This window comes from Anomaloglossus baeobatrachus, chromosome 1 (genome assembly GCF_048569485.1).
Source record: "Anomaloglossus baeobatrachus isolate aAnoBae1 chromosome 1, aAnoBae1.hap1, whole genome shotgun sequence".
NCBI classification, from domain to species: domain Eukaryota; kingdom Metazoa; phylum Chordata; class Amphibia; order Anura; family Aromobatidae; genus Anomaloglossus; species Anomaloglossus baeobatrachus.
This window is the reverse complement of record NC_134353.1, coordinates 463,940,990-464,013,078: the sequence shown is the minus strand read 5'-3', so window position 1 is coordinate 464,013,078 and position 72,089 is coordinate 463,940,990.

Here is a 72,089-nt window from a genome sequence, read left to right as displayed (position 1 = left end):
GTATTATGGGGTAAATTATAATACATGGAGAACTATGGAAAGTGCATTATTACATGGAGGACTATGGAGGTGCATTCTAATATATGAAGGGTTATATGGGACCCGCTATACTATATGGAAGGCTATCTGGGGGCCATTATAGTCTTTGGAGAACTATATATGAGGGGGGACAAAGATATAAGCATGGCATGGGAACGTTTTGTGCTGAGGGAAAAAGGCTCTTTCCCTCAGCACCCAGCTTTCCCATACTCTGCTATACATCTTTTCTCAGCACCCAGCTTTCCCCTGCTTTGATATAGGAAAGCTGGGTGCTGATAGAGGGATTTCAGAGCATGGGAAACCTGGGTGCTGAAGGTAAGAGCCAAGTGTCAGCGTCATTATCCTGTATCCCGAGTGTCAGTGTCATTATCCCGTACCCCAAGTGTCGGTGTACGTGGAGGGAACCCCAGGTCCGAACTATGCACCGGGGCCCATCAAACTCTAGTTACATTAGTGGTAAAGACTGATTGATACTCCTTGCTCACCAAGGCTTTTTTAAAAAACTCTGGTTCGATCTCCCATCATATGTGTTTCAGAGTGACATATAATCCCTGCCTGAAATTGATGGAGCCTTGAAAACACAAAGCACCCCTTTACTGGAGTCCCCAGCCCTCTAAAATTACATGCTATGATATTAATTATGGTTGCCATAACAGGTGTAGTGCATTATCAAGTCAGGGAATAACTCTTTGAAGCATATATCATATCCTCTCTACCCGTTCGTCATTCAGACAAACCACAGCAAACAGTAGACAGCATTTCTCTGGAAAATTCCCTCCCAACCCACTCAAAATTATACAAACAAGAACATTGAGAAATTCCTCTTACATTAGGAAACATAAGGCCAGTCAACACCATGAGCGCACCCCAAGAAGGTATCCAAAAATATACATTTTCAACAACGTTACCCTCGTTTCAAATAGCATCCTCCCACTCATGATCAGCAGAGTATAAAAAAAGATAGCTGTTAGCCAGTCAGGATTCAGAAAAGAAGGAAACAAAGGAGAAAATAGAGAGAAAAAGAGAACTAGAGTAAAGAAGAAAGAGGAGATAAAAGAGAAGGAAAAGGAGAGGAAAAAAGGTGGGAGAAAGGGTTGAAAGATTGTAATTACTCCACATCTATGTTCATAGATAAAACAATTAAACAGGAAAAAGTCCTTCAATTCATTGCCTAAGAAAAAGTCCTTTCACTAGATATCACATGGAAAGTCCCTTCATTCAGCTCCTTTCTCATGAGACTATTCATTAGAATCCAAACATGCTAAGGTTTCTGAGTAGTGATGGGCAGACCTGTACTGTAAGTCTGGATCTGTGCAGGTTCAAAAGTACCCAAACACCAGGCCTGGAGTTATAAGGGAGTACTGGTGACCTAGTGTCTGTGATTGGTTGCAGTCAGACGCGCCACCAGCCTGTGTGACAGCGTGTCAGACTGCTTGCAATCACAGACCCTGTCTATAGATTTATATTGGTGTAAAAATAAATAATAAAAAAAAATCATGTATGGTCCCTTCATATTATGATAACCAGCACAGATAAAGCATACAGCTACAGGCTGCATCCCCCAGCCACATGCTAATCTTGGCTGTCTATCAAAATAAGAGGAACCGCATACAGCTTTTTTTGAAAAAAAAAAAAAACATATACATTTCATTTCAAAAACGCTGTGCGGTCCCCCAAACTTTGATACCCAGCCATGATAAAGCCCAACAGCTGGTGACTGGTATTCTCAGGCTGGAGAGACCCATGCTTATTGGGCCCCCTAACCTAAAAATAGCAGCCTGCAGGTACCTAGGATTGTCACATCCATTAGATGCAACAATCCTGGAACTTTACCCAGCTCATCCTGATTACCCCTCTAATGGTTGTGACAATCCTGGGCAGCTGCAGGCTGCTATTTTTAGGCTGGGGGGCTTAATAAGCATGGGTCTCCCCAGCCTGATAATATCAGCCCCCAGCTGTCAGGCTTTATCATGTCTCGGTATCAAAATTGCAGGGGACCACACTCCTTTTTTTACAAATATTTATATAAATATTTTTATTTAAAAAGCCGCATGTGTTTCTCTTATTTTGGTCCACAGCCAGGAAAAGCACACGGCCGGAGGCTGCAGGTTGCAGCCTGTAGCCGTATGCTTTATCTGTGCTGGGTATCATACAGGGGGACCTTATGCCAATTATTTTATTTATTTTTACAACAATAGAGACACACAAACAGCATCTCTGATTGGTTGCAGTCAGACACGCTATCACACAGGATAAGGGCGTGTTTGACTGCAACCAATCAGAGACTAGAGGACTGCTGGTGGGCTGGGGAAGATGTGAATATGTATGAAGGATAATGAGCGGCCCCGGAAGTAGCGTTAGAGCCACGCAGAGATTCGATAATTATAACGTGCCTGCTCCAATCCCCCTATCCTTTCTACCACCATTTTAAAGCACCAGATTCTGGTCCCCCATAGACTTACTGGCGTCCGGCCAGATATTCGAGATCAATTATGGGCCCAAACTGGATTTTTTTATTTTTTCTTTATCTACAAGTCTCCCCATCACTACTTCTGAGGGAGATTAAAACAATAATAAAAATAACAATAATGACATCATCGATCTACCTTAACCCCTTAGTGACGGAGCTAATTTTCACCTTAATGACCAGACCAAATTTTGCACTTCTGACCAGTGTCACTTCATGAGGTTATAACTCTGGAACGCTTCAACGGATCCTGGTGATTTTGAGATTGTTTTTTCGTCACATATTGGACTTCATGTTAGTACTAAATTTAGGACAATATTTGTTGCGTTTATTTATGAAAAAAATTGAATTTTGGCAAAAATTTTGAAAATTTAGCAATTTTCAACTTTTTAATTTTTATACCGTTAAACCAGAGATTTCTGTGACACAAAATAGTTAATAAATAACATTTCCCACATGTCTACTTTACATCAGCACAATTTTGGAAACAAAATTTTTTTTTGTTAGGAAGTTAGAAGAGTTCAAAGTTTATCAGCGATTTCTCATTTTTACATCAAAATTTACAAAACCATTTTTTTAGGGACCACATCACATTTGAAGTGACTTCATTAGGCCTAGATGACAGAAAATACCCAAAAGTGACACCATTCTAAAAACTGCACCCCCCAAAGTACTCAAAACCACATTCAAGAAGTTTATTAACCCTTCAGGTGCTTCACATGAACAAAAGCAATGTGGAATGAAAAAAAGCAAAAATTAAATTTTACCTAAAAATGTTGCTCTAACCCAAATTTATTCACTTTTAGAAGAAATAACACAACAAAATGGACCACAAAACTTGTTCCCCACTTTCTTATGAGCGCGCCGATACCCCACATGTGATCAGAAATCTTTGTTTGGACAAATGGGAGGGCTCGGAACAGAAGGAGCAATATTTGAATTTTGGAAAGCAAATTTGGCTGAAATAGATTGCGGGCACCATGTTGCATTTACAGGTCCGCTAAGGTACCTAAACAGAAGAAACCCCTCACAAGTGACGCCATTTTGGAAACTAGACCCCTCAAGGCTTCTATCTAGGGGTATAGTGAGCATTTTAGATCCACAGGTACTTCACAGATTTTGTTAACGTTACGTTGTCATATTGAAAATTTGAATAATTTTCTCAAAAATGTTGCTTTAGCATCACTTTTCTCACTTTTTCAAGAGGTAATTCCAAAAATTTGACCTCAAGGTTTGTTAACCACTTTTTTATGAGCGCAGTGGTACCTCACATGTGGTCTGAAACCTTTGTTTGGACAAATGGGAGGGCTTGGAACGAAAGGAGCAATATTTGAATTTTGGAAAGGAAATTTGACTGAAAAAGATTGCGGGCACCATGTCGCATTTGGAGGTCCCCTAAGGTACCTAAACAGCAGAAACCCCGCACAAGTGACCCCATTTTGGAAACTAGGCCCCTCAAGGAATTTATCTAGATGTTTGGTGAGTACCCTGAACCCCCAGGTGCATCACAGAATTTTATAACGTTGAGCCATGAAAATAAAAAAATAAAATTTTACCACAAAATTGTTACTTCAACCAGGTAGCTTTTTTTTTCACAAGGGTAACAGAAAAAAATCACCATGAAATTTATTGTGCAATTTCTCCTGAGTTTGGCGATACCTTATATGTGGTGGAAATCAACTGTTTGGGCGCATGACAGGGCTCGGAAGGAAGGAGCGCCATTTGACTGCAAAATTGTCTGGAATCAATAGCGGACGCTATGTTGCATTAGGAGAGCCCCTGAGGTGTCTATACAGTGAAGCTCCTAAACATGTGGCCACATTTTGGAAAATAGACCCCTGAAGGAATTTATCTAGATGTTTGGTGAGTACCCTGAACCCTCAGGTGCTTCACAGAAGTTTATAATGTTGAGCTGTGAAAAAAAAATAATACATTTTTACCACAAAATTGTTACTTCAACCAGGTAGCTTTTTTTTTTACAAGTGTAAAAGGAAAAAATTCAGCATAAAATTTATTGTGCAATTTCTCCTGAGTATGCTGATACCTTATGTGTGATGAAAATCAACTGTTTGGGTGCACAGCAGGGCTTGGAAGGGAAGGAGCGCCATTTGACTGCACAATTGGCTGGAATCATTAGCGGACGCTATGTTGCATTTGGAAAGCCCCTAAGGTGCCTAAACAGTGGAGGTCCCCAACAAGTGACCCCATTCTGGAAACAAGACACCTCAAGGCTTTTATCTAGGTGTATATTGAGCAGTTTGAATCCAAGAGTACTTCACAGAATTTGATAAGCTTAGGTTGCCATATTGAAAATTTTCATTTTTTTCACAAAAATGTTGCTTTAGCATCATATTTCTTACTTTTTCAAGAGGCAACAACAAACCGTGGACCCCACAGGTTGTTATCCAATGTCTTATGAGCACAGGGATACCCCACATGTGGCCAAAAACCTCTGTTTGGATAAATGGGAGGGCTTGGAATGGAAGGAGCACCATTTGAATTCTGGAAAAGTTGAAATAAATTGCTGGCACCATGTCACATTAGCAGGGCCCCTTGGGTACCTATACAGCAGAAACCCCCCACAAGTGACCCCATTTTGGAAACTGGATTTTATTCAGGAGTATAGTAAGCATTTTGAATCCACAGGTACTTCACAAAAATGTTGCTGTAGCAACAAATTTCTCGCTTTTAGGCTATGTGGCCATGATCCAGCGACACGGCGTCTAGTACACAGTGTCAGCCTTCCTGCAGAGATGTGAGTGTTGTCCACGGGAGAACGCAGCTGCCCATGCCCACAATTTGGGTTCAGGCTGCTGTGGAGCTCTATGCTACCTGCAGACAACACTCTTGTCTCCGCAGCATAAATTGACATGCGGAGGCTCGGGAAGCTGCACCACAGGTCGGTTTATGCTGCGGAGAAAAGAAGCACATTGGGCATAGGATTTCTAAAAATCCTTCCACTGTGCTTCTACTGCACAATGCAGCGCTATGGATGCAGGGAAAACACTCTGCGCCCAAAACGCTGCAAACCCTGATTGTGGGCACACAGCGTAAAATGCTACAATGGATGAATGGATAGATGTCAAACATCCCACCCCCTGCATATTCTAAGCTGGCGCCCTTTAGTGCCTTTCATGTGGCACTAAAGGGTGCCTAGCCTTGTATTTAGCCCTCCAAAAAATTAATAATTAAAATAAACGACGTGGGGCCCCCCCTATTTTTGATAGCCAGCTAGGGTAAAGCAGACAGCTGTAGCCTGCAAACCACAGCTGACAGCTTCACCTTGGCTGGTGATCAATTTGGAGGGCTCCCCAGGCGTTTTTTTTAAAAAAAAAAACAAACGTGGGGTCCCCCCCAAATTAGATCACCAGCCAAGGTGAAGCGGACAGCTGGGGTCTGGTATTCTCAGGGTGGGAAGAGCCATGGTTATTGGACTCTTCCCAGCCTAAAAATAGCAGGCCGCAGCCGCCCCAGAAGTGGCGCATCCATTAGATGCGCCAATCCTGGCGCCTCGCTCCAGCTCATCCCGCGCCCTGGTGCGGTGGCAAACGGGGTAATATACGGGGTTGATACCAGCTGTAATGTCACCTGGCATCAAGCCCTGGGGTTGGTGATGTCACGGCATCTAAACAGATACCCGACATCACTAACCCAGTCAGTAATAGAAAAAAATAAAGACAAAAAAGAAAATTTATTTGAAAAAAAAACTTCCCGAAACATTCCTTTTTCACCAATTTATTGAAAATAAATAAATTTCGGTCGCTGTAATCCATTTTGGAGGTCCCTCGGCGACTCTGGACCTTCTAGAATATGGGGGGGAAGGTTCAGGGAACGTATCCCCCATTTTCTGGAAGAGCAAGCTCTCCATGAGCAGTGGGGGTGCAGTAATCTGAGAATACTGCACTCACACTGCCCCGGTCCAACCTAGGGCAGAGTGACCTGCAGTAACCTCATTCCAGAATATGAGGGGTACGCTCACAGAACGTACCCCCCATTTTCTGGAACAGCAGTCACTCCATGTGAGGAGTGTGGCTGCAGATTACTGCACTCACTCTCCCCCGGTCCACAGTGGAGCAGCCTGTGCAGCAGCGACGTCAGCGTCCCTGCTTGCAGGGATCCAGCTGACAGCCGCTGTCTGCGCATGCGCCGCCAGCTTTCCAGAGGGAGTGATCGCGGGGACGGAGCAGCAACAGCCGCCAGGTAACGTAAGACCGGGGGCTGGGGCTGGGGGGGGAGTGATGGGGGGTGACGGCAGGACCTGGGGACACTTTTCTGCCGCATGTGACGTGTCACATGCGGAAGAAAGAGCAGGATGAATGCGGCCGCTGCATGCCGACATCCTGCATGCTCCGGAGGGGGGAAGGGGGAGCGCTGTGGAGAACCGGAGGGGGCTCCGGGGACCAGAGATCTCCGGTGCACCGGAGGAGGGATCAGGGGGAGGACATTTCCCTCCGATCTGAAATGTTTGATCATTTCAGATCGGAGGGAAATGAATGCAGAGCCGGCGGTGGCGGCAGTTTTCAGCACGCGGCGGCGCCATTTTGGATGTCCGGTGGGGGTGGGGGGGTGGGGGTTGGTTTCTCCGGTACCGGGGGCTTTGGGGGCACTAAAGGATTATATTTCTTTCTCATCGGACATGTTTGATCATGTCCGATGAGAAAGAAATCAGTATTATTTGCCTTTTTTTTTTTTATGTGTACGTCGGTATACGGTGTATACCGGCGATCACATTATCGGGGGCCAAAAAAAAACCCCGATTCACAATCTTGGGGATCTCAGCTACCTCCGGTAGCTGAAACCCCCGAGATTTTTCGTCACTGGGGGGCGCTACAAGCTATTTCCGGCCTGACGTCTCAAGACGTCGGAACAGAATAAGTACCCTGTTTTTCCGACGTCTTGAGACATTAGGCCGTCGCTATGGGGTTAAAAATATTGCAATATCATGTGAGAAGGGGTTCTCAGTGGAAAAAATATATTCTTCTTCCCCCGACGACAGGAAATGTTTGCCAGGGAAGGTGAAAATTTCACACCCATGGCACATCCTTGTGTCTGAACATAGTAACTGCCCATAAAAATAAAAAAAATGTTTTTCAATAAAAAATGTGTGACCTCTAAAATATATTTTTGTAGGTCGTCTGAGTAGTTACTATATTTAGACAACTGTTGTTCCAGTGCTAATATGGCTAAATTGTGAGGATAGAAGTATAGAGACTGGCAATATCACAAGTTAGCCAGCTATATTCACTTTCCCATGAAAATTCAGAAAAAACGTTCAGAATGTGTTTTGTGTCCCGGACGAGACTGGGTGAAATCTGAGCTAACACCTGCAAACGAGAATATAACCATTCGGACAATCGCTCTGTCAGGTACCCAATTCCAGAAACTATGGGTCTAAAATTAGGAGGAAAAGAATTTTTGTGCATCTTAGGTAGTGCATGGAATAATGGTGTAGACGGACAGGATGGATTCAAATAATCACTCTGTTTCTTAGTGATAATACCTAATTGTGTTCCTTCTGCTAGGATTCTTTCTAAAGGTCCAGTCACACATAACGAGATCGTGAACGAGATCGCTACTACGTCACACTTCCTGGATTGTTGCTGAGTCGTTGTTGAAATCGCATGTAAGGTGTCACACATAACGACTTTAGGAACGAGCATGCGTTCCGTATAACGATCTTGCAAATCGTCGGGACCCTGTCACACAGCAACTGTGTTAATGATTCTGATCCCATTAGGGGCGTAGTGAAACGCAGTGAGCCACGTAGGCGTGCATTTGCGTCGCCTTTTCCATACCCCCTCCGCTTTGATTGGTGGCCAATACTGCGTTCTGATTGGGCGGCCGGGCGGGCGTCACCTTTTACATACCCCTCCGCTCTGATTGGTGGCCAATACTGCGTTCTGATTGGGCAGGCAGGGGGCGTTTCTAGCGATTAAATTTTGTATCGTGTCACCCTTTGTCACTTCTTTTGAACTTTGCTTTGAGAATAGAACCTGCGACTCCACCCTGATTCATTCGTCCTTTGTACCCGGTCGCTTGGTTGGGGTTTTTTCGGATCGAAGCCGCATCTGCACCCGGATTCATCCCTCTTGCGTTCCCAAGTGTTTACGGTGAAATCGAATATGCGATTTGCGATTCCACCAGGATTCTTCAGTGATAGACAGCTATACACCTCTTTGAAAAGGTAGGTCCTTATTTGGGGGGGTCCTCAATTTTGTTTAATGTTCTTGCTATTATAACATGTTAGTATTTATTATGTGAGTTAATTAAAGTGGCTGGCTTTTATCTGTGTGCATAATGCCTTTTACAGGGGGTCTCATATGCGTACATCCATAGTGCCATTTGTAATGTGTCCTATCCTAGCATCGCTGGCTCTTTTGTCTCTCAGCTACAGACGCCATTTTGTGTCTCTGCCACACATAGAACAGGGGGTGGCCATTTTAGTCTCTGCCACACCATAATTAAAAATTGTGATTGGTTTATTGTAACTTCTCTTATGTTTACATATAATTTTTGCATTCTTTATTTCAGAAGTCTTATTACAACAAAGAAGAGATCGTGCGCGAGCTTTTGGAGTTGTATAAATCACTGCCCTGCCTGTGGAAAATCAAATCAGCAGAATATTCGGACAGAATAAAAAAACAAGAGGCCTATGCCCAATTGGTGGAACTTTTTAAAAAAACACAGTGGAGGCGAGGCGGTGGATGCCAAGCTTGTTAAAAAGAAAATACAAGGATTGCGGACTGTTTACAAGAAAGAAGTTAACAAGGTGGAGAAATCCAAAAAGTCTGGGGCCGGCACCGACCAGGTCTATGTTTCACCTTTGTGGTACTATAATCTCCTAGAATTCACGAGGGACCAGGAGCCAACCAGAAGGATGGAAAGCTCATACCTACCAAACCAGGATCCGCAAACAGACATCCCAATCGATGACAACACCTCCGCTGTTGTAGATGTAAGTACCTTATTTGCTTCATGGTACATAGTATTAAAACTTTTTATGTACATTCCATTGATGAATGCAAAATAGTAACTTCTTGTTACCATGATTTATTGTGGAGTTTTGAAAAGTTATCCCTTCCAGTTCAGATAAATACACTCCAATACAATTTTGTCCCACTTAAATTAAATATAATACCTATTAAAATGTATGGCTTTTACTTAACATTTATTTTTCTGTTCCCGCAGAACCCTCAGACAGATATGGTGAGGCCCCAATTGGACGAGAATCCCACCACGTCTACCGAGGCGATTGTGGAGGATAATGAAGCACCTGCACCCTCTGGTGAAATGCGGCGAACACATTTCCGCAAAAGGAAGGCCATCCCAGTGACATCCGCCGATTTTTACTCTTTAGCGAACAAACTTCTATTCCAGCCAAAAAGCACACTAGTTGATAGCTTTGCAACATTTGCGTCAGACAGACTCAGCAAACTGGATTCCACACAGAGGGAGCAAGCAGAGAGACTAATGTTCGAAGTCCTAAGAAAGGCAGGACGAGGAGAACTTGATGAAACTGATACTATATGTAGGATGAACCAGCCCAATCATTCAACTTCATGGATTCATCCACAGCCCCTACGAAGTACACCAAAGAGGATGCCTCCACCAAGCTTGCACCTTGACCTCCCCCCACAGTATCCCCCCCCACAGTATCCCCCCCACAGTATCCCATTTATTCAAATTAATCATTTTTATCCCAACTGTCGTCTCCCACCCGGCTAGGATATGCCACCCGATATGAAGAGGGCAACTAAAGTTTGTTATTTGTGTGTAATTTTAATTGATTGTTTCATTTTGATTGTAATAATAAATTTATGTTGGTTCAATCTTGCAGCCTGCTTTACTTAATTCAGCATATGGTTGTGACGCCCTGGCAAAACACGGTAGTTACAGAGGTTGTACCATACTCCACCCTCATTGGCATACCACCACACAACCCACAACCAGTAAAGCCTAGTCACCCCTTCGTGACAATAAGGACATAGCAGTGGGCGGGACCAGGCAGATGGGAGCGCCCACCTAGGGGTCCTGAGATGTCAGGGGCGGGACCACTGTAGTCAAGTTCTGACAGTTGAAGTGGAGTAGTCTGAAGCATAGCGGAGTCAGGGGTTGGGGCCCATGGACTACTGGACTAGGTGACAGATGGCAAGCAGGCTCACAGGCGACATAGATCCGGGCGCGGGTGAGTACACCGGTACAACCCTGCATGTCACCTTCCACAGTCATTTAGCCCATACACCAGGGCCCAGGGACTACACCTCCCCTAACCGTCCCACCATCAGTCACCGCAGCACCCGGTTGGCCTTACCAACAACTCACTCCCCAGTAAATAATCCCTTTCTACGGTATACTGTACGGACGGCCGCACGAGCCCGGGTCCGGCCAGCACTTGTTACTACCTGGCCAAAGGCGGGATAATGGGATTGGTGCATCTATACAGATGCATACATGTAATATAATGTTTGTGAGTGTTAATTAACCTGATGTGTACTCTGGCTAGGAGGGCAGGGAGCCAGCGCTAAGTGGTGTGCGCTGGTGACCAAGGTAAATATTGGGTAACAAGCGCTTGGTTACCCGATGTTTACCGTGGTTACCAGTGTCCTCAGCTTCCAGACGCCGGCTCCCTTAAAACGCAGCATCGTTTCCAAGTCGCTGCTGGCTGGGGACTGGTCGCTGTTGAGATCTGCCTGATTGACAGCTCACCAGCGACCATGTAGCGACGCACCAGCGATCCTGACCAGGTCAGATCGCTGGTGGGATCGCTGCTACATCGCTAAAGTGTGACGGTACCCTTATACCTTTACTATCAGTTAAAGCTCGCGGTTCATTAATGTTCAGTGTTCCGTCTTCAAGTTCCTCTGGCGATGGTATTCTGTCATCGGATTCCTCAGGCAATGGTATTTGGTCTTGGGGTTTCTCCGACGATGGTATTCATATTTCAGGTTCCACTGGTAATCGTATGCAGTCTTTGTGTTCGTCTGGGGCTCAGCACACTTCCTGATCATTCCACTGCAGGCAACATGAGCCTGACCTACTGCACACACGTCTTCTTCCTTGGTAATCTTGGCATCAACTCCACCTTCTCGCTACCGGCCCAGCCTTTTATATATTGCCCACTGCACCACAGTTGTCACCTGACTCAACATCCTGCTCTGCCAAAGGCGGAAAAATGGGGTTGGTGCATCTATGCAGATGCATACATGTAATATAATGTTTGTGAGTGGTGATAGATGTTAACTTGCTTTTTGAAATGACACGTAACAAACAGCAGATATCAATTTCAAAGTCTTTATAAAACAACATGTACTTCAGAGGGTTCAAGGCCCGAAAGAAGCCATTGAAGACAGCCATACAAAGTTAAGCGTAACATAACCGATTCTAAACTTGGGACATTGTAAAATGAGTATGGCATACAATGAGGGATTACAATAACATATACAGTCATATTAAAAAATTTGGCCACACCTATTAATGTTAACATTTTCATTTATAAAAAATTGGGTTTTTGCAACAACTATTTCAGTTTCATATATTTAATAACTGATGGACTCAGTAATATTTCTGGATTCAAATGAGGTTTATTGTAGTAACATAAAATGTGCAACTCGCATTTCCAAAAAATTTGACCGGTGCAATAATATGGGCAACCTTAACAATTTCTTGATTTGAACCCTCCTAACAAATTTTTACTAAAGCACTAAATTGGTTGGGTAACCTCATTGAGCTTTCAAATTCATAGGCTGGTGTATCTTATTAAAAGCTACTGAAAGCAAGAAGAGGCTGTTATTTCTGCAAAAGGAGGATCTACAATATATTAAGGTCACTTTTATGTTGCGGTGCCCATACTTTTGCATCGGTCAAATTTTCTTTCAATGCGGATTGCACATTTTCTGTTTGTACAATAAACCTAGTTTCAATCCAGAAATCTTACTCAGTCCATCAGTTACTACATATATGAAGCTGAATTAGCTGTGGCAGAAACCCACATTTTTAGAAAGGATTAAGAGGTTAGCATTAATAGGGGTACCAAAAAATTACCATATGACTGTATGTTCCTCCAGTTTACAAATGGATTACTGGCTGCTGCCCTCCCCTTGGCCAGCCACATAACGGGCCAGCATCGCTGCATGATGCTCCACTTTGGCCATCAGTCTCCTCTGGGCTGAGATGATTCGTCTCTGTGAAGCCCTGATGTTCGCTTGAGAAGAGACGAGGTCTGCCAAAGTGGGGATGCCTATGGAGGGAATGGTAAAAGTTTACAATCATAATTTTTATTTCTGCTTATTATTATGAAGTAGGAGATTCATGTTTAAGACTTACGGCTCTCCCCCTCGTCCGATATTGAGGGACTGATGGAGCCCATTGGAATACTATCTATGAAAACAAAAAACACTTTATAGTACTCAACAGCTTTATGTTTTGCAATTTATATGGAGTTTATTTTATATGAAACAATTACAGGGAGCCGAGCCAGCCGATGCCTGATGCGGGTGCTCCTCCATCTCTGGTGGCTGTAGCTCCACCGAGTGCTCTGGATCCTCCAGGGGCACATGCTCCTGTGGGGGCTCTTGACCCTCTATGGCTCTTTGCTCCTCTGGGGGTTCTTAATTAAATATGAAGTTTTATGGGGTTATGTTATGATACATATAGGACTATGGGGGGTACATTATAATATATGGCGGACTACGTAGCCTACCTTATACATGGACTATGGGGGTGCATTATAATACATTGGGGACTATGTGGTGCAGTATAATATATGGAGAACTATGGGGTGAATTATAATACATGGAGAACTCTAGGAAATGCATTATAGTACATGGAGGACTATGGGGTGCATTCTAATATATGAAGGGTTATGTGCGACCCTTTATACTATATGGAAGGCTATGTGGGGGCCATTATTGTATTTGGAGAACTATATACGAGGGGGGACAAAGATACAAGCAGGAGATGGAAACATTTTATGCTGAGGGAAAAAGGCTCCTACCCACAGCACCCAGCTTTCCCATGCTCTGATATGGGAAAGCTGGGTGCTGAGGGAATGATGTTTAGCCAAGCATGGGGAAGCTGGGTGCCGAGGACAAGATGTATATCAGAACATATGAAAGCTGGGTGCTGATAGAGGGATTTCAGATCATGGGAAATCTGGGTGCTGAGTGGGTGCTATCTATAGAGATATATATTTATATATATATAGATATATACATATAAATATTAGTGATGAGCGAGTATGCTTGTTACTACTCGGTACTCGCACGAGTATCATTGTACTCGGGCTACTCGGCGGTTACCGAGTAATTTCGCGATACTCGTGCTGTACTCGTGGTCTTCATCCCTGCATGTTGGCGCTCTTTTGAGAGCCAGCCCTCATGCAGGGATTGGCTGGCAGACCACTGCAATGCAACAGCCCTGTTAGTTGTGGAATTGCAATGATTGGCCGGCCTGCACAGCGTGACCGAGCCTTTATACCGGCGGGCGCGCTGTGCTCTGCACACAGCCATCTCATATTCCCTGCTTTCCCCGCCCACAGACGCCTATGATTGGTTGCAGTGAGACACGCCCCCACGCTGAGTGACAGGTGTCTCACTGCACCCAATCACAACAGCCGGTGGGCGTGTCTATACTGTGCAGTAAAATAAATAAAGAAATAATTAAAAAAAAACGGCGTGCGGTCCCCCCAATTTTAATACCAGCCAGATAAAGCCATACAGCTGAAGGCTGGTATTCTCAGGATGGGGTGCCCCACGTTATGGGGAGCCCCCCAGCCTAACAATACAGTCAGCAGCCGCCCAGAATTGCCGCATACATTAGATGCGACAGTTCTGGGACTGTACCCGGCTCTTCCCGATTTACCCTACTGCGTTGGCAAATCGGGGTAATAAGGAGTTAATGGCAGCCCATAGCTGCCACTAAATCCTAGATTAATCATGTCAGGCGTCTCCCCAAGATTCCTTCCATGATTAATCTGTAAATTACAGTTAAAAAACACACCCGAAAAATCCTTTATTAGAAATAAAAAACAATAACAAAGTCCCTCATCACCAATTTATTAACCCCGACAAAGCTTCCATGTCCGGCGTACTCCACAGTCCTCCAGCGTCGCATCCAGCTGTGCTGCATGCAGGTGACAGGAGCTGCAGAATACACAATCCTCCTGTCAGCTTCACACAGCAACTGAGGTGAGTAGTGCGATCAGCTGCTGTCAGTCAGGTAACTCATGGCCACCGCTGGATCCAGGTAACCTTAGTGACAGCTCAGCTGATCGCTCTTCTCACCTCAATTGCTGCGTGGAGCTGACCGGTGTGGCGGCGGTGAGTAGCGCGATCAGCTGAGCTGTCACTGAGGTTACCCGTGGCCACCGCTGCATCCACCACTGGATCCAGGTAACCTCAGTGACAGCTCAGCTGATCGCGTGGCTGTCTTCAGTTGCTGTGTGAAGCTGACAGGAGCGGCGGTGTATTCTGCTGCTCCTGTCACCTTCATGCAGCACAGCTGGATGCAACGTTGGAGGACTGTGGAGTATGCCGGACATGGAGGCTTTGTCGGGGTTAATAAATTGGTGATGAGGGACTTTGTTAGTGTTTTTTATTTCTAATAAAGGATTTTTCGGGTGTGTGTTTTTTAACTGTAATTTACAGATTAATCATGGAAGGAATCTCGGGGAGACGCCTGACATGATTAATCTAGGATTTAGTGGCAGCTATGGGCTGCCATTAACTCCTTATTACCCCGATTTGCCAACGCACTAGGGTAAATCGGGAAGAGCCGGGTACAGTCCCAGAACTGTCGCATATAATGTATGCGGCAATTCTGGGCGGCTGCTGACTGATATTGTTAGACTGGGGGGCTCCCCATAACGTGGAGCTCCCCATCCTGAGAATACCAGCCTTCAGCCGTATGGCTTTATCTGGCTGGTATTAAAATTGGGGGGACCGCACGCCGTTTTTTTTAATTATTTAATTATTTATTTCACTGCACAGTATACACACACCCACCGGCTGCTGTGATTGGGTGCAGTGAGACACCTGTCACTCAGCGTGGGGGCGTGTCTCACTGCAACCAATCATAGGCGCCGAAAAGCAGGAAAACAGGGAATACGAGATTCTTTAATGAGCGGCCGGCTTTTTCAAAAGAGGAAAAGCCGCCGGAGTTTAGTGAACAGCTGTGCAGCGCCGCGGCAGTTATCGGGGAACGGTAAGTAAGAAAGAAGGGGGAGAATGACTGACAGACTGTGAGAGGGGGACAGACAAGACAGAGAGAGACCGACAGAGCGAGATCGACCGACGGAGGATAGAATGAAAAAAAAAATGACCGACATCGCTAGTAAAAAGCACAAAACGTGCGTTTTGGACATCGGAGTGCCACACAATGTTTTACGTAAAATCTTTCATGTATTAATCTCAAAAAGTAATATACACCAGCTCTATCTCACTATTGGGTATGTTCCCTTAACATTTCCGCCATGAAAATTCATTTTGGTGTCATTTTGGAAGGTTTTCTGGTGAGTCCGTAAAAATGGCGTAAAACTCGGACAAAATTGTTCACAGCTGTGATAAATGCTTCAAGGGGTCTTCCCCATGCTGTTGCCATGTCATTTGAGCACTCTTCTGAGACTTTTGTGACATTTTTAGGGTTTCTACATGCTGCCAGGGGTCATTTCAGAAAAATACTCAGGTCTCCCATAGGATAACATTGGGCTCGGTGCTCGGGCCGAGGACACGAGTATCTTGGAATGCTCGGCCCGAGCCTCGAGCACCCGAGCTTTTTGGTACTCGCTCATCACTAGTGGTAGGCTCTTTGCTTGGGCTGCGGGTTTGACTCTGAGGAAAGGCCCATGGACTTTGTATGGCTGCATGTAATTGATTAGTCCAATGGACTGTGTTGCCTATGAGTTTCCATTTGATTGATAGGCCAGGTACAATCTTTTGCTTTTGTTTGGCCATGTTGTGTGCGCAGTCACTAGGATTATGTGAATTAATGTAGAGTCAGTTTCCCACTTCTCTGTGTTGGTGTAGTGGTAGGCTCTTTGCTTGGGCTACGAGGGCTTGTGGGTTTGTCTCTGAGGCAAGGCCCATGGACTTTGTATGGCCACAAGTAGTTGCCTAGTCCAAAGGACTATGTTGCCTATGACTTTCCATTGGATTGATAGGCCAGGTACAGTCTTTTGCTTTTGTTTGGCCACATTGTGTGCGCAGTCACTAAGATTATGTGAATTAATGTAAAATCAGTTTCCTACTACTCTGTGTTGGTGTAGTGGTAGGCTCTTTGCTTGGGCTGCAAGAGGTTGTGGGTTTGACTCTGAGGCAAGGCCCATGAACTTCGTATGTCTGCATGTAATTGCTTAGACCAATAAACTGTGTTGCCTGTCAGTTTCCATTGGATAGATAGGCCAGGTACTGTCTTTTGCTTTTGTTTGGCCATGTTGTGTGCGCAGTCACTAGGATTATGTGAATTATTGTAGAATCAGTTTCCCACTTCTCTGTGTTGGTGTAGTGGTAGGCTCTTTGCTTGTTCTTCCAAAGGTTGTGGGTTCGACTCTGAGGAAAGGCCCATGGACTTTGTATGGCTGCATGTAATTGCCTAGTCTAATGGACTGTGTTACCTATTAGTTTCCATTGGATTGATAGGCCAGGTACTATCTTTTGCTTTTGTTTTGCCATGTTGTGTGCGCAGTCACTAGGATTATGTGAATTAATGTATAGTCAGTTTCCCACTTCTCTTTGTTGGTGTAGTGGTAGGTTCTTTGCTTGGGCTCCGAGAGGTTGTGGCTTTGACTCTGAGGCAAGGCCCATGGACTTTGTTTGGCTGCACTTAATTTCCTAGTCCAATGGACTGTGTTGCCTATGAGTTTCCATTGGATTGGTAGGCCAGGTGCTGTCTTTTGCTTTTGTTTGGCCATTTTGTGTGTGCAGTCACTAGGATTATGTGAATTAATGTAGAACCAGTTTCCCACTTCTCTGTCTTGGTGTAGTGGTAGGCTCTTTGCTTAGGCTGCGAGAGGTTGTGGTTTTGACTCTGAGGCAAGGCGCATGGACTTTGTATGGTTGCATGTAACTGTCTACTCCAATGGACTGTGTTGCCTATTAGTTTCCATTGGATTGATAGGCCAGGTACTATCTTTTGCTTTTGTTTAGCCATGTTTTGTGCGCAGTCACTATGATTATGTGAATTAATGTAGCATCAGTTTCCCACTTCTCTGTGTTGGTGTAGTGGTATGCTCTTTGCTTGGGCTGCGAGAGGTTGTGGTTTTGACTCTGAGGCAAGGCCCATGGACTTTGTATGGCTGCATGTAATTGCTTAGTCCAATGAACTGTGTTGCCTGTGAGTTTCCATTGGATTGATAGGCCAGGTACAGTCTTTTGCTTTTGTTTGGCCATGTTGTGTGCGCAGTAATTAGGATGATGTGAATTAATGTAGTGTCAGTTTCCTACTTCCTTGTGTTGGTGTAGTGGTAGGCTCTTTGCCTAGGCTACAAGAGGATGTGGGTTCGACTCTGAGGCAAGGCCCATGGACATTTTATGGCTGCATGTCATTGCCTAGTTCAATGGACTGTGTTGCCTATGCGTTGCCATTGGATTGATAGGCCAGGTACTGTCTTTTGTTTGGCCATATTGTGTGCGCAGTCAATAGGATTATGTGAATTAATGTAGAGTCAGTTTCCTACTTCTCTGTGTTGGTGTAGAGATAGGCTCTTTGCTTGGGCTGTAAAAGGTTGTGGGTTCGACTTTGAGGCAAGGCCCATGGACTTTGTCAGTGTTGTGGTAGGCTCTTTGCTTGGGCTGTGAGAGTTTGTGGGTTCGACTCTGAGGCAAGGCCCATGGACTTTGTATGGCTGCATGTAATTGCATAGTCCAATGGACTGAGTTACCTATGAGTTTCCATTGGATTGGTAGGTCTGGTGCTGTCTTTTGTTTGGCCATGTTGTGTGCACAGTCACTAGGATTATGTGAATTAATGTAGAATCAGTTTCCCACTTCTCTGTGTTGGTGTAGTGGTAGGCTGTTTGCTTGGGCTGCGAGAGGTTGTGGGTTCGACTCTGAGGCAAGGCCCATGGACTTTGTATGGCTGTAAGAAATTGCCTAGTCAAATGGACTGTGTTGCTTATGAGTTTCCATTGGATTGATATGCCAGGTACTGTCTTTTGTTTTTGTTTGGCCATGTTGTGTGCGCAGTCACTAGGATTATGTGAATTAATGTAGAGTCAGTTTCCCACTTCTCTTTGTTGGTGTAGTGGTATGCCTTTTGCTTGGCCTGAGAGAGGGTATGGGATTTCCTCTTAGGCAAGGCCCTTGGACTTTGTATGGCTGCATGTCATTGCTTAGTCCAATGGACTGTGTTGCTTATGAGTTTCCATTGGATTGATAGGCCAGGTACTGTCTTTTGCTTTTGTTTGGCCATGTTGTGTGCGCAGTCACTAGGATTATGTGAATTAATGTAGAGGCAATTTCCTACTTCTCTGTGTTGGTGTAGTGGTGAGCTCTTTGCTTGGGCTGCGAGAGTTTGTGGGTTCGACTTTGAGGAAAGGCCCATGGACTTTGTATGGATGCATGTAATTGCCTAGTCCAATGGACTGTGTTTCCAATGGGTTGATAGACCAGGTACTGTCTTTTGCTTTTGTTTGGCCATGTTGTGTGCGCAGTCACTAGGATTATGTGAATTAATGTAGAGTCAGTTTCCTACATTTTTGTGTTGGTGTAGTGGTAGGCTCTTTGCTTGGGTTGTGAGAGGTTGTGGATTCGACTCTGAGGCAAGGCCCATAGACTTTGTATGGCTGCATGTAATTGTCTAGTCCAATAGACTCTGTTACCTATGATTTTCCATTGGATTGGTAGGCCAGGTGCTGTCTTTTGCTTTTGTTTGGCCATGTTGTGTGCACAGTCACTAGGATTATGTGAATTAATGTAGAGTTAGTTTCCCATTTCTCTGTGTTGGTGTGATGGTAGGCTCATTGCTCGGGCTGCGTAGAGGTTGTGGTTTCAACTCTGAGGCAAGGGCCATGGACTTTGTATGGCTGCATGTAATTGCCTAGTCCAATGGACTGTGTTGCCTATGAGTTTCCATTGGATTGATAGGCCAGGTACTGTCTTTTGCTTTTGTTTGGCCTTGTTGTTTGTGCAGTCACTAGGATTATGTGAATTAATGTAGAGGCAGTTTCCCACTTCTCTGTGTTGGTGTTGTGGTAGGCTCTTTGCTTAAGCTGCGAGAGGTTGTGGGTTTGACTCTGAGGCAAGGCCCATGGACTTTGTTTAGCTGCATGTAATTGCCTAGTCCAATGGCTGTGTTACGTATACTTTTCCATTGGATTGCTAGGCCAGGTACTGTCTTTTGCTTTTGTTTGACCTTGCTGTGTGCGCAGTCACTAGGATTGTGTGAATTAATGTAGAGACAGTTTCCCACTTCTCTGTGGTGGTGTAGTCGTAGGCTCTTTGCTTGGTCAATGAGAGGTTGAGGGTTTTACTCTGAGGCAAGGCCCATGGACTTTGAATGGTTGCATGTAAATGCCTAGTCCGATGGACTGTGTTGCCTATGAGTTTCCATAAGATTGATAGCCGGGAACTGTCTTATGCTTTTGTTTGGCCATGTTGTATGCGCAGTCACTAGGATTATGTGAATTAATGTAGAGTCAGTTTCCCACTTCTCTGTGTTGGTGTAGTCGTAGGCTCTTTGCTTGGGCAGCGAGCGGTTGTGGGTTTCGACTCAGAGGCAAGGCCCATGGACTTTGTATGGCTACATGTAATTGCTTAGTCCAATGGACTGTGTTGCCTACAAGTTTCTATTGGATTGATAGGCTAGGTACTGCCTTTTGCTTTTGTTTATCCATGTTGTGTGCGCAGTCACTAGGATTATGTGAATTAAAGGAGAGTCAGTTTCCCACTTTTCTGTGTTGGTGTAGTGGTAGGCTCTTTGTTAGGGCTATGAGATGTTTTAGGTTTGACTCTGAGGCAAGGCCCAAGGACTTTGTATGGCTGCATGTAATTGCCCAGTCCAATGGACTGTGTTTCCGATGTGTTTTCATTGGATTTATAAGCCAGGTACTGTCTTTTGCTTTTGTTTGGCCATGTTGTGTGCGCAGTCACTAGTATTATGTGAATTAATGTAGAGGCAATTTCCCACTTCTCTGTGTTGGTGTAGTGATAAGCTCTTTGTTTGGGCTGCGAGAGGTTGTGGGTACGACGCTGAGGCAAGGCCCATGGACTTTGAATGGCTGCATGTAATTGCTTAGTCCAATGGCTGTGTTACCTATGAGTTTACATTGGATCGATAGGCCAGGTACTGTCTTTTGCTTTTGTTTGGCCATGTTGTGTGCGCAGTCACTAGGATTATGTGAATTAATGTAGAGTCAGTTTCCCACTTCTCTGTGGTGGTGAAGTTGTATGCTCTTTGCTTGGGCTATGAGAAGTTGTGGGTTTGACTCTGAGGCAAGGCCATGGACTTTGTATGGTTGCATGTAATTGCCTAGTCCAATGGACTGTGTTGCCTATGAGTTTCCATTGGATTGATAGGCCAGGTACTGTCTTTTGTTTTTGTTTGGCCATGTTGTGTTCGCAGTCACTAGGATTATGTGAATTAATGTAGAGGAAGTTTACCACTTCTCTGTGTTGGTGTAGTGGTAGGCTCTTTGCTTGTATTACGAGAGGTTGTGGGTTTGACCCTGAGGCAAGGCCCATAGACTTTGTATGGCTGCATGTAATTGCCTAGTCCAATGGACTGTGTTGCCTATGAGTTTCCATTGGATTGATAGGTCAGTTACTGTCTTTTGCTTTTGTTTGGCCATGTGGTGTGCGCAGTCACTAGGATTATGTGAATTAATGTAGAATCAGGTTCCCTCTTCTTTGTGTTGGTGTAGTGGTAGGCTCTTTCCTTGGGCGGCGAAAGGTTGTGGGTTTGACGCTGTGGTAATGCCCATGGACTTTGTATGGCTTCATGTAATTGCTTAGTCCAAAGGACTGTGTTGCCTATGAGTTTCCATTGGATTGATAGGCCAGGTACAGTCTTTTGCTTTTGTTTGGCCATGTTGTGTGCGCATTGACTAGGATTATGTGAATTATTGTAGAATCAGTTTCCCACTTCTCTGTGTTGGTGTAGTGGTAGGCTCTTTGCTTGGGCTGCGAGAGGTTGTGGGTTTGACTCTGAGGCGAGGCCCATGGACTTAGTATGGCTGCATGTAATTGAATAATCCAATGGACTGTGTTGCCTATGAGTTTCCATTGGATTGATAGGCCAGGTACTGTCTTTTGCTTTTGTTTGGCCATGTTGTGTGCGTAGTCACTAGTAGAGTTGAGCGCGGTTCGCGGTTCAAGGTTCTCCAGTTCGCGGCTCGAGTGATTTTGGGGGCTGTTCTAGATCGAACTAGAACTCGAGCTTTTTGCTAAAGCTCGATAGTTCTAGATACGTTCGAGAACGGTTCTAGCAGCAAAAAGACCAGCTAATTACTAGCTGGCTTTCTGCTGTAATAGTGTAAGTCACTCTGTGACTCACACCATTATGAAATATCAGTGTATAGTGTGCGGGAACAGCGCATTCAGATCACTGCTGTATGTATAATGGCGATTGCCATTTTTTTTTTTCCCTTGTCTTCCTTCCATAAGCGCGCGCGTGTAGTGGGGCGGGCCAGCATGTCAGCCAATCCCAGACACACACACAGCTAAGTGGACTTTTAGCCAGAGAAGCAACGGCATGTGTGATAGGATGTCCATGTCACATGTCCCTGCATTATAAAACCGGACATTTTCCCCCAGCACGCCATTATCTGCCTTCTGCGTCCTTGGTGTCAGACACCGCTAGCGCAGCTCCTATCTCCGATACTGCTGTGTACGCTCTATATACTGTGCTGTACAGAATAGGAGTAGAAGTTTCAGTCCTTTTAAGGGCTCATACCGGCAGGGTCAGAGCCATAGGTGACAGAGTTTAAAATAGAGTTTAACAGCTACACAAGATGACAACGTCTGTGTAGCTAAGGTCAGGGATTTCCTCGCTGCATTTCCCCATTAGGAGTGATAAAAAGGCAGGCTTCCTTTCCTCTACCCAGACCCACAACCCTGCCACTGTACCCTCCTGCCCTTTGCACACTCAAGCCCATTGTTACTAAGCCATTATACTAGCAAACACTGAGTGTACCTAGTGTCATCCTAAACGTGGCTGTTGGACTTCTGTATTGTCCCACTAGTGCAAATATATTTGCAGCACTACACCAACACAGAGAAGCGGGAAACTGATTCTACATTAATTCACATAATCCTAGTGACTGCGCAACAACATGGCCAAACAAAAGCAAAAGCTAGTACCTGGCCTATCAATCCATTGGAAACGCATAGGCAACACAGTCCATTAGACTAGGCATTTACATGCAGCCATACAAAGTCCATGGGCCTTGCCTCAGAGTCGAACTCACAAACTCTCACAGCCCAAGCAAAGAGCCTACCACTACACCAACACAGAGAAGTGCGAAATTGATTCTTCAATAATTCACATAATTCTAGTGACTGCGCACACAACATGGCCAAACAAAAGCAGGAGACAGTACCTGGCCTATCAATCCAATGGAAACTCATAGGCAACACAGTCCATTGGACTAGGCAATTACATGCAGCCATACAAAATCCATGGGCCTTGCCTCAGAGTCAAACCCACAACCTCTCGCAGCCCAAGCAAAGAGCCTACTACTACACCAACACAGAGAAATGGGAAACTGATTCTACATTAATTCACATAATTCTACCGACTGCGCACACAACATGGACAGACAAAAGTGTGGCGCCCCAGGACCTGGTCGCCACAACAGCATTGCCCCTCCAAAGGGTTAATGCTGAGCTTGGAGGTAATTGGGAGGTCTATTGGCCAGTAAGTTTAACATGCAACGCAGTTCCTCCCTCAGGCCAGCAGGGGGAGCTCTGAACCTGGAATTCCAGGGAGCATTCCTTAAGCCTGACCTGAGGGAGGGGTTAGTGTTCAGTCGGTAGGAGAAAGCAGAGAGTGCAGACGCAGAGTAGTGCTGTCCTGTGGAATTGGGGCCTAGAGCTGGAGCAGCTTGGCCCAGGGAAGCAGGAGGAGCAGAGAGGCACAGAAGAGACTCGGACATCAGAGTCTGTGGCCACCAGGGCCTAAAATTTTCCCTGGTAGCCGAATCCGAAAGGCAGGAGAGCTGCAAGCACCTGGCCCATAAACAGCCCGAAGGTACAGCTGCATCATCAGGGCCCGACACAGAGGGAGAGCAGGTGGCTGTAGTAGCTCAAGACGCAGCAGCACCGGCCGATGTAATCCCAGTCGCCGTCGCCCCAGCCCCCGCTGTAGCGCCGGTAATGCCGATCACAATGCCGTACATCCCGGGAGCAGAATGGCTGCCACTGTACTCCGGGGAGTCACATACCCTGAGCGACTGCAGAGAAAGGCTGCACAGCTTGTTTAGAGTGTATCCGCTGACTGAGAGCCAGAAGGTGGGCATATTAATGGGGCAGCTAGCCGGCGCGGCCCAGCGTGAAGTGAAGTCCTGGCCTGATACAGATAAAGGGACAGCAACCCAGATACTGGCCAAGTTAAAGAGTACTTTTGACACCCGCACCGCAGCAGAAATAAAGATGAGATTCTTTGGGTGCAAACAACGGGCCACAGACAGCATACGGGACTATGCCTTAAACTTGCAGGAGGCCCTGAAAGCAATTAAACAGGTGGACCCAGAGAGTGTACGTGAAGAAGACAAACTCCTAACTGAGCAGTTCATAGAAGGGCTCCTTTCAGATGCCCACAGGACCCAGCTGCGTATCATGGTCCTGCAGAACCCTGCTCTGGGCTTTGCAAAGTTTAAGGATCAGGCCATCCGGGTACTGAGAGAATCTACACCGAATGACCCAGTACCCCTCCGGCCTCTTGCTATCACGTACCCAGGGTGGTGCCTGCAACACGAGCCGCTGCAGGGGCTGAGGCGCAGTCCCTGGATAAGGATCCCGCTGCAGAGCTCAGACAGCAGGTCCAGGAGCTGACCAAGACTGTAGCTGCCCTTGCCAAGACCGTGCAGTCTCTACAAGTGACCCCATCGCCTGCAAGAATCGAGTTGGCCTCCAGCCCAGATGACGTCCCATGGATGCAACAGAGCAAGATTCCGCCGACCCGAGGAAAAGACACAGACCGGTATGATTTAACGGGACAACCGATCTGCCGCCGCTGCAGCCAGGCGGGCCATATTGCAAGACACTGTCCTTTAAACGGGCCGAACCTGGGGCCAGGAGCCAACCCCCAGGTGTAAGGAAGCCCGGCTCAAACCCCAGTCGCAGCAAGTATGTGGGAGGACGCCTGGTCCTTCCTATTGTGCTGGATGGGATCCCTTTGAATGCCCTCCTGGATACGGGGTCCCAGGTAATAGCCATCCCTTATAAACTGTACAAAAGATATTGGGCTGATTCAGACATTGACCATGGCCCAGATGATGATTTAACAATTGTGGCCAGTAATTGTCAGCCCTTGCCTCAAATTGGGTACAAGGAAGTAACCATTAAAGTGGGGCGGGTAGAATTGCCATGTCAGGGGATGATAATTGTAGATATTGATCGCAAGGAATCTAACCCACTGCTAACCATTGGTACAAATGTGATGGAAAATTGTATTGCCGAAGTGATAATTTTGTTGCAGCAGGCATCTGAAACTGCCAGCACCGGGCAGCAGCGTGCCCTACAGAGGGAAATCCGAGCCCTGATGAGGAGGCAGCAGGTAGAGCTGGCCGGAGGAGAAATTGGCAGTGTGAGGGTAAGTGACCCCCTCCCCATTGCAATACCCCCAAGAAGTGAAATGTTGATATGGTGTCGGGCAGCAATAGGCCTCAAGGGTCAAGATTACCAGGCCTTGGTAGAACCGGTGTATTCAGACAGCAGGCCTGGAGTCCTGATAGCCAGAGGGGTAGCAGACGTCCGCAAGGGAAGAGTGCCCGTCCGTGTCCTGAATTGTGGGGAGGAGGAAGCCAAATTGCCCCAGTACGCCACTGTAGCAAAACTGTACACTGTCAGTAACAATACCATCAAAGCAGTGGAACCCTTGATCCCGTCCGACCAGGCAGAAGACAATAGCTCCAAGGGACAGCTGGAAGACGGGTGCCAAAAATTGCATGTGGGCACCGACTCCATCCCCTCACACCAAAAGCATGGGGTTTACCGGGTGGTACAGGAGTACGAGCGGGTCTTCAGCAAACACCCCCTAGATTTTGGGCAGGTAAAAGGGGTTAAACATCAAATCCCCATGGGTGATCATCATCCCATTAAAAAGAGATACCGCCCTGTACCCCCAGCACAGTATCAGCGTGCCAAAGAAATGTTACGGGAAATGAAGGAGGCTGGGGTTATCAGAAATAGTTGTAGCCCCTGGGCAGCTCCACTAGTGCTCGTAAAGAAAAAAGATGGTACAATGAGAATGTGCGTAGATTACAGACAAATTAACCGCATTACACATAAAGATGCTTATCCACTACCCAGAATAGAAGAGTCACTAACAGCCTTAAAATCAGCTAATTATTTCTCCACCCTGGATCTCACCAGTGGGTATTGGCAGGTTCCCGTGGCAGAGGCGGACAAGGAGAAGACTGCATTCACGACACCAATGGGTCTCTGCGAGTTCAATTGTATGCCGTTCGGGCTCTGCAATGCCCCAGGGACATTTCAGAGATTGATGGAGTGCTGCTTGGGCCATCACAACTTTGAAACCGTGCTATTGTACCTGGATGACGTCATAGTCTACTCCAAGACCTACGAAGACCACCTGAGGCACTTAGCAGAAGTGTTTGAGTCCTTGTCGGAGTATGGCCTGAAGATAAAGCCGTCCAAATGTCACCTCTTGAAGCCAAAGGTACAGTACCTGGGTCATGTGGTCAGCGCAGAAGGTGTGGCACCTGATCCGGAGAAAGTCACCGTAATCAAGGACTGGCCAAGACCCACCACGGTAAAGGAGGTGCGGCAGTTCCTTGGGCTGGTGGGCTACTACCAAAGATTCATTGATGGTTTCACCAAGATAGCAGCGCCTCTTCAAGATCTCTTGGTGGGGCAGCCAAAGAAGGCTAAGAAGCAAAGCCCTCCATTTGAATGGAACAGTCAAATAGAAACATCTTTTGTCCGGCTGAAAGGGGCTCTCACGGGAGAAGAAATTCTGGCCTACCCTGACTACAGCCAGCCGTTTGTACTGTACACAGACGCCAGCAACGTGGAACTGGGAGCAGTTCTGTCCCAGGTGCAGGGAGGCCGGGAGAAGGTGATAGCTTACGCCAGTAGGAAGCTTCGTCCCACAGAAAGGAATCCAGAAAACTACAGTTCCTTCAAGCTGGAGTTCCTCGCTATTGTTTGGGCAGTGACTGAACGCTTCAAGCACTATCTGGCATCGGCCAAGTTCACCATCTTCACGGACAACAACCCATTGACACATCTGGCAACAGCCAAGTTAGGTGCGTTGGAGCAGCGATGGATGGCCCGGCTGTCTAACTTTGACTTTACCATCAAGTACCGGGCTGGCAAGAAGAATAACAATGCTGATGCGCTGTCCAGAATGCCTCACTTACCCGAGTCTGGAGAAGACCTGGATGAACTCGAAGAGATAGAGTTACCGGCTTTCCATCACCAAGGTGTTTCCCAGTGTGAGCATGCTGTAGGAGTGAAGCGCTCGAGCCAGCACGAGGTCTCGGTCAACCCATTACTCCACCATAATTGGGAAGAGACACAGAACGGTGACCCGGCCGTGCGATTGGTCAAAAAAATCTAGCACAAGCTGAGACCCATCTCGGTCCAGACGCTCCACAAGAAGCCCAGCAGTTGTGGAAGGAGAGGGGACGACTGTTCACCTACCAAGGCAAGCTCTGCAAGAGATATGTCAACTGGCGAACGAATGAACTCGTCTGGCAGATAGTGGTCCCACAGAGGGATGCTCCAATGGTCCTAGCAGCTTACCATGATAAAGCAGGACACTTCGGGTGAAAGAAGTTGGAGACCCTACTCCGCGATCGGTTCTACTGGGTGCACATCAGAAAGACAGTCGAGAAGTGGTGCCGAGACTGTGGTCCGTGTAACCTGAGGCGGAAGGATGATGCCAGCCAGAGGTCTCTCCTACAGCCAATTGTCACGAAGCAGCCCCTGGAGTTGGTGGCCCTGGACCACGTGAAGTTAACACCAAGCCGGTCAGGCTATGTGTACGCCCTCACCATTGTGGACCATTAATCTCGTTTCCTGGTAGTAGTGCCTGTGAAGGACCAGACAGCCAGAACAGCAGCTAGAGCATTTCAGGCATACTTTTGTAGACCTCACGGTTATCTGGAAAGGGTACTGACTGATCAAGGTCCTGCATTCGAGGCAGAAGTGTTCCAAGAGTTCTGTAACATGTACGGCTGTAAGAAAATCAGAACAACACCGTACCACCCCCAAACCAATGGATTGTGCGAGAAGATGAACCATGTGGTTATTGATATGCTCAAGACTCTACCTCTGGAAGAAAGAAACCAATGGCCAGAGAAGTTACCAGATCTGCTAGACCTGTATAACCATATCCCAGTAAACTCGACCAACTGCAGCCCTGCTTACTTGATGCGAGCAAGACCTGGCAAATTACCTGTAGACTTTGAGATGGGAACTGTGTCACCTGAAGCGGTTCAAGAGATAGAAGATTGGGATACAGAGCGACAACATCAGTACCGCAAAGTCCAGGAATGCGTAGAAAAGAGCCTGTCCCAAGCAAGAACAAGACAAGAGCAGAACTACAATCAAACAGCCCCAGCAACTCCCTTAGCAACCTGGAGAACAGGTCCTCAAGAAAAAGTGTAGGGCGCATAAATTAGATGGTCAGTGGGAGAATGAACCCTACACCATTATTCCCTCCAACTTTGACAATAGTAAGGTATGCCTCATAAGCAAAGATGAAGGCAAGACTTATCAAACAGTGTCCAGAGACTGCCTGAAAGCGTGCCCTGAGTGGTGCAAAATCCAAAAAGAAGTGGAAGAAATTCAAGAAAAAGAGGAAGAGATGATACAAACAATCCTTGGCAAATTCCCCAAAACTTGGACCCGAATAAATAATGCCATAGTGGTACCAGTCTTGACGTTCCCGCAGTTGGTCGAGCCAGAGACAGAAGAGGTTCCAGATCCATCTAAGGAACTGTCCGCCCCAACACAAGATGATACGCCAGCAGTAGAACAGGAGAATCAACCCCCTGCCAGTGGTGAACCTGTCGTACCCTTGGCGAATCTGAGACCCCGTAGGCAACCAACACGCATACCTGTCAGGGTTAGGCCTACCAGTAACACAGAGGGGGCAGACACTCCAAGTAGTCAGGGACAAACCCCAGAGCTACGCCGGTCCCAACGTAGCACTCGGGGACAGCCCCCTCCAAGGTATAGAACATAAAAAGAAAAAGTACCTATTAGAATGTATATAGTTATGTGAAAATGTCTTGTATGTAATGTTTTGTTTTAGGTGATTAAGTAAATGGACAATTGGGCCACTGGACTATGGGTGGCCAACACTCTAATTGTACATAGTTAGCACAAGTGTGCTCAGCACCCCTGAAGAAAAACCCGTCCGGCGTGCATAGAGTGGGGTCATCAATGCTCTGATGCACGCCCAGAGCCTACGTTGGGGGTTTTATCGCGGCGGGTCCCCCATGGATCAGTGTAATGGACACCCGGCAGGGAGCCACACTGGACTCTTATAGTTGTTTAACCCCTTAAGGACAAAGCCAGTTTTGTCCTTAATGCCCAGGCCATTTTTTGCAATTCTGACCAGTGTCCCTTTATGAGGTTATAACTCTGGAACGCTTCAACGGATCCCAATGATTCTGACACTGTTTTTTCGTGACATATTGGACTTTATGATAGTTATAAATTTAGAACGATATTTTTTGCTTTTATTTGTGAAAAAATCAGAAATTTGATGAAAATTTTGAAAAGTTTGCAATTTTCAAACTTTTAATTTTTATGCCCTTAACCCAGAGAGTTATGTCACACAAAATAGTTAATAAATAACATTTCCCACTTGTCTACTTTACATCAGCGCAATTTCTGAAACAAAATGTTTTGGGGTTAGGAAGTTAGAAGGGGTCAAAGTTCATCTGCAATTTCTCATTTTTTCAACAAAATTCACAAAACCATTTTTTTAGGGACCACATCACATTTGAAGTGACTTTGAGAGGCCTAAGTGACAGAAAATACCTAAAAGTGACACCATTCTCAAAACAGCACCCCTCAAAGTACTCAAAACCACATACAAGAAGTTTATTAACCCTTCAGGTGCTTCACAGGAACTAAAGCAAAGTGGAATGAAAAAAAGCAAAAAATAAAATTTTACCTAAAATGTTGCTCTACCCCAAATTTATTCACTTTTAGAAGAAATAACACAACAAAATGAACCCCAAAACTTGTTACCCACTTTCTTATGAGCGCGCAGATACCCCACATGTGGTCAGAAACCTTTGTTTGGACAAATGGGAGGGCTCGGAACAGAAGGAGCAATATTTGAATTTTGGAAAGCAAATTTGGCTGAAATAGATTGCGGGCACCATGTTGCATTTACAGGTCCGCTAAGGTACCTAAGAAGCAGAAACCCCTCACAAGTGACACCATTTTGGAAACTAGACCCATCAAGGCTTCTATATAGGGGTATACTGAGCACTTTGGACCCACAGGTACTTCACAGATTTTGATAACGTTACATTGTCACATTGAAAATGTTCATTTTTTTCTCAAAAATGTTGCTTTAGCATCAATTTTTTCACTTTTTCAAGAGGTAATTCCAAAAATTTGACCCCAATGTTTGTTACCCACTTTTTTATGAGCGTGGTGATACCTCACTTGTGGTCTGAAACCTTGGTTTGGAGAAATGGGAGGGCTTGGAACGAAAGGAGCAATATTTGAATTTTGGAAAGCAAATTTGGCTGAAATAGATTGCGGGCACCATGTTGCATTTACAGGTCCGCTAAGGTACCTAAGCAGCAGAAACCCCTCACAAGTGACACCATTTTGGAAACTAGACCCCTCAAGGCTTCTATATAGGGGTATAGTGAGCATTTTGGACCCACAGGTACTTCACAGATTTTGATAACGTTACATTGTCACATTGAAAATGTTCATTTTTTTCTCAAAAATGTTGCTTTAGCATCAATTTTTTCACTTTTTCAAGAGGTAATTCCAAAAATTTGACCCCAATGTTTGTTACCCACTTTTTTATGAGCGTGGTGATACCTCACTTGTGGTCTGAAACCTTTGTTTGGAGAAATGGGAGGGCTTGGAACGAAAGGAGCAATATTTGAATTTTGGAAAGCAAATTTGGCTGAAATAGATTGCGGGCACCATGTTGCATTTACAGGTCCGCTAAGGTACCTAAGCAGCAGAAACCCCTCACAAGTGACACCATTTTGGAAACTATACCCCTCAAGGCTTCTATCTAGGGGTATAGTGAGCATTTTGGACCCACAGGTACTTCACAGATTTTGATAAAGTTACATTGTCACATTGAAAATGTTCATTTTTTTCTCAAAAATGTTGCTTTAGCATCAATTTTTTCACTTTTTCAAGAGGTAATTCCAAAAATTTGACCCCAATGTTTGTTACCCACTTTTTTATGAGCGTGGTGATACCTCACTTGTGGTCTGAAACCTTTGTTTGGAGAAATGGGAGGGCTTGGAACGAAAGGAGCAATATTTGAATTTTGGAAAGGAAATTTTGCTGAAAAAGATTGCGGGCACCATGTTGCATTTGGAGGACCCCTAAGGTATGTAAACAGCAAAAAAAGCCCCACAAGTGACCCCATATTGGAAACTAGGCCCCTCAAGGAATTTATCTAGATGTTTGGTGAGTACCCTAAACCTCCAGGTGCTTTACAGAAGTTTATAATGTTGAGCCATGAAAATAAAAAAATAAAATTTTACCACAAAATTGTTACTTCAACCAGGTAGCTTTTTTTCACAAGGGTAACAGGAAAAACATCACCATAAAATTTATTGCGCAATTTCTCCTGAGTTTGGTTATATCTTGTACATGGTGGAAATCAACTGTTTGGGCACACTGCAGAGCTCGGAAGGAGTGCAACTTGACTGCAAAATTGGCTGGAATCAATAGCGGACGCCATGTTACATTAGGAGAGCCCCTGAGGTGCTTAAACAGTGGAGGTCCCCCACAAGTGACCCCATTCTGGAAAATAGACCCCTCAAGGAATTTATCTAGATGTTTGGTGAGTACCCTGAACCCCCAGGTGCTTCACAGAAGTTTATAATGTTGAGCTGTGAAAATAAAAAAACATATATTTTTACCACAAAATTGTTACTTCAACCAGATAGCTTTTTTTTTAACAAGAGTACACGGAAAAATATCAGCATAAAATTTATTGTGCAATTTCTCCTGAGTATGCTGATACCTTATGTGTGGTGGAAATCAACTGTTTGGATGCACAGCAGGGCTCGGTAAGGGAGAAAGTGCCATTTGACTAAACAATTGGCTGGAATAATTAGCGGGCGCTATGTCGCATTTGGAAAGCCCCTAAGGTGCTTAAACAGTGGAGGTCCCCCACAAGTGACCCCATTCTGGAAACAAGACACCTCAAGGCTTTTATCTAGGTGTATATTGAGCATTTTGAATCCACGAATACTTCACAGAATTTGATAAGCTTAGGTTGCCATATTGAAATTTTCATTTTTTTCACAAAAATGTTGAATAAGGCTACTTTCACACATCAGTTTTCTGTATTCAGGTACAGTCCTTTTTTTTGCCGTATCCAACGTTTCCGGTTTTGTTGTGCAAACCGGAGCAAACCGGACCCACCGGATCCGGTTTTAAGCGGATCCGTTGTGAACGGATCCGTAAAAAAACGGATCCGGTGTGTCCGGTTTGCATCCGTTTTGCATCCGTTATGTCCGTTTTTTTACGGATCCGTTTTTTAAACACTAAACAAACAATTAACGAGTTCCGTATTCTGATTGGCTATTGGGAAAATATAGTATATATACAGTATTTTGAAGCATATATTACAGAATGAAGACAGAGACAATCAGAAACCATGGATGCTATTCTTGCAAATTACACAAAGATCACTGCAGATTTTATATTTGAGGCAAATCGCTTGGCTATCATCGTCAGAGAAAAGGATCGACAGCGACTGAGGCGTCAGCGACATCGACGCTTTTGGATCCATCCCCTGACTGCCCAGAGACTGACACGTGGGGTGTTTTCAACCCTATACCTGGAGCTCCGTGGAAACCATGAAAAATTCACAAGCTATGTCCGGATGGCAGTGAATAATTTTGACGTCCTCCTTGGCCTTGTTGCGGACAACATCCGTAAAACGGACACCTTCTGCCGTTACTCTATAACACCCTAGGAGCGTTTGCTGGTTACGCTTAGGTAAGTTTTTTTTTTTCGAACTGTATCCTCCTGTAAATTGACTTTTAACTGTAATGTGTTTGCTATTATTTTTTTATAATTATTGTCTTTCCTTTACAGATTCCTTGCAACTGGAGAGTCGCTTTCGTCCCTCCACTACCAGTTTCGACTAGGAATTTCCACCATCTCGGGAATCATTAGAGACACTTGCCAAGCCTTGTGGGATTGCCTCCATGAGGATTTCATCCCCCAGCCCACCAGGGACAGATGGCTTGCAATTGCTGAACAATACTATAACATTTGTCAGTTTCCAAATTGCCTTGGCTCAGTGGACGGCAAACATATAAGAATTGTGAAACCTGCTGCTTCGGGGTCAGAATACTACAATTATAAAAAGTATTTCTCAATTGTCCTAATGGCAATAACGGATGCGGACTACAAATTTATCTCAGTGGACATTGGCGCATATGGGAGATCCAATGACTCGCAGGTCTTTAAAATGTCCCCAATGGGGCGCCGAATCTATGGGAATACTTTTGATTTCCCTCCTGCAAGACCTCTTCCTGGCACATGTGAGCCCCCAATGCCCTTTGTTTTTGTGGCCGACGAAGCCTTTCAACTCTCCCAACATCTATTGAAGCCATATGCAAGCCGTGGATTGACGCAAACACAAAAAATATATAATTACAGATTATCCAGAGCCAGAAGAATGGTGGAATGCTCCTTTGGGATACTAACCAGCAAATGGCGAGTGTTGTTAACAGCCATTAATTTAAACATTGAAACTGTTGATGAAATAGTGAAAGCATGTGTGGTACTGCACAATTTTGTTTTAACAAAGGAACCTTTGTCCTTGGATGACCAGAGTTTGGAATCCACCTCTTTGACTGACTACACCAGTCCTGGATTTAGGAGTAGTGTTGCCTGTTCAACAATCCGTGACAAATATGCTGACTATTTTGTGTCCCCAGAAGGTAGAGTAGATTGGCAAGATCAAATGGTATAAGATTTTTGTTTAGTTTTATAACAAATAAACATAGTTAAAAATAAATTAAAAAATATCTTGTTAACCTTGTTAATTTTAATCTTTCACTCGCTTTAAAAATTTGTAATTTTTACACCGTCAAATTACAACATGTTATGTTTTTGTATTACCTTTATTATTAACTTAACTTGCAAAATAATATTACCCCCCAAAAAAAACAAGAACAAATAAATACTTTTCAACAAAAAACTTTTATTTTTATTACATACATAAATTATAAATTGGTATATCTTGGGCTTGGGGTGGAGATAGTACTGGAGGGGCTGACAGGTGGGAACACACGCACAGTTGGAGTATTGAGGGTGGAAAGTGGTGTTGGTGGTGGTGGTGGGGAAGTAACAGAAGGTGAAGGTGTGGTTGAGAAACCAAGAGGGAAACCAGGAGATGGGATGGGATTTGGTAAGGATTGAGGGGTGGAGTGGAGGGATTGGGAGACAGAAGAGGTGGCGGGTGAATTAGTGGCTTGAGTTGGGGTCATGATGGGTGTGGAAGGCGAGATGTGGTAGTGGGAAGGAAGTGTAGGGGCAGATGTGGTTGGGAGCTGGTACTGGGCCGCAGGCTGGTACTGGTCTGCAGGCTGGTACTGGGCAGCAGGCTGGTACTGAGCATAGGGACAATGGCTGGAGGGGGGGCAGGTGCTGGAGGAGGGGTGGGTGGAGGTGGTTGGGAGGAAACCTGCGCCAGAGCCTGCCGTGTGGCTTGCATTACATGCATCTGCTGGTCAGGAGATAGCTTTTCCATGCGCTCTAGTACGGCTTGAAAAAAACAATGATTGGGTGATTTACTTGCATCTAAATGCAGCCTGTCCAGACGCGTGCACAATTCGTGTGTATTTTTTTCCATATTGGCATTTATGAAGCTAAAAGATGAACGATTTTGTTCGGCTAATAATTGAATGGCGTTCTGGAAGGCTGCATTTAGATGCAAGAACTCGGGCGCATAGCTCTTTTCCTGACCCCTATGACGCTGACGCCCAGAACCCAAAGGTGTTCTACTGAGGGCAGCAGTGTCAGAGGGGTGGGGTAGGGGAAAAGCTATCTCATCACCAGCAGCTTCAGGTAATGAAGTCTCACGTGAAGCTCCAGCGCAGGTGGATGGGACAGATGTCAATGGAAGGGAAGGTTCAGATGGGTGGGGTCTGTGCCTGTGTTCCCCAGTGGCGGACTGTTCAGGGATCGCTCCTATCGGGTTCAATGCAGGCTCCTGAGTGCTGCAGACGGTGCTGGTAAAAAGAGGAAAAACAAAACAATAATTAATTTAATTGCTATACAGTGCCACTGAATAAAAAAAAAAGGCAAAAAAAACCAGACATAAAATATTATACTTTGTACATATTGTGTGGAATATTTACCTTCTGCACACCATAGTTGTCCGGAGGAACGACAACGCTCTAAAGTAACGGTACTTCGATCTGCGTCCTCCGGATCCACTCGGGGCCTGCATCTCTTGATTCAACTCCTTTTTGAAGCGATCCCTGATAGACCGCCACCGCTTCTGAAGTTTGTCACCTGAAAGTGGAAAGCACAAAGTGGTTAGTATACAACACATTACATCCTGCAGCATAACCTACTGAACTGTGAATACTTACGCTGTTTCTTCTGGCCACGAGAATTGAGCTCCCCCCAACCTTCTACCGCTGCGTGGCATACCTCGTCCCAGAGTCGACGGGTTACGATCGAATCAGCGTGGCGGCGGTCAGCCATGTTCCACAGCGGCTCCCTCTCTCTAACTTCATCGATGAGGAGGTCGATGTTGATAAATCCGGCCTCCTCACCGTCAGAATCGGGAGCACGCTGTGATGCCTGTTCAAAGAAACAAAAAAGAAATTAAAAAAAAAAAAAAATTATACCTAAATTCACACAGACATGAAAAAAAAAAAAAAAATTAAAAAAAAAACTTACACTAAGACCACCGCCACCTCGACGACGACCCTGGGACGGTCTTGGGGGAGCTCTATCGTGAGCCCTAGAAGTTGAAGCCTTTAGTGAAGGAAAAAAAAAACCATTATTTACTTATGTGTTTGGTGTGCTGTGGTAAACAATTCCTGTATGAAACTTACACTCTGACCGCCCGCTCCGTGTATTTCTCCACCCCTTCCGTCATCTTCTGGCAGCATCTCCTGTGATGTTTCGGCCACCTATGTAAATGTCGTTTATTTAAAATTTTTTTTTTTTTTTTAAAAAAAAAACCCTAAAAAAAAATATATACCTCAGTTTGTGAACCGGAGGGCGGGCTACCAGAAGACGACATATCTTTTTCTATAACAGGCCTCGCACAGCAAATGGCTTGACAAAACTGTGCCCGCAACACTGCACCTGTAAAAAAAGAAAAAACAATGTCTAAGTACATGTACGCAGCTCACAACAGTGATCTGTGGACAGTACTGTGGACATTACCTCAGGGACACTCTCCGCCACAACAATTGAAGACTGGCACCGAACCAAACTGGCACAGCAAATGGCTTGACAAAACTGTGCCCGCAACACTGCACCTGTAAAAAAAGAAAAAACAATGTCTAAGTACATGTACGCAGCTCACAACAGTGATCTGTGGACAGTACTGTGGACATTACCTCAGGGACACTCTCCGCCACAACAATTGAAGACTGGCACCGAACCAAACTGGCACAGCAAATGGCTTGACAAAACTGTGCCCGCAACACTGCACCTGTAAAAAAAGAAAAAACAATGTCTAAGTACATGTACGCAGCTCACAACAGTGATCTGTGGACAGTACTGTTGACATTACCTCAGGGACACTCTCCGCCACAACAATTGAAGACTGGCACCGAACCAAACTGGCACTGCAAATGGCTTGACAAAACTGTGCCCGCAACACTGCACCTGTAAAAAAAGAAAAAACAATGTCTAAGTACATGTACGCAGCTCACAACAGTGATCTGTGGACAGTACTGTGGACATTACCTCAGGGACACTCTCCGCCACAACAATTGAAGACTGGCACCGAACCAAACTGGCACTGCAAATGGCTTGACAAAACTGTGCCCGCAACACTGCACCTGTAAAAAAAGAAAAAACAATGTCTAAGTACATGTACGCAGCTCACAACAGTGATCTGTGGACAGTACTGTGGACATTACCTCAGGGACACTCTCCGCCACAACAATTGAAGACTGGCACCGAACCAAACTGGCACTGCAAATGGCTTGACAAAACTGTGCCCGCAACACTGCACCTGTAAAAAAAGAAAAAACAATGTCTAAGTACATGTACGCAGCTCACAACAGTGATCTGTGGACAGTACTGTGGACATTACCTCAGGGACACTCTCCGCCACAACAATTGAAGACTGGCACCGAACCAAACTGGCACTGCAAATGGCTTGACAAAACTGTGCCCGCAACACTGCACCTGTAAAAAAAGAAAAAACAATGTCTAAGTACATGTACGCAGCTCACAACAGTGATCTGTGGACAGTACTGTGGACATTACCTCAGGGACACTCTCCGCCACAACAATTGAAGACTGGCACCGAACCAAACTGGCACAGCAAATGGCTTGACAAAACTGTGCCCGCAACACTGCACCTGTAAAAAAAGAAAAAACAATGTCTAAGTACATGTACGCAGCTCACAACAGTGATCTGTGGACAGTACTGTGGACATACCTCTTCCCTGGAGCACTGGACTGGAGGACAGCAGAAGTTGAAGTCAGGAACCAACGGCAGGAGGTGTGTAGAATGTGCTGGATCCTTTTATAAGTTTTGTGATGATGAAAAAAAAAAAATTTGCGCATGCTCTGTTTACCAAACCGGATGCGGTCACCGCATCCGGTTTAAACCGCATTGCGCCGGATCCGGCATGCATAGACAACCATTCTATACAATGCCGCATTGTACCGGATCCGGCAGAATGCGGTTTTTTTAAGGGGCAAAAAAACGTTACATGATACGTTCTATCCGGCCGCCGGATTTAATTATTTTGCCGCATCCGGAAAAAAACGGATGCACCGCAAAGCCATCAGGTACAATCCGGTTACAATGCAAGTCTATGGGGATAAACCGGATGCGATACCGGATCCGTTTTATCCTTTTTTTTCCGGATTGTACCTGATGGCAAAAAACTGATGTGTGAAAGTAGCCTTAGCGACATATTTCTCACTTTATCAAGAGGCAACAACAAAACGTGTACCCCACAGGTTGTTATCTAATTTCTTGTGAGTGCAGGGATACCCCACATGTGGCCAAAAACCTTTGTTTGGATAAATGGGAGGGCTTGGAATGGAAGGAGCACCATTTGAATTTTGGAAAAGTTGAAGTAAATTGCACGCACCATGTCACATTAGCAGGGCCCCTTGGGTACCTATACATCAGAAACCCCCCACAAGTGACCTCATTTTGGAAACTGGACCTCTCAAGGATTTTATTCAGGAGTATAGTAAGCATTTTGAATCCACAGGTACTTCACAAAAATGTTGCTGTAGCAACAAATTTCTCATTTTTAGGCTATGTGGCCATGATCCAGCGACACGGCATCTAGTACACAGTGTCAGCCTTCCTGCAGAGATGTGAGTGTTGTCCACGGGACAACGCAGCTGCCCATGCCCACGATTTGGGTTCAGGCTGCTGTGGACTTTAGTTCTATTCTACCTGCAGAGAACACTCTTGTCTCCGCAGCATAAATTGACATGCTGAGGTTCGGGAAGCTGCGCCACAGGTCAGTGTATGCTGCGGAGAAAAGAAACACAGTGGGCATGGGATTTCTAAAACTCCTTCCACTGTGCTTCTACTGCACAACGCAGCGCTATGGATGCAGGGAAAGCACTCTGTACCCAAAACGCTGCAAACCCTGATTGTGGGCACATAGCCTAAAATGCTACAGTGGATGATTGGATAGATGTCAAACATATATAACGTCCCACCCCCTGCATATTCTAAGCTGGCGCCCTTTAGTGCCTTTCATGTGGCACTAAAGGATGCCTAGCCTTGTATTTAGCCCAAAAAAAAAAAAATTAAAATAAATGACGTGGGGTCCCCTTTATTTTTGATAGCCAGCTAGGGTAAAGCAGACAGCTGTAGCCTGCAAACCACAGCTGTCAGCTTCATCTTGTCTGGTGATTAATTTGGAGGGCTCCCCAAGCTGTTTTTTTTTTTTAATTATTTATAAATAAATAATTAAAAAAAACAGAACAAACGTGGGGTCCCCCCAAATTAGATCACCAGCCAAGGTGAAGCTGACAGCTGGGCTCTGGTATTCTCAGGGTGGGAAGAGCCATGGTTATTGGACTCTTCCCAGCCTAAAAATAGCAGGCCGCAGCCACCCCAGAAGTGGCGCATCCATTAGATGCGCCAATCCTGGCGCTTCGCCCCAGCTCATCCCGCGCCCTGGTGCGTTGGCATACGGGGTAATAAATGGGGTTGATACCAGATGTGAAATGTCACCTGGCATCAAGCCCAGCAATTAGTTATGTCACGGTGTCTATTTGATACCAGACATAACTAATTGACAGTAATAATAAAAAGAAATTGACAACAAAAAAAAAATTTATTTGAAAAAACACTCCCCAAAAACATTCCCTGATTCAGCAGTTTATTGAAAAGAAAAAAAAAATCCGCTGTAATCCATTTGGACGTCCCACGTCGCCTCTGGACCTTCTAGAATATGGGGGACACGTTCAGGGAACCTATCCCCCATTTTCTAGGAGTGCAGACCCTCCATTTGAGGAGAGTGGGTGCAAAGAATCTGCACCCACTCTCCCTGGGTCACAGCTGCACAGTGCCGAGCAGCAGCAGCAGCCAGCGTCCTGAACACAGGAAGCTGACAGCCGCGCTCTGCACATGTGACCAGCGTCTGCTGTGAAGGAGCCGGAGGAGGGGGCCGTGGAGGAGCAGCGCTCCGACAGGTATGTAGGACTCCGTGGAACACCGGGGTGGGGATAGGGGGTGACTTGGCAGGGCCTGGGGAGCAGGTTTCAGAAACCATAGGAACAGTGTGAATGTGACCGGCGTGCTGCTGTGCTCGCCGGTGCGCGCGGCCATCTTGGATTTTCTGGAGGGGGTTGGGGGTCTGGGGGGTGCACTTTGGGGACACCGGAGGACCAAAGGGAACCAGGAAAGAGATTTATCTCCCATCTGACATGCCAGATGGGAGATAAATCATTTTTTACCGGCGCGGTCATTTACTATAAGTTGATGATCGGTATACGGTGTATACCGGTCATCACGTGACTGGGGACCGGAAAAACCGGCCCGAATCATGATCTCCAGGGTCTCAGCTACCCCCGGTAGCTGAAACCCCGGAGATTTTCTGACGCTGGGGGGCGCTATACACTTATTTCTGCCCGCCGTTTTAAAACGGCAGAAAGGAATAAGTACCCTTTTTTGGTGCCATTTTAAAACGTACCGCGGTCGTAATGGGGTTAAGGTTGTAACATGTTTTGTTTTGTTTTCTTCAGTCCAGGAGAACTGAGTTTAACTAAGGGGGAGTGTGGTGCCCCAGGACCTGGTCGCCACAACAGCATTGCCCCTCCAAAGGGTTAATGCTAAACTTGGAGGTAATTGGGAGGTCTATTGGCCAGTAAGTTTAACATCCAACGCAGTTCCTCCCTCAGGCCAGCAGGGGGAGCTCTGAACCTGGAATTCGAGGGAGCATTCCTTAAGCCTGACCTGAGGGAGGGGTTAGTGTTCAGTCGGTAGGAGAAAGCAGAGAGTACAGACGCAGAGTGTGCTGTCCTGTGGAACTGGGGCCTAGAGCTGGAGCAGCTTGGCCCAGGGAAGCAGGAGGAGCAGAGAGGCACAGAAGAGACTCGGACATCGGAGTCTGTGGCCACCAGGGCCTAAAATACTCCCTGGTAGCCGAATCCGAAGGGCAGGAGAGCTGCAAGCACCTGGCCCATAAACAGCCCGAAGGTACAGCTGCATCATCAGGGCCCGGTGTGGACTCCAGCAGAGAAGCACCAGAGAGGGCCTGCGCAGCCTACCACAGAGGGAAAGGGACGTACCACCAGTCCCAGCAGCAAGAGGGCCATTGCTAAATTCAGAGAGCAGGGTCCTATCACAGTAAGGAAAAGAACAGGAGTAGGCCTCATACTCATCTGGCCAAAACGACATTTCAGTTACTTCCAGGCCGGCCGGAGCCCTCTACCACCTGTAACGGTCTCCCAGGACTAACCGTTTGTGAAGTAAAAGAGGAGAAGGTAAAGAGACTGTTGTTTGTGCCTGTTTCTTTCATTGCCTGTCGGCCCTGCACCGTGTTATCCACACAACACCATAGACTCTCACGAGCACCAACAGTGTCCCCGGGGCACCGCTCCACCTGTGGGGAGCAGTACCACCATTGCTGGCATTTCATCACCCCGGAGGCCTCACACAGCAGCGGCGGCTTAATAGCCGCAAACCACAGGTGGCGTCAGGAAATAAAGACTTTAATTTCTCCCAAGTCACCAGCCATATTAATTGACACCCACCAGGGCCACGGCACCGGGTGTCCCATAGCCCTGGGATGGGCAAGTCAAAAGCAAAAGACAGTACCTGGCCTATCAATCCAATGGAAAATCATAGGTAACACAGTCCATTGGACTAAGCAATTACATGAAGCCATACAAAGTCCATGGGCCTTGCCTCAGAATTGAACCCACAAACTCTCAAAGCCCAAGCAAAGAGCCTACCACTACACCAACACAGAGAAGTGGGAAACTGCCTCTACATTAATTCACATAACCCTAGTGACTTATAGGCAACACAGTCCATTGGAACAGGCAATTACATGCAGCCATACAAAGTCCATGGGCCTTGCATCAGAGTCAAACCCACAACCTCTTGGAGCATAAGCAAAGAGCCTACCACTACACCAACACAGAGAAGTGAGAAACTGACTCTACATTAATTCACATAATCCTAGTGACTGCGCACACAACATGGCCAAACAAAAGCAAAAGACAGTATCTGGCCTATCAATCCAATGGAAACTCATAGGTAACACAGTTCACTGGACTAGGCAATTACATGCAGCCATATGGGCCATGGGCCTTGCCTCAGAGTCGAACCCACAACCTCTCGCAGCCCAAGCAAAGAGCCTTCCACTACACCAACACAGAGAAGTAGGAAACTGACTCCACATTAACCCCTTCACGACCGCGGGCAGTAAAATTACGTCCTATTTTGACGTGACTTAACGACCAGGGACGTAATTTTACTGCCTAAACTTCATTTGATTGCCGTGGCCATAGTAAGGGCTTTCAAATGATGTCCCCTGCTGTTTCTTACAGCAGGGGACCTTTGCTTGACCCCAGGGGGGGTGGCATCGCCACCCCCCATAGGCGATCGATATGATTGGCTGTTCAAATCTGAACCGCCAACCACATCGTTCGCACTAATTTCGGCAAAAATAATGCCCGAATTAGTGCGATACTGTGAGATCCTGCTTTGATCTATTGTAGCAGCTACAGCAGATCATAGGTGGATCTCACACATGCCGCCCCCAGGCCCTGCAGCACTGATTGGAGCGATCGTGCTATGACGCGCAATCGCTCCAATCAGTGTGCAGTGGGGTGGTGTGATCTGCAGGTAGCTGCCCTCCCCAGGCCTGTCCTGGTCTGGGGACCCTCCCCCAACATGTCTGCAGCGTGGAGTGGCTGGTACTTTTGGTACCACGCCACCGCTGCTGCCGCCGCCTCTGCTGTCACCGCGCCTGCTCCAAAGGTAAGTATTGCGCTCCAACGATGGACCCTGCGTGCTCCCGTGAAGGCCCCTGCGCGCTCCCGTGAAGACCCCTGCCCGTGCCCCCCCCCGATCTGCCCCCCTACGCCCTGATCTGCCCCCCGGCATCCCGATCTGCTCCCCCTGCGATCTGCCTGCCTCCTCTGTCATCTCTATTCTGCTTCCAAAGTTCCTTCCTTCTGCCTTTGCTTCCCCGCCCCCTCTGCTCTCCCTCTCTGCCCCCCCTCTCCCCATCCCCCTCTGCAACCTTCCCCCCGACGTCCTCTTACCTGCCTTCATGGGTCGTCCGAGGTCTTCACTGGCCCGATCACATCTGCCTCCATCGCTGGGTCCTTCTGCTGATCTGTCCAACGTCCTGCCTGCTGCTCGTGTAAAAGCTGTCCATCTCACTGCCTTCTTGTTCCTCTGCAGTTCCTCTTGTCAGTGATCCTCTTGGTACTGTGAGTATAACTTTTTTTTTTTTTTTTCTTGTATCCTGTCCATTTTTACACCTCATCCGTCCGTGCGTCTAGCCGAGCGCTGATCAGGGATGCAGATAACGGATCTGCATCCGTGGTCAGTTTTCAGCGGGACTTTTTTTTTCCCATATCCCCGACGCTTCTCATCTGTCCATGCGTCCCGCCGAGTGCTGATCAGGGATGCACATAACGGATCGGCATCCCTGCTAAATTTTTGGCGTGACTTTTTTCCGTATTCGCGACGCTTTTTGTATCGCATCCGTCCGTGCGTCCCGCCGAGCGCTGATCAGGGATACACATAACATATCGGCATCCCTGCTCAATTTTTGGCGTGACTTTTTTCCGTATTCGCAACGCTTTTTGTATCGCATCCGTCCGTGCGTCCCGCCGAGCGCTGAGAAGGGATGCACATAACGTATTTGCATCCGTGGTCAATTTTTGGCGTGACTTTTTTCTGTATTCGCGGCGCTTTTTGTATCACAGCCGTCCGTGCGTCCCGCCGAGCGCTGATCAGGGATGCACATAACGGATCTGCATCCCTGCTCAATTTTTGGCGTGACTTTTTTCCGTATTCGCGACGCTTTTTGTATCTCATCCGTCCGTGTGTCCCGCCGAGCGCTGATCAGGGATGCACATAACGGATCGGCATCCCTGCTCAATTTTTGGCGTGACCTTTTTTTTTCCGTATCCCCAACGCTTTTTGTAACTCATCCGACCGTGCGTCCTGCAGCGGCCGATCAGTGCACCGCGTCTGTGCGTTTGAAAAGTTAAATGGTGTTCCTTCTCTTCTGAGCCCCGCCATGCGCCCAAACAATTACTTTCCACCACATATGAGGTATCTACGTACTCAGGAAAAATTGCACAATACGTTTTATGGTGCATTTTTTCCTGATACCGTTGTAAAAAAAAAAAAGCTACCTGGTGGATACAAAAATTTTGTGGTTAAAAAAAAATAAAAAATTTCAGGTTCAACATTATCAACTTCTGTGGAGCCCCTGGGGGTACAAGGGGCTCACTAAATATCTAGATAAATTCCTTGAGGGGTCTAGTTCCAAAATGGGGTAATTTGTGGGGGAGCTCCACTGTTTAGACACCATAGGGGGTCTCCAAACATGACATGGCGTCCACTAATGATTCCAACCAATTTTGCTGTCAAATGGCGTTCCTTCTCTTCTGAGCCCCGCCATGCGCCCAAACAATTACTTTACACCACATTTGAGGTATCTGCGTACTCAGGAGAAATTGCACAATACATTTTATGGTACATTTTTTCCTGATACCCTTGTGGAAAAAAAAGCTACCTGGTTGAAGTGACAGTTTTGTGGTGAAAAAAACAATTGTATTCATGGCTCAACATTATCAACTTCTGTGGAGCCCCTCGGGGCTCGCTAAACATTTAGATAAACTCCTTGAGGGGTCTAGTTTCCAAAATGGGGTCACTTGTGAGGGAGCTCCACTGTTTAGGCACCATAGGGGGTCTCCAAACGTGATATGGCGTCCGCTAATGATTCCAACCAATTTTGCTGTCAAATGGCGCTCCTTCTCTTCTGAGCCTCGCCAAGAGCCCAAACAATTACTTTCCACCAAATAGGAGGTATCGTCGTACTCAGGAAAAAATGCACTATAAATTTTATGGTGAATTTTTTGCCGATACCCTTGTGAAAAAAAGAGCTACCTAGTTGAAGCAACAGTTTTGTGGTAAAAAAAAAAAAATTTCTTTTCACAGCTCAACGTTATAAACTTCTGTGAAGCCCCCAGGTGTTCAAAGTGCTCACCAAACATCTAGAAAAATTATTTGAGGGCTCTAGTTTTTAAAATGGGGTCACTTGTGGGGAAGCTCCATTGTTTAGGAACCTCAAGGGGTCTTCAAACCCGACATGGCGTCTGCTAATCAGTGCAGCTAATTTTGCAGTCAAAAATTCAAATGGCGCTCCTTGCCTTCCGAGCACTGCCGTGTGTCCAAACATTTGATTTCCACCACATATGAGGTATCTGTGTACTCAGGAGAAAATGCACAATACATTTTATGGTGCATTTTTTCCTGATACCCTTGTGAAAAAAAAGCTACCTAGTTGAAGCAACAGTTTTGTGGTAAAAAAATTTAGTTTTCTTTTCATGGCTCAACGTTATAAACTTCTGTGAAGCCTCCAGAGGTTCAAAGTGCTCACCAAATATCTAGAAAAATTAATTGAGGGCTCTAGTTTCCAAAATGGGGTCACTTGTGGGGTAGCTCCATTGTTTAGGCACTTCAGGGGGTCTTCAAACCCGACATGGCGTCCGCTAATGAGTGCAGCTAATTTTGCAGTCAAAAATTCAAATGGCGCTCCTTGCCTTCCGAGCACTGCCGTGTGTCCAAACATTTGATTTCCACCACATATGAGGTATCTGCGTACTCAGGAGAAAATGCACAATAAATTGTAGGGTGCACTTTCTCTTTTCTCCCTTGTGAAAATTTAAAATTTTATGGCTAAAGTAACATTTTTGTGTTAAAAAGTAAAATTTTCATTTTTTCCTTCCACATTGCTCTGGTTGCTGTGAAGCACCTAAAGGGTTAATAAACTTCTTCGATGTGGTTTTGAGCAGAGTGAGGGGTGCAGATTTTAGAATGGGGTCACTTTTGGGTATTTTCTGTCACCTCGGCCTCTCAAAGTCACTTCAAATGTGATGTGGTCCCTAAAAAAAATTTGTTTGTAAATTTTGTTGGAAAAATGAGAAATTGCTGATGACCTGTGACCCCTTCTAACGGAAAAAAAAATTGTTTCGAAAATTGCGCTGATGTAAAGTAGACAAGTGGGAAATGTTATTTAGTAACTATTTTGTGTGACATATTTCTTAGATTTATGGGCATAAATTTTCAAAATTTGAAAATTGCGAAATTTCCTAAATTTTCACAAATAAACGCAAAAAATATCGGCCTAAATTTACCACTGACATGAAGAACAATATGTCACGAAAAAACAATCTCAGACTCGCCAGGATCCGTTGAAGCGTTCCAGAGTTATAACCTGTCAAAGTGACACTGGTCAGAATTGCAAAAAATAGCCATGTCATTAGGGTGTTTTAGTGGCCAGGGGTGAAGGGGTTAATTCACATAATCCTAGTGACTTATAGGCAACACAGTCCATTGGGCTAGGTAATTACACGCAGCCATAGAAAGTCCATGGGCCTTGCCTTTGAAGTCGAAACCACAACCTCTTGCAGCCCAAGCAAAGAGCCTACCACTACACCAACACAGAGAAGTGGGAAACTGACTCTACATTAATTCACATAATCCTAGTGACTGTGCACACAACATGGCCAAACAAAAGCAAAAGACAGTACCTGGCTATCAATCCAATGGAAACTCTTAGGCAACACAGTGCATTGGACTAGGCAATTACATGCAGCCATACAAAGTCCATGGGCCTTGCCTCAGAGTCGAATACACAAGCTCTCGCTGTCAAGCAAAGAGCCTACCACTACACCAACACAGAGAAGTGGGAAACAGCCTCTACATTAATTCCCATAATCCTAGTGACTGCGCACACAACATGGCCAAACAAAAGCAAAAGACAGTACCTGGCCTATCAATGCAATAAAAACTCAAAGGCAACACAGTCCAATGGACTAAGCAATTACATGCAGCCATACAAAGTCCATGGGCTTTGCCTCAGAGTCAAACCCACAACCTCTCATAGCCCAAGCAAAGAGCATACAACTTCACCACCACAGAGAAGTGGGAAACTGACTCTTCATTAATTCACATAATCCTAGTGACTGCGCACACAACATGGCCGAACAAAAGCAAAAGACAGTACTTGGCCTATCAATCCAAGAAAACTCATAGGCAACACTGTCCATTGGACTAGGCAATTACATGGAGCCATACAAAGTCCATGGGCCTTGCCTCAGAATCAAACCCACAACCTCTCGCAGCCAAGCAAAGAGCCTACCACTACACCAACACAGAGAAGTGGTAAACTGACTCTACATTAATTCACATAATCCTAGTGACTGCGCACACAACGTGGTCAAACAAAAGCAAAAGACAGTAACTGGATATCAATCCAATGGGCACTCATAGGTAACACAGTCCATTAGACTAGGCAATTAAACGCAGTCATACAAAGTCCGTGGGCTTTGCCTCAGAGTCAAACCCATATCCTCTCATAGCCCAAGCAAAGAGCCTTCCACTACACCAACACAGAGAAGTGAAATGCTGACTCTACATTATTTCACATAATCCTAGTGACTGCGCACACAACATGGCCAAACAAAAGAAAAAGACAGTACCTGGCCTATCAATCCAATGGAAACTCAAAGGTAACACAGTCCATTGGACTAGGCAATTACATGCTGCCATACAAAGTCCATGGGTCTTGCCTCAGAGTCAAACCTACAACCACTCGCAGATCAAGCAAAGAGCCTACAACTACCCCAACACAAAGAAACGGAAAACTGATTCTACATTAACTCACATAATCCTAGTGACTGCGCACACAACATGGCCAAGCAAAAGACAGTACCTGGCCTATCAATCCAATGGAAACTCAGAGGCAACACAGTCCATTGGACTAGGCAATTAAATGCAGCCATTCAAAGTCCATGTGCCTTGCCTCAGAGTCGAACCCAAAACCTCTCGTAGGCCAAGCACTGAGCCTTCCACTACACCAACACAGAGAAGTGGGAAGCTGACTCTACATTAATTCACATTATCCTAGTGACTGCACACACAACATGGCCAAACAAAAGCAAAATACAGTACTGGCCTATCAATCCAATAGAAACTCAAAGGCAACACAGTCCATTGGACTAAACAATTACGATCAGCCAAAGTCCATGGGCCTTGCCTCAGAGTCAAACCCACAACCTTTTGCAGCCCAAGCAAATAACCTACCACTACACCAACATAGAGAAATGGGGAACTGATTATACATTAACTCACATAATCCTAGTGACTGCACACACAACATGGCCAAACAAAAGCAAGAGATAGTACCTGGCCTATCAATCCAATGGAAACTCATAGGCAACACAGTCCATTTCACTACGCAATTACATGCAGCCATACAAAGTCCATGGGCCTTGCCTCAGAGGAGAACCCACAACCTCTTGCAACCCAAGCAAAGAGCCTACCACTACACCAACATAGAGAAGTAAGAAACTGATTCTACATTAATTCACATAATCCTAGTGACTGCGCATACAACATGGCCAAACAAAAGCAAAAGAAAGTACCAGGCTTATCAATCCAATGGAAACCCATAGGCAACACAGCCCATTGGACTAGGCAATTACATACAGCCATACAACATCCATGGGCCTTGCCTCAGAATCTAACCCACAACCTCTCGTAGCCCAAGCAAATAGCCTACAGCTACACCAACACAGAGAAGTGGGAAACTAACTCTACAATAATTCACATCATCCTAGTGACTGCGCACACAACATGGCCAAACAAAAGCAAAAGACAGTACCTGGCCTATCAATCCAATGGAAACTCATAATAAACACAGTCCATTGGACTAGGCAATTACATGCAGCCATACAAAGTCCATGGGCCTTGCCTCAGAATCTAACCCTCAACCTCTCGTAGCCCAAGCAAAGAGCCTACCACTACACCAACACAAAGAAGTGGGAAACTGACCATACAATAATTCCCATAATCCTAGTGACTGCGCAAACAACATGGCCAAACAAAAGCAAAAGACAGTACCTGGCCTATTAATCAAATAGAAACTCATAAGCAACATAATCCATCGAACTAGGCTTTTGCATGCAGCCATGGAAAATCCATGGGCCTTGCCTCAGAGGCAAACCCACAACCTCTCAAAGCCCAAGCAAAGAGCCTACCACTACACCAACACAGAGAAGTGGGAATCTGGTTCTTCATTAATTCACATAATCCTAGTGACTGCGGACACAACATGGCCAAACAAAAGCAAAAGACAGTACCTGGCCTATCAATCCAACGGAAACTCATAGGCAACACAGTCCATTGGACTAGGCAATTACATGCTGCCATTCAAAGTCCTTGTGCCTTGCCTCAGAGGCAAACCCACAACCTCTCGCAGCCTAAGCAAAGAGCCTACCACTACACCAACACAGAGAAATTGGACACTGATTCTACATTAATTCACATAATCTTAGTGACTGCGCACACAACATGGCCAAACAAAAGGAAAAGAAAGTACCTGGCCTATCAATCCAATGGAAACTCATAGGCAATACAGTTCATTGACCAAGGCAATTACATGCAGCCTTACAAAGTCCATGGGCCTTGCCTCAAAGTCGAACCCACAACCTCTCGTAGCCTTAGTAAAGAGTCTACCACTACACCAACTCAGAGAAGTGAGAAATTGTTTTACATTAATTCACATAATCCTAGTGACTGCGCACTCAAGATGGCCAAACAAAAGCAAAAATCAGTACCTGGCCTATCAGTTCAAAGGAAACTCACAGGCAACACAAACCATTGGACTAGGCAATTAGATGCAGCCATACAAAGTCCATGGGCCTTGCCTCAGGGTCGAACCCACAACCTCTTGTAGCCCAAGCAAAGAGCCTACAGTTACACTAACTCAGAGAAGAGGTAAACTAGCTCTACAATAATTCACATCATCCTAGTGACTGCGCACACAACATGGCCAAAAAAAAGCAAAAGACAGTACCTGGCCTATCAATCCAATGGAAACTCAAAGGTAACACAGTCCATTGGACTAGGAAATTACATGCAGCCATACAAAGTCCCTGGGCCTTGCCTCAGAGTCAAACCCACAACCTCTCGCAGGCTTAGTAAAGAGTCTACCACTACACCAACTCAGAGATGTGAGAAATTGTTTTACATTAATTCACATAATCCTAGTGACTGCGCACACAACATGGCCAAACAAAAGCAAAAGACAATACCTGGCCTATCAATCCAATGGAAACTCTTAGGCAACACAGTCCATTGGACTAGGCAATTACATGCAGCCATACAAAATCCATGGGCGTTGCCTCAGCGTCAAACCCAAAACCTCTCGCTGCCAAAGTAAATAGCCTATCACTACACCAACACAGAGAAGTGGACAGCTGCCTCTACATTAATTCACATAATCCTAGTGACTGCGCACACAACATGGCCAAACAAAAGCAAAAGACAGTACCTGGTCTTTCAATCCAATGGAAACTCATAGGCAACACAGTTCATTGGACTGGGCAATTACATGCAGCCATACAAAGTCCAAGGGCCTTGCCCCAGAGTCAAACCCACAACCTCTCACAGCCTGAAAAAAAGAGCCTACCACTACACCAACACAGAGAATTGGGAAACTAATTCTACAATAATTCACATAATCCTAGTGACTGCGCAAACAACATGGCCAAACAAAAGCAAAAGACTGTAGCCGGCCTATCAATCCAATGGTAACTCATAGGCAACATAGTCCAGTGGACTAGGCAATTACATGCAGCCATACAAAGTCTATGGGCCTTGCCTCAGAGTCGAACCCACAACCTCTCATAGCCCAAGCAAAGAGCCTACCACAACACCAACACAGAGAAGTGGGAAACTGACTCTACAATAATTCACATAATCCTAGTGACTGCGCACACAACATGGCCATACAAAAGCAAAAGGCAGTACCTGGCCTATCTATCCAATGGAATCTCATAGGCAACACAGTCCATTGTACTAGGCAATTACATGCAGCCATACAAAGTCCATGGGCTTTGTTTCAGAGGCAAACCCACAACCTCTCGCAGCCCAAGAAAAGAGCCTATCACTACACCAACACAGAGAAGTGGAAGATTGATTCTACATTAATTCACCTAATTCTAGTGACTGCGCACACAATATGGCCAAACAAAAGCAAAACACAGTATCTGGCCTATCAATCCAATGGAAACTCATAGGCAACACAGTCCATTTGACTAGGCAATTACATGCAGCCATACAAAATCCATGGGCCTTTCCTCAGAGTCAAACCCACAACCTTTTGCAGCCCAAGCAAAGAGCCTACCACTACAGCAACACAGAGAAGAGAGAATCTGCCTCTACATTAATTCACATAATCCTAGTGACTGCGCACACAACATGGCCAAACAAAAGCAAAAGACAGTACCTTGCCTATAAATCCAATGGAACCTCTTAGGCAACACAGTCCATTGGACTAGGCAAGTACATGCAGCCATACAAAGTTCATGGGCCTTGCTTCAGAGTCAAACCCACAACCTCTCGCAGCCCAAGCAAAGAGCCTACCACTACACCAACACAAAGAAGAAGGAAACTGATTCTACATTAATTCACATAATACTAGTGACTGCGCACACAACATGGCCAAACAAAAGCAAAAGACAGTACCTGGCCTATCAATCCAATGGAAACTCATAGGCAACACATTCCATTGGACTAGGCAATTACATGCAGACATACAAAGTCCATGGGACTTGCCTCAGAGTCGAACCACAACCTCTCGTAGCCCAAGCAAAAAGTCTACCACTACACCAACACAGAGAAGTGAGAAACTAATTCACATAATCCAAGTGACTGCGCACACAACATGGCCTAACAAAAGCAAAAAACAGTACCTGGCCTATCAATCCAATGGAAACTCATAGGTAACACAGTCCATTGGACTAGGCACTTACATGCAGCCATACAAAGTCCATGGGCCTTGCCTCAGAGTCGAACCCACAAAATCACGTAGCCCAAGCAAAGAGCCTACCACTACACCAAAACAGAAAAGTGGGAAACTGACTCTACATTAATTCACATAATCCTAGTGACTGCGCACACAACATGGCCAAACAAAAGCAAAAGTCAGTACCTGGCCAATCAATCCAATGGAAACTCATAGGTAACACAGTCAATTGGACTAGGCAATTACATGGAGCCATATAAAGTCCATGGGCCTTGCCTCAGAGTCAAACCCACAACCTCTCGCAGCCCAAACAAAGAGCCTACCACTACACACACACAAAGAGAAGTGGGAAACTGACTCTACATTAATTCACATAATCCTAGTGACTGCGCAAACAACAGTACTTGGCCTATCAATCCAATGGAAACTCTGAGGAAACAAAGACCATTGGACTACGCAATTACATGCAGCCATACAAAGTCCATGGGCCTTGCCTCAGAATCAAACCCACAACCTCTCGCAGCCCAAGCAAAGAGCCTACCACTACACACACACAGAGAAGTGGGAAATTCATTCTACATTAATTCACATAATCCTAGTGACTGCGCACACAACATGGCCAAACAAAAGCAAAAGAAAGTACCTGGCCTAGCAATCCAATGAAAACTCATAGGCAATACAGTCAATTAGACTAGGTAATTACATGCAGCCATACAACGTCCTTGGGCCTTGCCTCAGAGTCGAACCCTCAACCTCTCATAGCCCAAGCAAAGAGCCTACCACTACACCAACAGAGAGAACTGGGAAACTGACTTTACAATAATTCACATAATCCTAGTGACTGCGCACACAACATGGAAACTCATAGGCAAGACAGTCCATTGGACTATGCAATTACATGCAGACATACAAAGTCCATGGGCCTTGCCTCAGAGTCGAATCAACAAAATTACGTAGCCCAAGCAAAGAGCCTACCACTACACCAAAACAAAGAAGTGGGAAACTGACTCTACATTAGTTCACATAATCCTAGTGACTGCGCACACAACATGGCCAAACAAAAGCAAAAGACAGTACCTGGCCTATCAATCCAATGAAAACTCATAGGTAACACTGTCTATTAGACTAGGCAATTAAATGCAGCCATACAAAGTCCATTGGCCTTGCCTCAGAATCAAACCCACAACCTCTTGTAGCCCAATCACAGAGAAGTGGAAACTGACTCTACATTAATTCACATAATCCTAGTGACTGCGCACACAACATGGCCAAACAAAACCTAAGACAGTACCTGGCCTATCAATCCAATGGAAACTCATTGGCAACACAATCCATTGGACTAGGCAATTACATGCAGCCATACAAAATCCATGGGCCTTGCCTCAGAGTCAAACCCACAACATCTCGTAGCCCAAGCAAAGAGCCTTCCACTACACCAACACAGAGAAGTGGGAAGCTGACTCTACATTAATTCACATAATCCTAGTGACTGCGCACACAACATGGCCAAACAAAAGCAAAAGACAATACCTGGCCTAGCAATCCAATGGAAACTCATAGGCAACGCAGTCAATTGGACTAGAATTACATTCAGCCATACTGTGACGCCCTGGGCAAGCCAGAGATCACAGGTCATAACACCACATGCACCCCACATTCCCTGCAGGAAAACCTAGGTCAGAACACAAATCCTTGTTGCCTTCCTCCAGGGGCTGATGATCACACCAGGGGGTGGAGCCAGGCGTTTGGTCTCCACCCACCGAGGAGTCCACAGCCCTGGAGGCAGGAAAACCAGGCAGTTAGCTCAGGGAAGAGCTTGAGTGAGGAGTAAACAGATGAGTTTCGAGTTTGAAGTAGAAGGAGTAAACAGTGGAGTTGTAGTGAGAAAAGAGAAAAGTGACAGCAAGAAGCCTGAAGTTAGTCCGGGTGTGTGCCCCGGACTGAGACAGCAAGGTTGGCAGACGGCGGTGACCGTCTGCAGGAGAGATTGCTCGGAGGTTGCCGAAAGGACCGTGGACGGGTGGTGACCCGGCGGTTCCGGAGCGGAATACAAAGAACAGTCAGCACCAGGGCAGGGGCCTTTCGGATCCCGGCAAGGCTAGGAGTCGCCATAATTTGCCAAATCCTTCAGTGAAGGGGACCACTGGGTCTCCCAACAACCAAGTTCCGATTGAAGGCAACAGTCCAACCGTTAAGGGGAGACACCGCCACCGCCAAGGCACCAGTTTCCCAGGGCCAGCGCCTGCGGGCATGAGAGGGGCTCCTCAGGCTCATATCCAGGTCGGGGAGCGGGTTACCGGTGGGAATCCATCCCTACCAAAAGGACTTTACATAGGTGCAGGGAACAGACTGTCACTGCTAACTGCAGGGAACATCAGCACCGTAGCCGTCCGAGGGACCCGTCCAACCAGCCGTTTGTTTACCGAGGACTTTGTGATCATCCTTTGGCTGAGTGAGTACCTCCGTGCCGTGCGGCACAGCGTTGCCCCTGCACCCCTGCACCTCCACAGGCCCCATAACCCGCCTGTCCACCATCCCAACCCCATCACTGGGCCCCGGGACCACCAAACCCCCTACCCACGGAGGGGCAAATCAACAACTGGCTGCTCCATACCACCACTCCCGGGATCCCCAGAGAGAGCAGCGGTGGTGTCCACACAGTCACCACAACCGTGGGTGGCGTCACGGACAATAAACTATCCCATCAACCAAACCCCTTTCACTCACGGGCGAAGAGCGCCGCTCTAGTCCCCGGGATCCGGCCCATCGCTCGAGCGGCAGCAGGCCGCAGCAGCGGCAGCCGGACCCGAGCAGTGGGAGAGCGCAGCGTCCCCTCCTCTGCCCGCGACAACTTGGCGTCACGAACAGGATCTTACCGCTCTGCTGTTGGGTAGAGGTGCGCCTTGTGACCGCCGGAGGTGTCCGGCCGGAAAATTTCAGAAGCCGCCTTCTTTGGCGCGAAGAGTTCCCGCTCGAGCGTCTTCTCGAGTAGCAGAGGCGCGAAGACCAAAACCCCGCCCCGATAGAGGAGGGGCCGGAAACAAGATGTCTGCGCCCGACGGAGCCACTGGAGGAGCGGTGGTCGCAGCCGCAGTGGCATCCGTGGATGGGAATGGGCCTGCCCAGGTCCCGGCCATGCTGGCGGGAGGTGCCGCGGCCCCCGCTCTCGCTCAAGTGATGCCGTTCTCCTTGCCCTATGCGCCCGGAGCTACCTGGCTACCGCAGTATGTCGGGAAACCTGATGATTTACAGGTCTTCCGGAAAAAGCTTAATCCGTTTTTGAATTGTACCCCCTGACTGATAAGCAACGTGCAGCAGTAGTGCTGGGCCAGCTAACCGGCGTGGCTGAGCAGGAAGCGGAGACCTGGGCCGAGGGGGACCGGCTCTCTGTAGCCACCATATTTGAGAAGCTACAGACTGCCTTTGAGACCCGTACCGAAGCTGAGCTGAGGATGTAGTTTTACCAGTGCCGGCAACGGCCTGTGGATAGCATTCGGGACTACGCTTTACGCCTGCAAACCGCTCTTCGCACCCTAAAGCGGGTAGACACTATCAATGAGGCGGACAGCAACAAGATGCTAGTAGAGCAATTCGTGCAGGGGATGAGGTCCTCTGAGGATCGCAAACAGCTCCGGCTGTGGGCCCTGGAACACCCTGATTTGGACTTTACTGTGTTAAAGGAACGGGCTATTAAAGCACTGCAACCCCCAGCTTCAGAAATCTCGGAGCCAGCCCCGTGGCCCATTGAGACAGCCCCCGTCGTGGTGGCCCCTGCTCCACCAGCCTCTCCAAGGCCTACAGCTCCCAGCAGCACAATGGAAGAACTGGCAGCCCAGGTCCGGCGCATGGACGGAGACCTCGCCAAGATCCTCGCTGCACTTCAACCTTTGACCAGATCCCAGCCTCTACCCAGGATACAGCTCGCCGACAGCCCTGAGGATGTTCCCTGGATGCAGCGGAGAGGTGCTAACAACTCACGGAACAGACCTCCAACCTGATACAAGTGCAACAAGCCTGGCCATTACTTCCGACAGTGCCCGTTAAACGAGCAACCCCTGGGGCCACGGGCCAATCCTCAGGAGTAGAACCCTCCAGACTGGCGGGACCGGTATATAGGTGCCCGTCCCATCATTCCCGTGGCTGTGGATGGCATCCCGGTGATGGCTCTCTTTGACACTGGATCACAGGTAACCACCATACCATACACCTTGTACCAGCGGTATTGGGGGACAGACGAGCTGGCACCCCCAGATACTAGTATAACACTGATTGCCGCTGATGGACTCCCATTGACCCAAGTGGAGTATAAACAAGTGGCTATGACTGTGGGGCGAGCTGAACTGCAACACCAGGGTATGATTGTGATTATGAACGAACCCAGTGACCATAACCCGAAGATAGTGCTAGGAACCAATGTCATGGAGCACTGCATGGGTGATGTGTTGGCCCTACTGCAGCAGTTGGCCGCCACGGCGGCGGGAAGCCGGCAGAGAGCTGTGCAGCGTGAGATCCGAGCCCTGATGTACCGCCAACATGTGAACTCAACAGGAGGAGAGATTGGTGGAGTGAGAGTGATGGATGCTGCCCCATTGATTGTACCCCCTAGGAGTGAAATGATGATTTGGTGTAGAGCGGCGGTAGGGCCTCAGGGGCGTGACTACCCTGCCATCATAGAGCCCATGCCCTCTGAACACTGGCCCACCGTAATGGCCGCCCGAGGGGTGGTAGATGTAAAGAAGGGGAGAGTGCCCGTGAGGGTGCTGAACTGTGGGGAGGAAGAAGTCAGGCTTCCCCGGTATGCCACCCTTGCCAAATTGCTCACCCTAGATCCCCACACGATTCACGAGGCAGCTCCCCTGGTCTCTCCACCTACTGCCAGCACTCACCCGCCTCAAGGGGAGTTAAATGAATGGCACCAACAGCTACATGAGGGCACTGATGATACCCCTACACATCACAAAGAGGGGGTGAACAGGGTGGTGCGGGAGTATGAGCAAGTTTTCAGCAAACATCCCTTAGACTTTGGGCGGATTAAAGGGGTCCAACACCACATCCCCACCGGTGAGCACCCCCCTATCAAAGAGAGGTACAGGCCTATTCCCCCTGCGCATTATCAGTGCGCCAAAGATATGTTGAGGAACATGAAAGAGGCAGGGGTTATTCGGGACAGCTGTAGTCCCTGGGCTGCCCCGTTGGTGCTGGTCAAGAAGAAGGATGGCACCATGCGGATGTGTGTGGACTACCGGAAGATTAACCAGATAACGCATAAAGATGCTTATCCGCTGCCCCGTATTGAAGAGTCTTTGGCCACACTGAGAACTGCAAATTACTTCTCTACTCTTGACCTTACCAGTGGATACTGGCAAGTGGCAGTGGCACCGGAGGACCGGGAGAAGACCGTCTTCACCACCCGATGGGGCTCTGTGAATTCAATAGTATGCCGTTCGGGCTGTGCAATGCCCCAGGAACCTTCCAACGGCTGATGGAGTGCTGTCTGGGACACCTAAACTTCGAGACCGTCCTATTGTACTTGGATGATGTGATTGTGTACTCCCAGACGTATGAAGCCCATCTGGAGCACCTGGCCGAGGTGTTCGCGTCCCTTGCCAAATACGGGATGAAATTGAAGCCCTCCAAGTGTCACCTGCTGAAACACAGAGTGCAGTACCTGGGGCACGTGGTAAATGCAGAAGGTGTCGCCCCCGACCCTGAGAAGATCACTGCCATCCAAGGCTGGCCGAGACCAACCACAGTGAGGGAAGTAAGGCAGTTTCTGGGTCTGGTGGGGTACTACCGGCGCTTTATCAAAGGGTACACGAAGATGGCTGCCCCCATGCAAGATCTCCTCGTGGGACAGACCAAAGGTGGTAGACCCATCGGAGCCCCACTGGTGTGGGAAGAAAAGCATGAGGAATCCTTCTGCCAGCTGAAAGCGGCCTTGACCGGAGAAGAGGTCCTAGCGTATCCTGACTATGGCTGCCCGTTCATCCTCTACACAGACGCCAGCAATGTGGGATTAGGAGCAGTCCTGTCCCAGGTCCAGGATGGGAAGGAGAAAGTGATTGCTTATGCTAGCCGGAAGCTTCGGCCAACTAAAAGGAACCCTGAGAACTACAGCTCCTTCAAGCTCGAGCTCCTGGCATTGGTATGGGCTATCACAGAGCGGTTCCGCCACTACTTGGCTGCAGCAAAATTCACCGCTTTCACGGACAACAATCCATTGACTCACCTGGACATGGCCAAGTTGGGCGTGTTGGAGCAGCGGTGGGTGGCCCGGCTAGCCAACTATGACTTCACCATCAAGTACCAAGCTGGTCGTGTCAACATTAATGCTGATGCACTCTCCCGAATGCCCCATTTGTCGGAAGAAGGGTGCGAGGATGACGACCTCGAGGAGATCGAGTTGCCTGCATTTCACCAGCCACCAACTGAGAAGGTACATGTACACCAACAACGGGTGGACCTGGACCCACGGCCCAGTCAAGAGTGGCAGGAAGCTCAAAACCAGGCGCCGGCTGTCCGCCTCGTCAAGACCCTGGTGGAACAAGGTGCCGTTGGGATGGACCCTGCCGCCCCAGCTGAAGCCCAACGCCTGTGGAAGGAACGAAACCGGCTGTATCTACATCAAGGGAAGCTGTACCGTGAGCTGATCAACCCGAAGACTCATGAGAAAATCTGCCAGTTGGTTATTCCCCAAGCTGATGTGGCTACTGTTTTGCGGGCATACCATGATGGTGCCGGACACTTCGGGTGGAAGAAGCTGGAGATGCTGTTGAGAGAGCGGTTCTACTGGAGTGGGATGCGGGAGTCGGTAGAAGCCTGGTGCCGAGAGTGTGGTCCTTGCACGCTGAGGAGGAAGGACGAGGCCAGCCAGAGGGCGCCCCTACACCCGATCATCACACATCAGCCGCTGGAACTGGTCGCCCTGGACCATGTCAAGCTCACCCCCAGCCGAAGTGGGTACGCCTACGCGTTGACCATCGTAGACCACTATTCAAGATTCATGGTGGTTGTCCCAGTCAAGGACCGAACTGCCGCTCGAGCGTTCCAGGCTTATTTCTGCCGACCACATGGATATCCAGAAAAGGTTCTTACTGACCAAGGCCCGGCTTTTGAAGCAGAGGTGTTCCACGAGTTCTGCCAGTTGTACGGCTGTAAGAAGATCCGGACCACCCCTTACCATGCCCAGACCAACGGCATGTGTGAGAAAATGAATCACTTGGTCCTGGGACTCCTCATAACGTTACCGCTGGAAGAGCGGAACCTGTGGCCGGAAAAGCTACCCGACTTGGTCGATATGTACAACAATATCCCGTCCAGCTCAACAAAGTGCACCCCAGCATATCTGATGAGGGCTCGCCCCGGCCGCCTGCCGGTGGACCTGGAAATGGGGCTGGAGGCCCCAGAAGCACTCTCTTCGACAGCTGAATGGGAAACTCGGCGGAGAGCACAATACCGGCAGATTCAAGAATATGTCGAGAAGAACTTAAGTCGGAGTCGGGAACTGCAGGAGCAGCGCTTTAATCAAAAGGCGTCTGCTGGCCCTTTTCAGCCCGGAGATGTCGTACTGAAGCGGAAGAGGAGAACCCACAAGCTGGATGATCAATGGGAACAGAACCCGTACGTCATACAGCCCACAGGATGGGAAGATGGGAAGGCCTACCAAATCAGTCGTGACCAAGGAGGCACTTTGGCCACAGTTTCCCGGGACCATCTGAAAAGGTGCCCACCAGCCTTAAGAGCGGCGGCAGAAGTACCGGTTCCCCTACCAGCGGGTAAGGCGAAAGAGGTGATCCACACTGCGATGGGAGACTTCCCAGCAGACTGGCCTACACAGAACGGCGCGGTGATTCTTCCAGTGATACTGTTCCCACAACCCACGGATGAAGAAGTGATGGAAGCGGTCAGCCGTGAGTCAGTACCAGTGCCCAGGGATGAACCTGCACCCAACTCCCCTATGCCTCCGCCTGCCCTACACGATAGCAGGGAGGAGGAACTGATTGTTCCCTTTACCCCACCGCTTAGCCCTACTTACACCGGACCCCGGAGGTCCACCCGTCCCAACCTAGGTAGACCCCCACTTAGGTACAGGGAGACCGTCCTTTAAAGGGGGGGGAAAGGTGTTTGTCTGTGTTTGTTTGCAAGTTTGTAAAAGATGATGATAAGATGATAACCGAACAGTCACCTGATTCACCGAGATTTGGAAAACCGGCCATTCCCGGAACCGTTGTCCCCGTGGGGACCGTTTAAAAAGTTGCATGGAGAACTTTCCATGGACAAGCCCATGAACTTGCAGGGCAACCACAAACGTTAAGCGGCATGTAAATAAGTTGTTTTACCGTTACCGTTTCCGCAGTTGCCGCCTCCGGAGAGGCAGGTTGGAGGGAGGGCCCGCAGTAGATCCGGCTGGGGCCCAGCCACCACAGAAACCGGTGGCTACCCTCTGGAGGGGAAGGACAGATCCCGCTCGGGTAACTTGTGCTGGACTGGGGTCAAGGGGTGCTGCCTGGGTTTTAGGGGCAGCCAGGTTGCTTGGGTGGGAGAGAGCGGAGACCGTAACCGTAAACCGTTTGCAACGTTTAAGAAATGTGCGTCCCGATGTGGGATGATGTCATAAATTGTAAATATGTTACCATTTTCTACTTTTTTTCAGAAAAACAAAAGGAAAATAAAACCGGTGTTGGACGGGCAGCCCGAGGACGGTCTGCGTTTTGCTAAGGGGGAATGTGACGCCCTGGGCAAGCCAGGGGTCACAGGTCACAACACCACACGCACCCCACATTCCCTGCAGGTACACACAAAGTAAAAACAGAAATCCTTGTTGCCTTCCTCCAGGGGCTGGTGTCCACACCAGGGGGTGGGCCAGGCGGTTGGCTCCGCCCACTGAGGAGTTCACAGCTCTGGAGGCGGGAAAACCAGGCAGAAAGAGTTTAGAGTTAGCTCAGGGAAGAGCTAGAGTGAAGGAGTAAACAGTGAAGTGGTAAAGGAGGAAAAGAAGAAAGTGAAGAAAGTGACAGCAAGAAGCCTGAAGTTAGTCCAGGTGTGTGCCCTGGACTGAGACAGCAAGGTTGGCAGATGGCGGTGACCGTCTGCAGGCGAGACTGATTGGAGGTTGCCGAAAGGACCGTGGGCGGGTGGTGACCCGGTGGTACCGGAGCGGTATACGAAGATTAGTCAGCACCAGGGCAGGGGCCTTTCGGATCCCGGCAAGGCTAGGAGTCGCCATAATTTGCCAAATCCGTCAGTGAAGGGGACGACTGTCTCCCAACAACCAAGTCCCGATTGAAGGCAACAGTCCAACCGTTAAGGGGAGACACCGCCACCGCCAAGGTAACAGTTTCCCAGGGCCAGCGCCTGCGGGCAAGAGTGGAGCTCCTCCGGCTCATATCCAAGCTGGGGAGCGGGTTACTGGTGGGAACCCATCGCTACCAAACAACAACACATAGGTGCAGGGAACAGACTGTCACCGTCAACTGCAGGGGAAATTGGCACCGTAACCGTCCGAGGGACCCGTCCAACCAGCCGTTTGTTTACCGAGAACTGTGTCATGTTTACTGGCTGAGTGAGTACCTCCGTGCCGTGCGGCACAGCGCTGCCCCTGCGCCCCTGCACCTCCACAGGCCCCCCACCCGCCTGTCCACCATCCAACTCCATCACTGGGCCCCGGGATCTCCAACCCCTACCCACGGAGGGGCAAAACAACAACTGGCTGCTCCATACCATCACTCCCGGGTTTCCCAGCCAGAGCAGCGGGGGTGTACACTCAATCACCACAACCGTGGGTGGCGTCACGGACAATAAACAATCCCCACAACCAAACCCCTTTCACTCACGGGCGAGGAGCGCTACTAGAGTCCCCGGGATCCGGCCCATCGCTCGAGCCATCGAGCAGCAGCAGGCCGCGGCAGCAGCGGCAGCCGGACCCGAGCAGTGGGAGAGCGCGGCGTCCCCTTCTCCGCCTGCGACAGTAGAACCCCGTGGCCCCCCAGACTGGCGGGACCGGTATATCGGTGCCCGGCCCATCATCCCCGTGGCTGTGGACGGCATACCGGTGATGGCTCTCTTGGACACTGGATCACAGGTAACCACCATACCATACACATTATACCAGCGGTATTGGGGGACAGACGAGCTGGCACCCCCAGATACTAGTATAACACTGATTGCTGCTGATGGACTCCCGTTGACCCAAGTGGGGTATAAACAAGTGGCTATGACAGTGGGGCAAGCTGAACTGCAACACCAGGGTATGATTGTGATCATGAATGAACCCAGTGACCATAACCCGAAGATAGTGCTAGGAACCAATGTGATGGAGCACTGTATGGGTGATGTGTTGGCCCTACTGCAGCAGCTGGCCGCCACGGCGGCGGGGAGCCGACAGAGAGCTGTGCAGCGTGAGATCCGAGCCGTGATGTACCGCCAGCATGTAAACTCAACAGGAGAGATTGGAGGAGTGAGAGTGATGGATGCTGCTCCGTTGATTGTACCCCCTAGGAGTGAGATGATGATTTGGTGTAGAGCGGCAGTAGGGCCTCAGGGGCGTGACTACCCTGACATGATAGAGCCCATGCCCTCCGAACACTGGCCCACCGTAATGGCCGCCCGAGGGGTGGTAGATGTAAAGAAGGGGAGAGTGCCCGTGAGGGTGCTGAACTGTGGGGAGGAAGAAGTCAGGCTTCCCCGGTATGCCACCCTTGCCAAGCTGCTCACCCTAGATCCCCACACGATCCACGAGGCAGCTCCCCCAGTCTCCCCACCTACTACCAGCACTCACCCGCCCCAAGGGGAGTCAAACGAGTGGCACCAACAGCTACACGTGGGCACTGACGATACCCCTACACATCACAAAGAAGGGGTGTACAGGGTGGTGCGGGAGTATGAGCAAGTTTTCAGCAAACATCCATTAGACTTTGGGCAGATTAAAGGGGTCCAACACCACATCCCCACCGGTGAGCACCCCCCTATCAAAGAGAGGTACAGGCCTATTCCCCCTGCGCATTACCAATGCGCCAAAGAAATGTTGAGGAACATGAAGGAGGCAGGGGTTATTCGGGACAGCTGTAGTCCCTGGGCCGCCCCGTTGGTGCTGGTCAAAAAGAAGGATGGCACCATGCGGATGTGTGTGGACTACTGGAAGATTAACCAGATAACGCATAAAGATGCTTATCCACTGCCCCGTATCGAAGAGTCTTTGGCCGCACTGAGAACTGCAAATTACTTCTCTACCCTTGACCTCACCAGTGGATACTGGCAAGTGGCAGTGGCACCGGAGGACCGGGAGAAGACCGTCTTCACCACCCCAATGGGGCTCTGTGAATTCAATAGTATGCCGTTTGGGCTGTGCAACGCCCCTGGAACCTTCCAACGGCTGATGGAGTGCTGTCTGGGACATCTAAACTTCGAGACCGTCCTGTTATACTTGGATGATGTGATTGTGTACTCCCAGACGTATGAAGCCCATCTGGAGCACCTGGCCGAGGTGTTCGCGCCCCTTGCTAAATACGGGATGAAGTTGAATCCCTCCAAGTGTCACCTTCTGAAACCCAGAGTGCAGTACCTGGGGCATGTAGTGAGTGCAGAAGGTGTCGCCCCCGACCCTGAGAAGATCACTGCTATCCAAGGCTGGCCGAGACAAACCACAGTGAGGGAATTAAGGCAGTTTCTGGGTCTGGTGGGGTACTACCGGCGCTTTATCAAGGGGTACACGAAGATGGCTGCCCCCATGCAAGATCTCCTCGTGGGACAGACCAAAGATGGTAGACCCATCGGAGCCCCACTAGTGTGGGAAGAAAGGCATGAGGAATCCTTCTGCCAGCTGAAAGCGGCCTTGACCGGAGAAGAGGTCCTAGCGTACCCTGACTATGGCTGCCCATTCATCCTATACACAGACGCCAGCAATGTGGGATTGGGGGCAGTCCTGTCCCAGGTCCAGGACGGGAAGGAAAAAGTGATTGCTTATGCTAGCCGAAAACTCCAGCCAACCGAAAGGAACTCTGAGAACTACAGCTCCTTCAAACTCGAGCTCCTGGCACTGGTATGGGCTATCACAGAGCGGTTCCGCCACTACTTGGCCGCAGCAAAATTCACCGATTTCACGGATAACAATCCGTTGACTCACCTGGATACGGCCAAGTTGGGCTCGTTGGAGCAGCGGTGGGTGGCCAGGCTAGCCAACTATGACTTCACAATCAAGTACAGAGCTGGTCGTGTCAACATTAATGCAGATGCACTCTCTCGGATGCCCCATTTGTCGGAAGAAGGGTGCGAGGATGACGACCTCAAAGAGATCGAGTTGCCTGCCTTTCACCAGCCACCAACTGAGAAGGTACATGTCCACCAACAACGGGTGAACCTGGACCCACTGCCCAGTCAGGAGTGGCAGGAAGCTCAAAACCAGGCGCCTGCTGTCCACCTCGTCAAGACCCTGGTGGAACAAGGCGCTGTTGGAATGGACCCTGCCGCCCCAGCTGAAGCCCAACGCCTGTGGAAGGAACGAAACCGGCTGTAGCTACATCAAGGGAAGCTGTACCGTGAGCTGATCAACCCGAAGACTCATGAGAAAATCCGCCAGTTGGTAATTCCCCAAGCTGATGTGCCCACTGTTTTGCAGGCATACCATGATGGTGCCGGACACTTCGGATGGAAGAAGCTGGAGATGCTGTTGAGAGAGCGGTTCTATTGGAGTGGAATGCGGGAGTCTGTAGAGGCCTGGTGCCGAGAGTGTGGTCCTTGCACGCTGAGGAGGAAGGACGAGGCCAGCCAGAGGGCGCCCCTACACCCGATCATTACACATCAGCCGCTGGAGCTGGTCGCCCTGGACCATGTCAAGCTCACCCCCAGCCGAAGTTGGTACGCCTACGCGTTGACCATAGTAGACCACTATTCAAGATTCATGGTGGTTGTCCCAGTCAAGGACCTAACTCGTCGTTCTTCCGCTAGAGCGTTCCAGGCTTATTTCTGCCGACCCCATGGATACCCAGAAAAGGTGCTTACTGACCAAGGCCCGGCTTTTGAAGCAGAGGTGTTCCATGAGTTCTGCCAGTTGTACGGCTGTAAAAAGATCCGGACCACCCCTTACCATGCCCAGACCACCGGCATGTGTGAGAAAATGAACCACTTGGTCCTGGGACTCCTCAAGACGTTACCGCTGGAAGAGCGGAACCTGTGGCCGGAGAAGCTACCCGACTTGGTCGATATGTACAACAACATCCCGTCCAGCTCAACGAAGTGCACCCCAGCATTCCTGATGAGGGCTCGCCCCGGCCGACTGCCGGTGGACCTGGAAATGGGATTGGAGGCCCCAGAAGCACTCCCTTCGAAAGCTGAATGGGAAACTCGGCGGAGGGTACAATACCGGCAGATTCAAGAATATGTTGAGAAGAACTTGAGTCAGAGTCGGGAACTGCAGGAGCAGCGCTTCAATCAAAAGGCGTCTGCTGGCCCTTTTCAGCCCGGAGATGTCGTACTGAAGCGGAAGAGGAGAACCTATATCCTCTCGTAGCCCAAGCAAAGAGCCTTCCACTACACCAACACAGAGAAGTGGAATGCTGACTCTACATTATTTCACATAATTCTAGTGACTGCGCACACAACATGGCCAAACAAAAGCAAAAGACAGTACCTGGCCTATCAATCCAATGGAAAGTCATAGGCAACATAGTCTATTGGACTAGACAATTACATGCAGCCATACAAAGTCTGTGGGCCTTGCCTCAGAGTCAAACCCGCAGCCCAAGCAAAGAGCCTACCACTAGTGATGAGCAAGTACCAAAAAGCTCGGGTGCTCGAGGCTCGGGCCGAGCATCCCAAGATACTCGTGTACTCGGCCCGAGCACCAAGCCCAATGTTATCCTATGGGAGACACGAGTATTTTTCTGAAATGACCACCGGCAGCATGTAGAAACCCTAAAAATGTCACAAAAGTCTCAGAAGAGTGCTCAAATGACATGGCAACAGCATGGGGAAGACCCCTTGAAGCATTTATCACTCAAAAGTCACAGCTGTGAACAATTTTGTCCGAGTTTTACGCCATTTTTACGGACTCACCAGAAAACCTTCCAAAATGTCACCAAAATGAATTTTCATGGCGGAAATGTTAAGGGCACATACCCAATAGTGAGCTAGAGCTGGTGTATGTTACTTTTTGAGATTAATACATGAAAGATTTTACGTAAAACATTTTGTGGCACTCCGATGTCCAAAACGCACGTTTTGTGCTTTTTACTAGCGATGTCGGTCATATTTTTTTTTCATTCTATCTCCCGTCGGTCGGTCTCGCTCTGTCTTGTCTGTCCCCCTCTCACAGTCTGTCGGTCATTCTCCCCCCTCTCTCTTACTTACCGTTCCCCGATTACTTCCGCGGCGCTGCACAGCTGTTCACTAAACTCCGGCAGCTTTTCCTCTTTTGAAAAAGCCGGCCGCTCATTAAACAATCTCGTATTCCCTGTTTTCCTGCTTTTCGGCGCCTATGATTGATTGAAGTGAGACACGCCCCCACGCTGAGTGACAGGTGTCTCACTGCACCCAATCACAGCAGCCGGTCGGTGTGTGTATACTGTGCAGTGAAATAAATAATTAAATAATTAAAAAAAACGGCGTGAGGTCCCCCCAATTTTAATACCAGCCAGATAAAGCCATACGGCTGAAGGCTGGTATTCTCGGGATGGGGAGCTCCACGTTATGGGGAGCCCCCCAGCCTAACATTATCAGTCAGCAGCCACCCAGAATTGCCGCATACATTATATGCGACAGTTCGGGGACTGTACCCGGCTCTTCCCGATTTACCCTAGTGCGTTGGCAAATCGGGGTAATAAGGAGTTAATGGCAGCCCATAGCTGCCACTAAATCCTAGATTAATCATGTCAGGCGTCTCCCCGAGATTCCTTCCATGATTAATCTGTAAATTACAGTTAAAAAACACACACACCCGAAAAATCCTTTATTAGAAATAAAAAACACTAACAAAGTCCCTCATCACCAATTTATTAACCCCGACAAAGCCTCCATGTCCGGCGTACTCCACAGTCCTCCAGCGTCGCATCCAGCTGTGTTGAATGAAGGTGACAGGAGCAGCAGAATACACCGCCGCTCCTGTCAGCTTCACACAGCAACTGAAGACAGCCACGCGATCAGCTGAGCTGTCACTGAGGTTACCTGGATCCAGTGGTGGATGCAGCGGTGGCCACGGGTAACCTCAGTGACAGCTCAGCTGATCGCGCTACTCACCGCCGCACCGGTCAGCTCCACGCAGCAACTGAGGTGAGTATAGCGATCAGCTGAGCTGTCACTGAGGTTACCTGGATCCAGCGGTGGCCGTGAGTTACCTGACTGACAGAAGCTGATCGTGCTACTCACCTCAGTTGCTGTGTGAAGCTGACAGGAGCGGCGGTGTATTCTGCAGCTCCTGTCACCTGCATGCAGCAGAGCTGGACGCGACGCTGGAGGACTGTGGAGTACGCCGGACATGGAGGCTTTGTCGGGGTTAATAAATTGGCGATGAGGGACTTTGTTATTGTTTTTTATTTCTAATAAAGGATTTTTCGGGTGTGTGTGTTTTTTAACTGTAATTTACAGATTAATCATGGAAGGAATCTTGGGGAGACGCCTGACATGATTAATCTAGGATTTAGTGGCAGCTATGGGCTGCCATTAACTCCTTATTACCCCGATTTGGCAACGCACTAGGGTAAATCGGGAAGAGCCGGATACAGTCCCAGAACTGTCGCATCTAATGTATGTGGCAATTCTGGGCGGCTGCTGACTGATATTGTTAGGCTGGGGGGCTCCCCATAACGTGGGGCTCCCCATCCTGAGAATACCAGCCTTCAGCTGTATGGCTTTATCTGGCTGGTATTAAAATTGGGGGGACAGCACGCCGTTTTTTTTTAATTATTTATTTATTTATTTTACTGCACAGTATAGACACGCCCACCGGCTGTTGTGATTGGGTGCAGTGAGACACCTGTCACTCAGCGTGGGGGCGTGTCTCACTGCAACCAATCATAGGCATCTGTGGGCGGGGAAAGCAGGGAATATGAGATGGCTGTGTGCAGAGCACAGCGCGCCCGCCGGTATAAAGGCTCGGTCACGCTGTGCAGGCCGGCCAATCACTGCAATTCCACAACTAACAGGGCTGTGGCATTGCAGTGGTCTGCCAGCCAATCCCTGCATGAGGGCTGGCTCTCAAAAGAGCGCCAACATGCAGGGATGAAGACCACGAGTACAGCACGAGTATCGCGAAATTACTCGGTACCCACCGAGTAGCCCGAGTACAGTGATACTCGTGCGAGTACCGAGTAGTAACAAGCATACTCGCTCATCACTAATATTTATATGTATATATCTATATATATATATATAAATATATATCTCTATAGATAGCACCCACTCAGCACCCAGATTTCCCATGATCTGAAATCCCTCTATCAGCACCCAGATTTCATATGTTCTGATATACATCTTGTCCTCGGCACCCAGCTTCCCCATGCTTGGCTAAACATCATTCCCTCAGCACCCAACTTTCCCATATCAGAGCATGGGAAAGCTGGGTGCTGTGGGTAGGAGCCTTTTTGCCTCAGCATAAAATGTTTCCATCTCCTGCTTGTATCTTTGTCCCCCCTCTTATATAGTTCTCCAAATACAATAATGGCCCCCACATAGCCTTCCATATAGTATAAAGGGTCGCACATAACCCTTCATATATTAGAATGCACCCCATAGTCCTCCATGTACTATAATGCATTTCCTAGAGTTCTCCATGTATTATAATTCACCCCATAGTTCTCCATATATTATACTGCACCACATAGTCCCCAATGTGTTATAATGCACCCCCATAGTCCATGTATAAGGTAGGCTACGTAGTCCGCCATATATTATAATGTACCCCCCACAGTCCTATATGTATCATAACATAACCCCATAAAACTTCATATTTTATTAAGAACCCCCAGAGGAGCAAGGAGCCATAGAGGGTCAAGAGCCCCCACAGGAGCATGTGCCCCTGGAGGATCCAGAGCACCCGGTGGAGCTACAGCCACCAGAGAAGGAGGAGCACCCGCATGAGGCATCGGCTGGATCGGCTCCCTGTAATTGTTTCATATAAAATAAACTCCATATAAATTGCAAAACATAAAGCTGTTGAGCACTATAAAGTGTTTTTTGTTTTCATAGATAGTATTCCAACGGGCTCCATCAGTCCCTCAATATCGGACGAGGGGGAAAGCCGTAAGTCTTAAACATGAATCTCCTACTTCATAATAATAAGCAGAAATAAAAATTATGATTGTAAACTTTTACCATTCCCTCCATAGGCATCCCCACTTTGGCAGACCTCGTCTCTTCTCAAGCGAACATCAGGGCTTCACAGAGACGAATCATCTCAGCCCAGAGGAGACTGATGGCCAAAGTGGAGCATCATGCAGCGATGCTGGCCCATTATGTGGCTGGCCAAGGGGAGGGCAGCAGCCAGTAATCCATTTGTAAACTGGAGGAACATACAGTCATATGGTAATTTTTTGGCACCCCTATTAATGCTAAGTTAACCTTTTAATCCTTTCTAAAAATGTGGGTTTCTGCCACAGCTAATTCAGCTTCATATATGTAGTAACTGATGGACTGAGTAAGATTTCTGGATTGAAACTAGGTTTATTGTACAAACAGAAAATGTGCAATCCGCATTGAAAGAAAATTTGACCGATGCAAAAGTATGGGCACCGCAACATAAAAGTGACCTTAATATATTGTAGATCCTCCTTTTGCAGAAATAACAGCCTTTTCTTGCTTTCAGTAGCTTTTAATAAGATACACCAGCCTATGAATTTGAAAGCTCAATGAGGTTACCCAACCAATTTAGTGCTTTAGTAAAAATTTGTTAGGAGGGTTCAAATCAAGAAATTGTTAAGGTTGCCCATATTATAGCACCGGTCAAATTTTTGGGAAATGCGAGTTGCACATTTTATGTTACTACAATAAACCTCATTTGAATCCAGAAATATTACTGAGTCCATCAGTTATTAAATATATGAAACTGAAATAGTTGTTGCAAAAACCCAATTTTTTATAAATGAAAATGTTAACATTAATAGGTGTGGCCAAATTTTTTAATATGACTGTATATGTTATTGTAATCCCTCATTGTATGCCATACTCATTTTACAATGTCCCAAGTTTAGAATCGGTTATGTTACGCTTGGCTTTGTATGGCTGTCTTCAATGGCTTCTTTCGGGCCTTGAACCCTCTGAAGTACATGTTGTTTTATAAAGACTTTGAAATTGATATCTGCTGTTTGTTACGTGTCATTTCAAAAAGCAAGTTAACATCTATCACCACTCACAAACATTATATTGCATGTATGCATCTGTATAGATGCACCAACCCCATTTTTCCGCCTTTGGCAGAGCAGGATGTCGAGTCAGGTGACAACTGTGGTGCAGTGGGCAATATATAAAAGGCTGGGCCGGTAGCGAGAAGGTGGAGTTGATGCCAAGATTACCAAGGAAGAAGACGTGTGTGCAGTAGGTCAGGCTCATGTTGCCTGCAGTGGAATGATCAGGAAGTGTGCTGAGCCCCAGACGAACACAAAGACTGCATACGATTACCAGTGGAACCTGAAATCTGAATACCATCGTCGGAGAAACCCCAAGACCAAATACCATTGCCTGAGGAATCCGATGACAGAATACCATTGCCAGAGGAACTTGAAGACGGAACACAGAACATTAGTGAACCCTGAGCTTTAACTGATAGTAAAGGTATAAGGGTACCGTCACACTTTAGCGACGCAGCAGCGATCCCACCAGCGATCTGACCTGGTCAGGATCGCTGGTGCGTCGCTACATGGTCGCTGGTGAGCTGTCAATCAGGCAGATCTCAACAGCGAACAGTCCCCAGCCAGCAGCGACTTGGAAACGATGCTGCGTTTTAAGGGAGCCGGCGTCTGGAAGCTGAGGACACTGGTAACCACGGTAAACATCGGGTAACCAAGCGCTTGTTACCCAATATTTACCTTGGTCACCAGCACACACCACTTAGCGCTGGCTCCCTGCCCTCCTAGCCAGAGTACACATCGGGTTAATTAACACTCACAAACATTATATTACATGTATGCATCTGTATAGATGCACCAATCCCATTATCCCGCCTTTGGCCAGGTAGTAACAAGTGCTGGCCGAACCCGGGCTCGTGCGGCCGTCCGTACAGTATACCGTAGAAAGGGATTATTTACTGGGGAGTGAGTTGTTGGTAAGGCCAACCGGGTGCTGCGGTGACTGATGGTGGGACGGTTAGGGGAGGTGTAGTCCCTGGGCCCTGGTGTATGGGCTAAATGACTGTGGAAGGTGACATGCAGGGTTGTACCGGTGTACTCACCCGCGCCCGGATCTATGTCGCCTGTGAGCCTGCTTGCCATCTGTCACCTAGTCCAGTAGTCCATGGGCCCCAACCCCTGACTTCGCTATGCTTCAGACTACTCCACTTCAACTGTCAGAACTTGACTACAGTGTTCCCGCCCCTGACATCTCAGGACCCCTAGGTGGGCGCTCCCATCTGCCTGGTCCCGCCCACTGCTATGTCCTTATTGTCACGAGGGGGTGACTAGGCTTTACTGGTTGTGGGTTGTGTGGTGGTATGCCAATGAGGGTGGAGTATGGTACAACCTCTGTAACTACCGTGTTTTGCCAGGGCGTCACAACCATATGCTGAATTAAGTAAAGCAGGCTGCAAGATTGAACCAACATAAATTTATTATTACAATCAAAATGAAACAATCAATTAAAATTACACACAAATAACAAACTTTAGTTGCCCTCTTCATATCGGGTGGCATATCCTAGCCGGGTGGGAGACGACAGTTGGGATAAAAATGATTAATTTGAATAAATGGGATACTGTGGGGGGGGATACTGTGGGGGGGATACTGTGGGGGGAGGTCAAGGTGCAAGCTTGGTGGAGGCATCCTCTTTGGTGTACTTCGTAGGGGCTGTGGATGAATCCATGAAGTTGAATGATTGGGCTGGTTCATCCTACATATAGTATCAGTTTCATCAAGTTCTCCTCGTCCTGCCTTTCTTAGGACTTCGAACATTAGTCTCTCTGCTTGCTCCCTCTGTGTGGAATCCAGTTTGCTGAGTCTGTCTGACGTAAATGTCGCAAAGCTATCAACTAGTGTGCTTTTTGGCTGGAATAGAAGTTTGTTCGCTAAAGAGTAAAAATCGGCGGATGTCACTGGGATGGCCTTCCTTTTGCGGAAATGTGTTCGCCGCATTTCACCAGAGGGTGCAGGTGCTTCATTATCCTCCACAATCGCCTCGGTAGACGTGGTGGGATTCTCGTCCAATTGGGGCCTCACCATATCTGTCTGAGGGTTCTTCGGGAACAGAAAAATAAATGTTAAGTAAAAGCCATACATTTTAATAGGTATTATATTTAATTTAAGTGTGACAAAATTGTATTGGAGTGTACTTATC